The sequence below is a fragment of the Liolophura sinensis genome, chromosome 10 (genome assembly GCF_032854445.1).
Source record: "Liolophura sinensis isolate JHLJ2023 chromosome 10, CUHK_Ljap_v2, whole genome shotgun sequence".
NCBI lineage: Eukaryota > Metazoa > Mollusca > Polyplacophora > Chitonida > Chitonidae > Liolophura > Liolophura sinensis.
In genome coordinates, this window is record NC_088304.1 from 17,828,762 (window position 1) to 17,900,850 (window position 72,089).

The following is a 72,089-nucleotide window of genomic DNA, read 5'->3' on the forward strand; positions in this document are numbered from 1 at the left end:
TGGTCGGGGTGTTAAAAACCGATTTCAGCTTTGCATGGCCTGCGGATATAATAGGGTCCAGATGCGTGAAAGACAGCGGAGGCTCAAGACTTTCTTGGATGAGTTCAAACGACTGGCGGCTATCGAAATTTACAATTAGAGAGATGCTTTTATTAGTATAATGATGATATCGGCGCGTACAATGAGGCACCATCAAAAAGCGCGAGCACTACGGGGGGAGTTTGAGTGCCTCCTAGGTGTGCGGCCTAAGTACCCACGGTCCCGCAATGCCTTGGAAGAATTGCAGGGGATCCTCGACAGGCATAAAACGGCTGTGGCATTGGCAGTGAAGAGTATACCAGCCCAGTACTCCACAGCAAACAGGAGGCCCTCTTAGAGGCTGGTGACATTGACGGGGCTCTAGATAAGGCCTTCCCCACCATCCAGAAGGTGCTGGAAAAATGGACACAGCGAGGGTCAGGGTGGGTTGTAATTAGCGTGCAAACACTCTGGCTTGACATTGCAAGGTATCAGCCACTGAGAGGCGGGTCCTACATCCCCCTACCTGCAGCTGTGAGTAACAAGAAAGCAGTCATCAATGTGAAGAATAAAGACGACGACTGCCTCCGATGGGCACTCCGATCTGCCTTATTTCCAGCCGCCCGGGACCCGCAGAGACCAACAAAGTATCCCATCAATGATGGTCTTGACTTTGGGGGGATCGACACCCCTACGCCCATCTCTCAGATCCCTAAAGTGGAGGAAAAGAACGACCTCGCCATCAACGTGTTCGTGTGGGACAAGGGTGTGATCGTGCACCGCCTCAGCAAGAAGCCCGGCGACACGCCCCGAATCAATCTGCTACTGATTGAGAAGGCAGGCAAATTCCATTATACGTGGATAAAAGATCTCGATCGTCTCCTGTTCCAAGAAAGTAAGAAACGAAATCGCAAACACTGCTGCAAGCGCTGCCTACACGGTTACACAAGGGAGGATCTGCTCGAGGCGCATAAGCCGGAATGCCGAGGGATTGGCCAGACGGCGGTGAGGATGGAAATGCCCCAGGAGGGGGGAAACAAGTTCACCTTTCAGAACCACCACAAACAGCTACCGGCTCCGTTCATCATATATGCCGACTTTGAGGCTCTGACCAGAAAGGTTGAAGGCCCGCCGCCGTCACCTACAGAGAGCAGCACTCAAAAGACTCAGCCCCACGAGCCCTGCAGTTACTGCTATGTTGTGGTGCGTTGCGACGGCCACACAAAACACCCCGTGGAATACAGAGGCCCTAACGCGACGGAACACTTCCTCAGAGCTCTCCAACAGAAGGAGCAGGAAATCAAAAATGTTCTAGCTAACCCTATAGCCATGAATATGACTCCCCAAGATTGGCAGGCCCACAACAACGCCGCAACCTGCCACGTGTGCGAGAAGCCTCTAGGCGCCGATTCTGTGCGCGATCACTGCCATATCACCGGCAAGTACAGAGGCGCGGCCCATAACGCATGCAACCTAAAGTTGCGGCTGGGTCCCAAGACAGCCATACCAGTAGTCTTCCACAACCTACGGGGCTACGACGGGCACCTCCTGATGCAAGCCATAAGTAAGGTGGAGGGCCGCATCTCCCGCATCTCCAACAACACGGAAAAGTATATCTCCTTCTCGCTGGGGCAGCTCCGCTTCATCGACAGCGTTCAATTCTTACCGACTTCCCTTGACAAACTGGTTGAAGCCAACAAACCTGAGGCTTTCCACATCACAGCCCGGTATGAGCCCGCCGAAGAAAAACGAAAGCTACTCATGCGCAAGGGTGTCTACCCCTATGAGTATATGGACTCCTGGGAGCGCTTCGACGAGTCCAGCCTCCCACCCAAGGAGGCTTTCTACAGTAAGCTCAAAGTCGGAGGCATTAGCGATGAGGACTACATCCACGCTCAACAGGTATGGAAGCCATTTGACTGCACCAATCTGGGGGACTACACAGACCTTTACTGCCGCACAGACGTGCTCCTATTGGCTGATGTGTTTGAGGCCTTCCGGAAGACTTGCTTACGGTAGTATGGATTGGACCCTGCTCACTACTTTACGAGCCCAGGTATCTCGTGGGATGCGCTGTTCAAGAAGACCGGGGTAGAGCTGGAGCTGTTGACCGACTACGACCAACATCTCTTCATTGAGAAGGGGTTGCAAGGAGGTATCTCCATGGTAAGTAAGCGATACGCCAAAGCCAATAATCCACAGGTGGAGGGATACAACCCCAAAAGCCCAAACAGCTACATCCAATACCTAGACGCCAATAATCTATATGGCTGGGCTATGAGTCAGTTTCTTCCAATGGGTAGGTGACGCGCAGCGTCTCGGTGAAACGATTGCTACCCACCCCCACGACAGTTCTTCCGGTTACATCCTCGAGGCCGACCTAGAGTATCCGGCCGACCTACATAACGCACATAACAGCTACCCATTAGCCCCGGAGCGTCTGGTGGTCCAGAAGGAGTGGATGTCTGACTATCAGCACAGCCTTCTAGGCAAGAAAGCGCCTACCGAGGTCGAAAAGCTGGTCCCCAACCTCCGCAACAAGGAACGGTACGTCCTGCACTACCGGAACCTACAGCTGTATCTATCTCTGGGAATGCGCCTGACAAAGGTTCACCGGGCCCTGAGATTCGCCCAGAGCCCTTGGATGGAACCCTATATCAGGATGAACACCGAGCTCCGAAAAACGGCCGCGAGTAAATTCGAGAAGGACCTGTACAAGCTAATGAACAACTCGGTCTTCGGAAAAACCATGGAGAACCTTCGGAAGCGTGTGGACGTCAAGCTGGTACGCTCTGGAGAAGACGACAAGCTCCGACGCTTGATAGCCAGCCCGAGCTTCGCACGGGCAAACATATTTGATGATGACCTCGGAGCGATTCAGATGCACAAGACCCGTCTAGTCCTAAACCGAGCTATCTACATGGGCATGAGCATTCTAGATCTCTCCAAGCACCTGATGTACGACTTCTACTACAACCACATGAAGGCCCAGTACGGAGAGCGCTGCCAGCTCCTCTACACCTACACGGATAGTCTGCTACTCGAAATTCAGACTGAGGATGTTTATAGGGATATGGCTGAGAATGCAAACCTGTACGACACCTCAGATTACCCACAAGACCACCCCCTGCACAGCGTAGCAAATATGAAGGTCTTGGGGAAAATGAAGGACGAGTGCGCGGGGAGGCCGATCGCCGAATACATTGGTCTGCGCCCCAAGATGTACTCCATTCTGGATGCAGGCGGAGCCAACATTAAGAAGGCCAAGGGCTCAGCCAGAGTACGGTTGAAACGCTCAACTATGCCTTGGTCTCGGTGGATATCCACGCGGCCTCGGCGGACTGTGACATCGTGTTTGGCCAGCAGTTGGCTCACTGCACCCATAAACTCGCGCCCAGGGTCAACTTGGAGAGGCTTCGGCCATCTCAGGGGTCCCCGCTTGTAAATGCGAGAGAGAGCATCAGCGACTTCTTTGGAATCTTTAGTAGCCAGAGGTTCCGCCTCCTTGTAGCGAGAAGCGACATCAACAACTGTCAGCGCGTACTTATACAGCTTCTGGCCTCGCCGATCATGTGGTAGAAATAGACGATCGGCTTGGTGGATGTCATTCGGCGTTTAAACATCGAACATAGGCCTCGGTATTTTTCGGGGACGAGGCAGGTATATCTGCCAGATAGCCTGCTTTTTCAGCCAGGCCCGGACCACATCTTCGTAGACTTTAGCCGCAGTGGAAAGTTTCTGGATGGCCGCGCGGCCCTTCCAGTACCCACGAGGGCTGTAGTAGATATTTGCCAGGCGAACAGACACTTTACTAGCCATGTCATCAAGGCATTCTAGCAGACCTCTAACAGATTTGCGACGAAAAAGATCATCGCGGCGCAGAACCACCTCATATCGTGCCCGGCGAGGAGCTCGATGGCGGCACAGTCAGTTCGGATTACTTGGTGAGTTTTGCGATTCCGTAACTCACACCCCCAACCACACACATCCCCAGGATGACGAAGGTCATCTCGCGGTGTTTTTGATCTTCACTAGGCACATAGAAATCGGAGAGCTGTGGTTATGAGCCCAGCAGCGCCTCGCGTGCATCGCGTGTAAGAGTTTTTCCCGTGACCCTAGAATACTCCCAGATTGCAGCGTCGACATCCCGGAACGTTTGGACAGCGTGGCCCTGGCGGCGGAGTTCATCGTTGATCCAGTCCAAGCGCTCAGTGCTCTTTCGGGCCCATTTTTCCTGGGCGGCTTGGAGCTGTTCTACAGCGCTGTCATGGCGCCTCCGCTCTTCGTCGACACCGGAACTCCTCAGCATCGAAAACATATAGTTGCTCCCGCTGAAGGCCAAAGCGTTTACGAGGAAGCCGCCCATCATCATTGCGATGGAGGCCATTACTACTTGATTATATTGGGAGGAAGGAGCCCTTGTTTAATTAGCAGGTCCTTCGAAAACATGGCCAGGCCTACATCTGCAATGACCATGCCGACGTCACGGGGTGTTAAGTCCAGCTTCGGGAGGGCTCCTTTCAGGAACATCTGGCCGAGACGAGCGTACCCAGTAGCCAGGAGAGAGACCACAGCGGCGTGGTAGGCCGTGTTGACTAGCACTTTTCCGTCACCGGGTGGAGTAGACATGCTGATCTATATAGAAAGGGTCACGACGTGTATTCAAATGGAGATTCTTTTCTTGCGGCATGATATCTGCATGCGGCGTAATATCTGCACCTCGTGCATACGGCGTAATATCTGCACCTCGTGCTGTATAGCGGCTGCGCCACGCGCGTAGCAACACAAGCACTGCAAGGCCGCCAACGCCTAATAACGCTCGGGCGCCCTCCAGCGGGTGATTTGGTGTGCATTCGTAGAATCCGGTTCCTTCGCAAAATCTGTGGCTCCTCCCTCCTTCGTAGAATCCGGGTCCTTCGGCTGTTTCTTGGTGGAATCCGCTGCGCCAAGCAAAGCAGCTTTTGCCTCGCGAAGCTCGTCCTTGAGCTTTTCAGCTTTGACCTTTCTCGCTGCAGCACCCGCTCGACCCGCTGCGACTCTTTTGGGATTCTTCGCAGGGCCGTCATTCGTAGAATCCGCTGTCACCCCCTCCGCTTCCTTCGGGACTTCCGGATTCGTTGTACTCATGTTCCTCTGGATCATCATTTCTAGGAGAGCAGTGGTGTTTAAATGAGCAGTGCTCAGTAGTGGTTAGCGCCATGGTTAACGGTGCCAAGTACTTACCATAGCAGTAGTATAGCCAGTAGCTAGCATTGCTAAGCGCCTGTTCAACAAATGGGTAGGTGGCGAGCTGTGCCATGAGCATTGGTCGTTACTCGGGTGGGATTGGTAGGAGCCAGCTGGTCGCCCTTACATATGATCTCAAGAACATACCTCCGAGACCGTTAACCATCCGCGCACCGAGCTTAGCCTCGTACCGGGAGTGCAGCCTTTCAACGTCTTCGTCGCTCATGGCGTCGATCTCAGCGGCTGTTACGTCTTTTCCCAGATATCGCTTGACCTGCCCACCCACCGCAAGTGCCGCCAGCCTATCCCTGAGCTGCTGTGCATGTTTGCTATGCTGTTGGCTGGGCTTCTCCTCCTCCTCATCTGCGCCCAGAATATCGTCTATAAGCTCGTCGGTATGCATTATTAATATGCAGGGGCAACTACGTCTAATATATAATCTTAGATGTGGCGGGCGTATCAGTCATTAGCAGGAGCTTAGAATGCGGATTGTTCTTGAGCTTCTGTCGAACCTCTGCCTTTTCCCTCTCGGCCTTGATGATGTGGTTCTCCTCCAGGCATTCGTTGAACGAGTGCCGATCTTTGCAGTGGAATAAAGCCACCCACCTTGTCTGCTCGTGAAAGTCTTTGAGGACGGCGTTGTATTTCTGAGTGAGGACCCAGACGCTTTGCTTTGCATGGTGGCCCGAGAAAGCCATGAATGACAGCATTTTTTGTTTCTTCTTCATCGCCTCTAACGCGCTACAATTATCGATGATGTATAGGGTGGGCTCTCCCTCGAACAATCTGTAGAAAGCTCTCAGGCAGTCGTTGAGCTGCTCGCCGGGATCAAAAACAATAGACCTCAGGGTCAGACAGTATCCATCGCCGCCGGTACGTCTCGTTATGCTTAAGAGTGGGGCACAGGATCACAATGTGATGAAAGAAACCGCGGAAAGGCCCCTGAAGCAGGTCCAGCACGAAGACTGTTTTGCCGCAGTTCGTCTGCCCACAGATAATCGCGCAGTGGGCGTCATCAATAAAGCGCGCTAACGAATGTACCATTCTGGATGTGCAGCTTTGCGTCCATGATGACATAGAGATATACGTTCAACACGCCGGGCTCTTCTCTCTCTTTTGTCACCTGTATCGTAATCCCCTCGCTGGCGTTCAGAACGCGCCTCCCACTGCCATGCTGCTGGTCATCGTCGCTTGGCCGAAGGTCAAGCCAGAAGGCGTGCTTGTGCGTCAAGAACTCTTCCCGAGAGACGTCTGCCAGGCCTAAGTCTTTAACGACCCTGGCAACCTCAGGGTCCCGCTTCCGTAGGGGTGAGCTGGCGAAGAACCTCTGGACCTCGCCCCACTGCTGGTACGCCCGCATGCCCTGGCTGTACAGCTGATTGGGGACCCCTTCTATTGTGACTTCTACTTTGGTGATCTTGGGGTTGTAGAAGGATTCCGACCTCCTATTCCACTGGGTTTCTTTAGTCTCGAACAGCATGAGGATACCCTTCATTGCTCTCGCGGGCGTGTTCAGGTTTATGTTCCAGAGAGTATCAGACTTGTCCTTCACAAACTTTTGGTGGCGGAGGACGCGATCATACAGAATGGAGACGGCCCCGGCAAACTGGGTGCGGATCTGTCTAGCGAGCTCCTCTTCGGTGACCATATCGAACTCCAGGCTGTCGATGGTGTAAGTCGCTTCGGTATCGTCTGTTGCCTGGATGACCCGACCGTAATCGTTGAACGTCAGTTCGTACTCCAGTCGGTCGGCCAAGGCACTCTGGTAGAATGGCATGTGGCTATCTAGAAGCTCAAAGTCTAGCGGGATGTGGAACCGGCTGCCAAAGGCGCGAGCGATGGCCTTTTCTCCAGCATCGTCGTCACTTGCGTCCTCCGCTTCGACTCGAAGTTTAAGCATGTTTTCGCTGCCGATGCCTATGTAGGCCGCATAAGTCGCCGTAGCAATGAAACACATCAGAGTCGTCGATGGACATTACCTCATTCCCGCTGATTCTGATCGTGGTTTTCTTGACTACTGCGCGTCCGAGATTCCCGACCACTGTGGCGTTCGGGTCGGATGAATTGATCGTGATCGAGAAGGCCAAGCGCACGGTACTGGGCACAATGACGTCATTTGCGCCGAGGTTGGGGAAGCGGACCAAGAGTTGTTGATTCTGGTCGATCGTACTCGGGTTGTTGGTGACGACCAAGGACTGCCGTACACCTTGTACCCCCCGAGGCTTACGGAGTGTTCTGAAAGGGTTTAGCCTGCGTCCGTATGCATACATTGTGTGTATTGAAGGTATACCTTGCAATGTTCAATACGAGGATTATGGCAGACTTTGACTTTGATAATCCGGCGTTCGACGACGCCCAAGAGGACAACAACATCGACGACGAAGAGACCCCTTTCCTTGCATGTGATGATGTTCCCGAGCAACAAAGCCGGGGTGTGGCCGCCAGAAACCTTTAACAAGAGCTGACGCAGGCCGCCGTGAATGATTATTACGATGCCTTGGCGAAGGCGGATCGCAGCCTTACCCCCCTCTTTTGCGATTACACGAAGTTTAAGGTTGTCCATGGGCGTCTGCGACTCGTGGCCCACCCCAAACTGGACATCATCAACAAACGAACAGGTGAACCGCTAGCCCTCTCAACAGTCGCCAATAAAGGAGGAGTTAATGGTGTTAGCGGGGAAGGGGGGCTGGGCTTTATAGACTGGAAAAGAAAAGAACAGACATCGTTGCATCCGGCAGCAGTTGCAGCCCTGGAGACAGCGAGTTCAGAACTCGGTGCCGCGGCCGGCGAGGCAGATATCATGGAGCTGGAGGATTTAAGCCAACCAGCGAAAAAGGCCGCTGATGCTGTCCACACAATGGAAACAAGCTTGACGGATAGTAAGGTCGGGCGGGCTCTTGAAACGACAAACGACCCTCCTCTTCCCATGCGAGAACTTCTGGGGCTTGACAAGGCACTGCAGACCTCGGAAGGCGAACACGCGAATAACCTCGCCAAGCTGTCAAGTCTCGATAAGGACATCGCAAAACAAAAACAGAAGTTGGAGGAGGCCACTGATGAATTCTCCCGGAGTCGGATCGCAGACCGGATGAGAAATCTCGAGGACGAGAGGGTGGCCCTGCTCGAAGCAGCCTCTTTAACGGCCGAAGCCCTGAGCACGCAAATACGCCGCATCAAGCAGACGGTCGATCGCATCCTACACAAGGATACCAGTCTGGCCGAGCGCGTCCGCACCCTCTTCCGGGAGCAGGGAATAACCGTGGTCTCCATTCTCACGGCAATTGGGATGGCGATCTCGACACTGGGGCTAGCGATAAAGTTGGCGCTGACTGGTGGGTCCGGCGGGGGCATCCAGCCAACACCACCTCCATCCGACGGGCGTGGTCTTAAAGAATGGGTGAAAAAGCATCTCAAGTCCCTGGCGCGCGCCCTTGGCAAGCTGGCTGGGAAGGCTGCCGCTGCGATTCCGGGTATTATTGGCAGTATCGTGTCCTGGCTACTGAACCTTCTCGGGAAAGCGGCTGGGTGGCTGGCCGATAATGTCTGGGCTCTAGTCGTTGCAGTAGGTGGCCTAATGCTCGTGGCTGTTCGCAAGTATTTAACGCATAGTCCACAGCAGCAGTAAGCCGATACCAACCCCAGCGACGACGATGGCTGTCTTCTCCGCATCGTGATTCTTTTGCTTTGGAAATAGGGGTTCTTGTTTGCCTCCGGCGGCAGCAACATGCTGAACGCGCGCGGTGGGTGGTGGGACGCTTTCTTGTGGCTCAACAATCCCGTGGGAAGGTGCGCGCTTGTGCAAAGTGGGCGGCACTTTTTTCTGCAGAAGCATGTCGCTGGGGGCCATATATAGACCTATGCCATACACAAAGTCTACAGCGCTCCCGGCATACTGTAGCACGTCCTGGTAGCGTTTGATAGCAGACGGGAGGTCGATCGGAGAGGAAATGGCGTCTTCAACGTTCGCGGCAAACTGTTTTTGCGCGTCGAAGGCTGTGCCCGTGCCTAGAATACGCGCCCTTGTTTGCGCTTGGGCGCCTAGAATAGCCCACACGTATTTCCGGATGGAATCGTTTAGGCGCTGTACGCCCGGCTGCGTGAATCCTTGGGATGTGTCGACAATGAACGCCGCCCAAGCCTCCTCGGCGTCTTGCTCGATGTAGTCGACGTGGAGCGCTGTAAGCTTTCTAGAGAACGACATCCTGCTCGGATCAAAGGTCCCATCGCCAATGGGGCTGTAGCCCGTTCTCGTGACATAGTAATATGCCACTCCGAGGCTGTGATTCACCCCACTGCACCTCCAGTCTGTGTGAGTATCTACATGGAACTCCCTACAAATCCTCTCATAGGCCCTCTTGTCGTAGGGGTTTTCGAATGTCGCCCACGCTCTGTCTTGCGGCAGGGGGGCCTGGATCTCTTCCAAGACCCGCCTAACTTGGTAATAAACGTGGAACGTGTACAGGGCCCTTATTCGTTGGTCGGGGGCGAGAAGATGGTCTTTTGCAGAGACGCCACAGCCCGTGGTTGCGCACCAGACCGCGAAGTTCACTTGGTTCTGCCAGAATTGCATAGGATTGGTGTTCCAGACCCAAACAATGTCATTGCTGGTTATCTTTAGCAGCCGGTACTTGGCCAACACATCTGTGAACTGGACTGGGAAGGCCTTCTTTTCATTGATGTAGATGTCAAATCGCATGAACTGCTTTGCGTGGGTTTGGATACTATGAAATGCCCCAGCCTTGTAAGTGGCCTCTCTATTGAACCTGTAAGCCTCGCTGTTCATCGTGGCTAAAATGTTCATCACATTGACTGACATTCTAAATGGGGCACAGCACACGCTGCCTCATGCCCTTAACAACCTCGACGGGCCGCCTTAAAACCGCCCTTCGCGAGATAACATTCTACCCAGCCTGGGTGAATATCCCACCGGAGTGGGCTTCTTGCTTGAGGGCAAACGTGTTGAAGTGCCGACGGGCTACTACAATGTCTGTACGCTGGACAAGGACATATTCCGTCCGCATGGGATTTCTCTGGGATTGAATGAAGCCACGGGCCGCTTAGTCCTTACCCTCCCTAGAAATGTCTTCATAATACTCCAAGAGCTTGCCCCATCTTAGGATTCTCCATCGGGATTGTGCCCATTAGGGGGGACTATGGAGGGTGAAAATCTACCTAACTTGGTCACACACAAAGAAGTCTTCGTGCATTTGGATGAACTGAGCACCTCAAAAAACATGAGAATAACCTCAGATTTCCGTGGCGGTTCAACACTACTTTAGGCCATCGCCGTGACTGGTGAAGGGATAAACTGCGGGAAGACGGTTTCCATTTCCCAACCCACAGTACAAAGCCTTGCGCGCCGATTATATAACGCACTTAACCGTGGCACTTTTAGACAAAAACGGCAAGTATACTAATGTAGAGTACCTCAGTGCTACCCTAGAAATACAATGAGTATGGTGGACGCAGCCGGTCCCAGGTCCGCGTGCCTGTCTTTAAGCGACTTGGCAGATGTGTCGGAGTTCGAACTTCAAGGCCAGGAAGGTAAAATCTATGCCTTCCAGTTCAAAGTGGCAAGTACAGCCGCAAAAAGATTACGGGGGGGGGGGGGGGGCAAGCAGAACCTGCCACGTTTGCTTCCCTTCAAGATGTCTCATCCTCTGTAGAGCAAGAGCGCAGGTCGCCTTCTGAGGTGATTGAAGAACAAAAACTCTCATTAATCGCTTTGAAGACCGCTTTGTTCTTGCCCAGAGCTCGAGACCCCGAATGGTTTGTAGGATGTGAAGGTGACCATGATGACGGTCCAGGCCGATATAACCAGGGTGAAAAAAGTTTTCAACTCCGGAACCTCTTTCGTTTCGTGGGTACCAGTCAGCAAGTGTTATCTAGCTGAGGGTGTAAGAGGTGGCTTAGCACTATCTGTGGGGAAAGGTGTAGATTCCACACTTCTTATAGGGCAAACAAGTATATCTTTGTCCATGATAGAAATAAACCCTGGATCTATACTTATCTTCAACATCATACTTGGCGCGGCCTCTCAGCGCCGTGCCTCCTTGATTACCGGTGTGACACTAAAGTGGCCTGCAGAGCACAATGGAAAGGAGCTCAGACTTATGATCAAATTACCGGCCCAGGGCGACCCAGTCCTCCGGAGCTCTCTCGAGGATATTCGGGTCTTTGTAGGGAGCGATGCCAAACTCGATTACATCTATTTAGAGTCCGGTATAAAACTTATAAGCCTTCGTGTTAGTATTCCCGATGACGATTTACAGCTTACCGACGTTGTTGATTCGTAGGACAGACAATATGGGACGACTGTACCCAGCGATCACGGATAAAGAGCCGACGGATGACTATCCCTTGACCCCGACCGCGCCGATGGTTGAAAACCCCCCGGAGGCGTGGCGCACGCCCATCGCCTGCAGTATATCAGCGAAATACAGAGGCAGCTTGAATCTGAGCGAGATCTCCGCCGGGTCTTGTACAAAAAGTACCGGCGCGGTGTCTTAGCCGCCGAGGCCCTTCATTCGGCCATGCTTACGGCCGGTTTGGGACTAGGGGTTGCAGGCGTGGGACTACTCACAACAATAATTGCAGCCCCTGCTGTCTTGGCCATGGAAGCTGCGGCCCTAGCTTGCGGTGTCTTAAATATCGCCAGAAAATTCGTTAGCCGCCGCCTTCACGCAAAGGCCAAGAAACATAACGATATACGGCTGTTGGCCGAGGCCAAACTTAACAGCATCCGTGCGCAGGTATCTACGGCATTATCTGATGGTGTTATTTCGGACGTAGAGTTCAAGCAAGTCGTTCAGGAGCTCAAGAACTACTCTGATCTGAAGCAGGAGATACGCGCTAAGTCTCGTAAGGCACGTAAGGCATTCAACGCCGTAGAGATCGATGAAAGCACGAAAAACAGCTTATAGATCGCGGCCGAAAACTAGCTCGGCAAGAGCTGAAAAACGCTCTTTCCGAATGATGTTCTGAGGAGGGTGCCCAGAGGGCACTTGTTTACACTTCACATGCAGCGGAACCAAATCAGAATACAGTATACATCTCTCTGAGACTGAGAACAGGCAAAATTATCACCACTGAATCTGTGACTGTCACTCACTAAAAGAGTAGTGGCACCATACGTTTTTGAGCACCTAAGTCACAGTAGGTAGAAATAAACTTTGTGAAATTAATCGGGGCTGACACATCCCACTACCTTTGGGCCATCTACAACAAACCTTGGTAAGGTCTATCTACCCCCGAAACTGTCGAAAATTGCAGAGATTTCTTAGAAGTGCGTAGAGCCCGGCGCCATTTGCAGGTAACGCATTCATATACTACATATACGGGAGACCAAATCCGGATTTGAGCTAGCAAACATCCCCTTATACATGTAGTACATGAATACGCCCCTTACACACAGCGCCTTTCCAACCTCTGTCAGCCGATTGAGCTATATCCACGACCCACGAAACATAGGCTAAACTGGAAAGTCTATTCCGCATAAACAAAAATATTTCCAAATAATTCTCCTAAAAATACTGGATCTTATAAAACAAGACACGCTGGAAAAAGGCTGTCACATTTATTTTTTTATAAAAATCCGTGGTTTAAGCCCTATAGTGGGGGAGAAAATCATCTGAATCACCCTGTTGTGCAATACAGCCAGCCTATATATAGACTATAATCCTTATGTATTAAATGCGAACTAGGTCGCCTCATATCAATGTGTGTGTGTGTAGGCGAGACTTGTAAATAAGCATGTATGCCTTGGCTGGGGAGGCGCCTAAGGGGGGGGGGATTATGGGGAGGGAAGCAGGGAAAGGGGGGGTGGGGCCTTATTTTGTTATGGGGAGGGCCCCAAGGGGGGGGGGGGGGCGTGCGCCAGAACCTATAGTGTGTATACTACTGAAATACGTTCGTTATTTTGTACATTGTCATTTCATTCTGTACGTCCTGTAGGCCTTACAGCACTAACCCAGTTATGATCACTGTGATCTGCTTGTATTGATCAGTTGTTTACTTGCTCTGGTCGAAGGTGAATCAAAAACCGGTTTGCAATAGCACTGGACTACTGTGCGGGACTTTCTGTGGCATCAGAGATGACCTTAAGTTAGTGACTGACTGGCCCGTGAACAGAAACTCCTGTAACTGGTTAGTGATCAGTTTTGGCTTGTAGCATACACTGTACTAGAACACACACCAGAATGCCTCAATTTTAAAAAAACGCCACAAAGAGAGAGATTTTTCTTCACAAAGTAGCGTGGAGGAACAGCCAGCACCTCCGGCTCAAGTTCTCGTGGAAGATCCAGACGGACAGAAAGGTGGTACAGGCATTAGTGAGCAGCTTGGAGACATTAGATAGCATGGTCACAGGTGAAAAACTTTATGACCAGTTAGCCAAAACTGAATCGAAAATAGTTACAAAACACTATCGATGGTTATAGAACAACACAAATCACGGATTTTTCACTTAGAGAACGAAAATGATAGTTTGAGACAAGATATAAGGGAACTCAGTCTGCAACAAAAAAAAAAATCAGGATGAGCTCAACAGAGTAAACAGGGAGGTAATACTGCTACAGTCAAACAGAACGATCTCGAGCAGCATTCATGAATAGATATTTTGGTGTTATTTATTTGATTGGTGTTTTACGCCGTACACAAGAATATTTCCCTTATATAACGACAGCCAGATGATGGTGGGAGGAAACCGGGCAGAGCCCTGGGAAACCCACGACCCATCCGCAGGTTGCTGAGAGACCTTCCCAAGTACGGCCGGAGAGGAAGCCAGCATGAGCTCACCAGCATTGGTGAGAGACTCCTGGGTCATTACGCTGCGCCTGGCGCGCTAACCAACTAAGCAACCACGAAAAGGACAGTATTAGAAACTACGGAATACATTGCTAATGAAGCATTAATGAAAAATTAATTGAGATACTAAACAGCAAGCTGCAAATGTTCCGGTAACATCATCTAGGCCCTGTGCAGTACAACAGCCATGGCAAACCCGATCGTTAAGTTTACGTCAAGGAAGTCAGTAATTGAAGCAATTAAACAGCGCAGGTTCTCTAAAAGGAATGAAAATAGTTATAAAGGTGTACCTTACGCAAAAAACAGCAACTGCTAAAACTGGGATGAAATCAACAAAGTGTATTGCTGATCTAACTAGTGTGGCTACTCCATCCCCAAAAACCCACCAGGATATCCCTTCATGCTCCTGCGCACAAGAGTGAGAGAGAACCCCAGTCGATGTCCCGACAAGCAGCAGGGTGGCTTAAAGTTCACAACACAAACTGTTTACATAAATAACGCACTTAATTCCTATAGATAAATAACCTACAAATAACCCAGCATCGACATGACCAGTTCTGACCATGGCCTTCATGCCCAGTAAATTGGTGAGTGTTAATAATTTAATCATTTTTTTTTCTCTCCACTCTTATATTTTTTTCTTTTTTTCCAAATTCTCAGTAGTTGATGTTGTGTCATGTCAGATTTTCCAAGAAACCAAAGAAAATATAAATATATATAATCTTGCGACAAAAGTCCGAAAATGAAATTGTGGTCACAGACAATGCCCACCAAAATGACGAGACAATTGGTCCCGCCCTAACCTGCCTATTCAGTGGTGGGTGACAGGCAAACCTGTTAACATGCAAGCACTGTGTGTCGGTTTGTCTGGTCGAATGTGTTTATAAAATAAAGATGTACTCTAATTGGCCACCTAATCCAATTTGCTATGTAAGAATAGATCTGTTTGGCCTTCTAAAAGACAGTGTCAACATCTAAATTAGTCATATTAAACAACCAAGGCTCAGACTGTTGATATAGTATCTATGGAACTGTCAGGGGCTGATCGACGTGAAAAAAGGGATGTATTTCATTACTTCAAAAAGAAAAAGTGTTTTTTTTATTATTTGCTTACAGTTCACGCGTAGGCAACCTTAGATATGGAGACTAAAAACGACTGGGAACATGATGCCTGGGTAAGCCCTTTTAATTCTCAGTAGTCCAGTTCAAGTCCAACTCATGCTGGCTTTCCTCTCCGGCCATACGTGAGAAGGTCTGTCAGCAACCTGCGGATGGTCGTGAGTTTCCCCCCAGCTCTGCCCGGTTTCCTCCCACCCATAATGGTGGCCGCCGTTGTATACGTTAAATATTCTTCAGTACGGAGTAAAACACCAATTAAATAAATAATCTTAATTCAAATTTTGATTATAAAGTATGGATATAGCCCTAGTGGTAACTATATGATAATTAGTGGTAGACATTCATAATGTTTCCACCATACTATGCTCCTTTAAAATCCCAATGACGATAAGTCTTCATTTTATAACAATATTAGTCGGAAAATTGGGCAGCTAGCAAATACATCAGTTATTATATGTGGGGGTTGTAACATGGTAATTCACGAAAATGAGGACATTCAAAAACTATAAGCATATAAATAATCCAAGAGCCTGCAATTGTGTATTGAATTTAATTAATACACATGGATATATACTGATGTTTGGAGATCCAGTCATGAAGACGAAGAAGGAATACCTGGAGAGGAAGAAGAAAACCTAGCTAGACTAGACATTTTTTTTAGTAACTAAAGATATCAATAACATATGTACTGATGCACACAAATTATTCCGTGATATAGGAGCGATCATTCGGCTATTACGTTAAAATGTAGGTTTGTAAACTGCGAAAGGGGGAAAAGCTACTAGAAATTGAACTGCTCTCTCCTAAAAGATGCCGACTATATTAAAATGGTAAACTTCTTAGTAAATAATACAGTAGACGAGTACTGTCCCCTGCCCATACTACAGAGAAAACATGAAAACTATCCCTAAAGCGGGATTGCAAATAAGTCTTGGACGATACATTGTTTTTTGGAAGTCTTGTTAATGAAGATAACAGTTGAAAACAATTAAATATGTATCAACAAAGAAGAAATTAGACAGATTAAGGGAAACTGAATTAGAAAATATGATAAAAAAATTAGAAGATAAAATCCAAAAGCATGATTGTAACAGGTTTACCAAACTTGAACATAAACTGTTGGAAGGCGAGGTCACTCATAAAGAACTAAGCACTAGCTTCAAGCCCCATGAAAAAACGAGAAAACCTCAGGGTCGGATGGTTTTTCCGGATGTAATTTCTTTCCAGAATCAGATGATCTGGAAAGATTTAGGATATTTGGTTTTTAAGATGAGCTAATGAGAGTTTCACAAAAGGCGAATTATCTGTTACACGGAAACAAGGGATAATCACATGTTAACCCAAAACCAAATAAACCGAGAGGTACTCCTAAAAACCGGAGACCAGTAACTTAATCTACTTAATGTAAGTTACAACTTACATGAACTGCATATAGACTTAAATTAATATTAGATAAGACTATACATGAGGACCAGAGGGGGAACTGTACCAGGCAGATGTATCTCTGGAAAATACACGTTTGATATGCGATATTATGTTTGAAGCCAAAGAAAACGAAATACCAGGAGTATTCCTTTTAATAGATTTTCAGAAAGACTTCGATTCTATTTCCTGGGCTTCATAGAAGAAGAGTTCTCGAATCCTTGAATTTTGGAAAAGACTTTAGGAAATGGGTTAAAACATTTCACTCAAATATCTTCACTGGTGTATTACAAACCGGATACATGTATCGTCTGCTTTTAATAACATCCGCGTGTTTAGACAGGGTGACCCCAATTTCACCTTACATTTTTCTGCTACGTGCTGAAATGCCAGGCTATATGATCGGAAGTAACACAACATAACTAGTTCTCAACAGTTCAGATGACTCTCTTACCGAAGCATTAAAATGTGTTCCCTTTTTTTATAAATACTCGGGCCTAAATATCAATGTAGCAAAAACTAAAGTCAGGATAGGTTCTGTGTCTGGAGCTGATCTAAAATTATGTATGAAAGTGGAAGTAGAGTGGGTAACAAATAAATATATTAGGTATTAATTTTCGACTTTAGTCGACTTTAATAGCATGTGGAAAATAAATTATTAAGTAAGAACAGAACAGTTTAAAATGCAATTACAGAAATGGAAAATCTGGAACTTATCGTTCCTGGGAAAGATTACTGCCATTAAATCCCTTGCCCTCTCTAAGATGATACATTTATTTATTTCTCTATCAAATATTAAACAAGATGGAGAGTAGTTACGTCACATAAATATTACAATGAATAAAAAAACCTTTTTGGAAAGACACTCTAAAAGCTTAGGAAGTTTTCCAACAAAACTTGCAGGAAAGAACAACAATAAATAAAGTAGATGAAGAGTTGTGGTATAATTCGAACTTTAAAAGTCCACTTTTTAATCCAAATCTGGTTAAATGATAAAGTACGATATATAAGAGATTTTCTATACAAGGAGGGCAAATTTTCACAATGTAAGAAATTGTTTATGATTAATTACTTTGACTATAAAAACCTAATTACAAACATTCCTAAGCCAAGGATCCAAGCTATAGAAAAAGATAACAATGTTGATTACTACCTATATCTTTTCAACTTCTAATGAAACAAAAATTAAACAAATGGTTGTTTTATGACGTGTTAAAAGTTGCGTATGAAAAATAACATATTCATGATAAATGGGAATATAACCTTAAACTAAAAAAATAAATTGGGCAAATATATTTTCTTCCATTTTCACTGTACACAATATACAGAACTGAGGGATTTTCAATACAAATTATTACAAAAAATAATACTAACAAGATCGTACCTCTAAAATAGACCGTAAAGAAGACGATGTTTGTTAAATATGTAAAATCACCACATAAACACTTAAACATCTTTTTCTGGAATGTCCAAATGTAAAGAATTGAAAAATGGAAAAACGATAGTTCCAAACTAAAGTTACCTTAACAGGAGAAAAAAATTATTTTCGGATGTTGAAAAGGCCAACCAGCTCTTAATGTATTAACAATACTGGCGAGGAAATATATTTTTAATTGTAGAAAAATAAACCAGGCCTTACATATTTCTGGCTTTCTTAATAAATGGTGAGAATACTGTAAAGTAGAAAAATGGATTACAAATATGAGCGTCATGTCTGACATTCATATACCATTCGTAGTCCGTAAAGAGCGTTCCAAGTCGATAATCGCAAGATCCATTTCCAAAACATTGTTTAACACTAGCTCTCAAAGACAAAGGTACGTAAGAAATTATACGAATAGGAAATAAAGCCGGTAACACACAAGAGAGAAGCGGTCATCAGTTTTCACTGATGCCGGGCAGACAGTGGATATTTCAGGCATGAAAGGCATGTCTCAGGGAAAGAGATACAATTCAAGGACAGATGGAAAAAAATTTTATTACTATTTTACAACACACTTTGATTAAAACAGATATTAATGCATGAGATGAGTAAGTGAGAGTGGTTAATAAAAATGTACTAGATATAGCCTGTTATTCAGGATTATTGTATTCTGATTGGTGAAAGAGAGACAAAGACAAAGTTTCCTATGTGTGACAATGAGTATAATTCTCTTGTAAGTAAATATGGACAGAGCGTCCAGAACCTCTAGCACCCTGCTTCGTCATTGTGTCTAATTCCGCTTAACCCGGGGTTAGGGGGAGTATATTCATCGTGTTCAATTAGATCGCCAAGTTGGATATAAGAACAGTTGCAATCAAAGCGCAACTGAGATACATACTTTGTTATCGACCGCTGATGTTCTCGCATATTGTACACGATTTGAATTCTTATATCGCCCGCCCAGAGCATGCCTTGCGTCTTTCATGCATGATTGGAAACTGCTGACCGCTTCTCTTTGCGTGATTCCGACATGCATGATACTTTATATGCTGTCTTAGTTCTTTGGTAGTTTTTGTTATACGTCATTTAAAGTGAAACGTCCGTACTGGTAAACAGCTGGATTAGCACATGACTGGATCAGCTGTCAGTGTGACAGAAACACATCAAAATCTCATGAGAAAAGGCTACACAATTCAATCAAGCTGGCATACATCTACAGAAGAAAATACCTTTAACCAATGACATTCTGATGAATTGCTATTCACTCATTTGTTAAGCGTAACATTAAAGGGACAACCTCCGAAAGATATTCAGAACTTTTGAGTTGGTTGAGCTAAATACAAAACAATTGCCAACAATTGGTACAAAAAGGTAAGGAATAACAGTGTCTGCAAACTTCAGGCTGTGTAAATCTAGTCCTTGTCTCGAACGCCTGACAAACTGCCATGGTAGCTGGATCAGGCTTTTAAACAGATCGCGCCATGACGTTGGTTTCAGGCCTTCAGTATAGTATAGTATAGTATAGTATAGTATAGTATAGTATAGTATAATGCATAGTATAGTATAGTATAGTATAGTAGAGTAGAGTAGAGTACAGTAGAGTATACCAAGGGGATTCCCCATCCTCTGCGATCCGACATGTTTTTGGCGCGGTATACTACTCTGGTTAATACCTAACAAACAGCGACAATGATTAAGTACTGAAGATATGACGTTCACAATACAAAGTCACACGACTTACACGGACAGCGTGGTCTGAAAAACAATAGCTTGTTCTTACAATTACTTTGTATACAGCCGTACGTGTGTGGCTCAACTGATGTAACGATAAGCCCGTTCCCGCGGTCATGTGACTTAGGGATTCCCGAGAGTTACATCACCAGCTGTCAGGCTCTAAATAAGTAGGTGGTTTGCGTGGTAGCTCCTATATATTCAGGTAACCCGACTATACAAGTCATAAGTACCTTCTCCAGTGGGAACGCATTTGTGGATAACTCGGACAATTTCGAAAAACACGCATGTAGCCAACATGATAACCTGCAGATACCAGATGACGCGATCGGTTAGAACTGTCAGCAGTGCAAAGTTACTAATGCAGTCATTTGCGTTAGTTAGACAACTTCCTTCGGTGAGTTCCGTGTGCAAAATGAGGTTTCCTTGTGTGGGAAGACCAGCGAGCACACATCGCATCACGTGACATTACAGGAGATTGCACGGCTATATCGGCCGTCGTTTCCTCAAGATGGAGACTCTGACAGTGCATACACAAGGATTTACTGTATACATTGACCGGAACCTACAACAGGAAGACACAGAAATGCTCAGGCATGTTTGATCTCGCCCATGACGTGTAAATATACCAGGTCAGTGCTTATGTTAATGCATTTTCGAAGGCTTTTGGCTGGAAGCAAATTTTTCTGCTTCCAACACCGGTGAGTAGATTGTAAAGCTACTATGTGTAACAACCTCTGACAGTTACGTCTTATGCTTATTAAACATACTATCCGTCGTGTTCTCGCCGATACATCATTATCCACATATAAAATTTACCTTAATCGGTTTACACGGTACACTACACGATATCACCAATGTGCGGAAGTCAACACGTGCGCCTACCTGAGAAAGGGAGATCACTCTCACGACACAAATAAGATACAGGCTTATACTTGGGAATACACTTTCACCGTTACACATACATGTATACTTTGGACCAGAAAGTCTTAAACTGATGAACAAAGTTGTATTCTTAAGACCACTGCGTACATCTGCTTGTTGAAACCTATGTAACTTTATTCGAACATTATAATAATGTCACTTATTTCAGTAGATATTACAAAATATGAAAGACATTAAAACAAAAAAAATATATGAACATAAGGCTTACAGGTGCTGTTTCCATGGTATCACACTGTGAAATTATTTGACTGGATGCTTTATGTGCTGTTTTGTCACGGTTACTGAACAAGCATTTGGAAGCAATGCAAAGGAACCGGGCCACGGGGATGCCTAGTCCACCAGCAGAATCTCGGCTTATTTGATTTGAGGGAGGCAGTTAGGTGAATAGGTGAAGGACACAGATCCAAGCTTAGAAATCATTACTCTACGTTACATATCCACAGTAAGCCAGGAGATGTAGCTCATAAGACAAGACCTCATTGTTTTAGATAGTCAGCGTGAGCCCTCAGGAAAATACGGCATCAAGTTTAAAAGAGCGATTTATTTTAGACTCTGTCCTGTCTGCTCTGTGTCTTTTTCTCGATACTGGCAATTATAAGCAAATGAACGTGCATTGTTAATGGCATGGAAGGAAAAAGAGTGTGGTCTAAATGTGAGATTTTAATTTTTATCATTGTTTTACCTGTAAAACCAGAGCAGCGACGACAGTGTGATAGTTCGCTCGCATATAAGCGGTCTGTTTTCAAATTACCCAATTAGGGTTTTATTTTTACTCTTAAGGTAAATGCCTTAAGTGGTAGCCCCCTAGCACTGTGATTTTAGCAGACCGAGATAAGAAAAATGCAATCATGTTATGTGCAATTTATTACACGTCGCTAGTCTAGAATTACTCAAAATGCTGTGTTATTATTTATCGATTATTGAAAAGAATGGAAAGGTGTCAGGCCTATGGGAGTTCTTTGCTTGTATAACTTTCAATCGGTGTCTTAGAAACGTATGGGAAGTTTCAGGCTAGTCTGTACATTGCATTTCGAGAAGATAATGGGCCGCTCTACTTTATAGGTTCACATTGATTTGACAGAAACGTGCGACGAATTAGCTCGGACAAGTTTGTTTTCTTTGTTATCGTTAACGAAAATGTGTGTATTTTGAAGACATCATGATATGTTTTGTTTGTAGATGGCTTGCGCGCTGAAAACGATCGTTCCGTTTATACTGGAGATCAAGCAACTGTAGATGGAGGTGCCAGTCTTGAACTGTTCGACTGGGCCATAGGTGGGCCAAGTAATTTTCATCAGGCAAAATTGCTGAGTAGTAAGCTCTTGATGCAGTCCATCAGTACATATATGCAGTCCACCACCTCGTCCTGAGATTGCAAAACACTTGCCCGCTTTACAAGATCTATTATCATCATCACCAGGCTTTCCCAATGTGACAATATCTTCCTCTGTTACTGACTCTTGCCTCCTTTACAGGATCTACTATCATCATCATGCATTACTTGGCCAAGCTATATGTCTGCAGCCTTGCCCCAGTTGTGGCCGAGCCGAGGTGCTTGTCCAGGCTTTCCCAATGTGACAATATCTTCCTCTGTTACTGACTCTTGCCTCCTTTACAGGATCTGCTATCATCATGCATTGCTTGGTTAAGCTATATGTCTGCAGCCTTGCCCAGGTTGTGGCCGAGCCGAGGTGCTTGTCCAGGCTTTCCCAATGTGACAATATCTTCCTCTGTTACTGACTCTTGCCTCCTTTACAGGATCTACTATCATCACCATGCATTGCTTTGCCAAGCTATATGTCTGCAGCCTTGCCCCGGTTGTGGCCGAGCCGAGGTTCTAGTCCAGGCTTTCCCAATGTGACAATATCTTCCTCTGTTACTGACTCTTGCCTCCTTTATAGGATCTACTATCATCACCATGCATTGCTTGGCCAAGCTATATGTCTGCAGCCTTGCCCAGGTTGTGGCCGAGCCGAGGTTCTAGTCCAGGCTTTCCCAATGTGACAATATCTTCCTCTGTTACTGACCCTTGTCTCCTTTACAGGAACTGCTATCATCATCATGCACTGCTTGGCCAAGCTATATGTCTGCAGCCTTGCCCCGGTTGTGGCCGAGCCGAGGTGCTTGTCCAGGCTTTCCCAATGTGACAATATCTTCCTCTGTTACTGACTCTTGCCTCCTTTACAGGATCTGCTATCATCATCATGCATTGCTTGGCCAAGCTATATGTCTGCAGCCTTGCCCAGGTTGTGGCCGAGCCGAGGTTCTAGTCCAGGCTTTCCCAATGTGACAATATCTTCCTCTGTTACTGACCCTTGTCTCCTTTACAGGAACTGCTATCATCATCATGCACTGCTTGGCCAAGCTATATGTCTGCAGCCTTGCCCCGGTTGTGGCCGAGCCGAGGTGCTTGTCCAGGCTTTCCCAATGTGACAATATCTTCCTCTGTTACTGACTCTTGCCTCCTTTACAGGATCTGCTATCATCATCATGCATTGCTTGGCCAAGCTATATGTCTGCAGCCTTGCCACGGTTGTGGCCGAGCCGAGGTGCTTGTCCAGGCTTTCCCAATGTGACAATATCTGTGTACCCATCTTTAGACAATATAATTAAAGAAGTGCAGCTCAGAAAATTGAAACAGAACAGCGACGACAGTGTGAAAGGTGGCGAAAGGTCACACGTAAACGTTGAAAATACGGTCGTCTGTCAGTTTACACCAGTTATGGTTTTATTCTAACAGTTCCTGTAACTTCTTAAACAGAAGAAAAATAAAACCCTCACTATCACCATGACATAGTATCACAAATTGAATGACTAACAGTTACGATGGAAATGAGCCGTCATATTGCATTGTTTTCATGTTACTGCGCATCCAGTGTAAACCTAGACAAGTGACGTCTAAATAATTGTAATTAAAATCACTGTATGCTCTCCTAATTCTGCTTAGGCCTTGGTGCGAGGAGTGTGTAATCTGTTACTATTTAAGCATTTATATAAAAGTTTAGAATAAAACGCTCAGGCGAATGAAAAGGGGCCGTATTTCACCGATTCATACGACCATTTGACGCTGTCGTCACTGAGCTAGTTTTTACTCTGTATGCCGTAAATGTTTTATTTTATGTAACTTCTATCAGATATTGTTCTTCTAATATAATTCAAATTGCACACATTACCCGTAAAGTGTTTTCCACTGTTTTTCCTTACTTTGCCCTTACACTGGGTTCACGACAATGCATGATTTAAGCTTGCATTCAACGGAATTCCAAGTAGGTCAAACCAAAAGCCCATTATTCAGTCGATAAATTCAGATACGATGCGTAGAAGTCTGAAGGCCCCATGAAGAACGACGTTTTTTAAAATAAGCACACGCGATAACTGATTCATGATAGAAAATATTCCCGTTTCATCAGGGAGATCCTTAACTTTTGTTCGCTACACCTTTAATCGGTAGCTCTATTTGACCTACCAACTTGAATTCCTATTTTCCTATTTCCGAATCAGATTAAAATCTGATTAATATTACAGCATATAAAGCATTTTACCATTTATGCTGTGCAATGTCATGATACCCTGAAATAAAATCTTATCTTAAAATCGTGATGAAGATAAAATCTTTATCTTCATCACGTGCCAGCTGTATATTCATCGTGTTGAAATAGATCGCCATATTGCATGTGTGAACAAATGCAATCGAAGCTGAACTGAGATACGTGTTTTGATTATCGACAAACTATATTCTAACATGGTAAATGACATGAATTCTGATTTCGTTCACTTTATAACATCATTGAAAAATGCTGCTTTTCATGCATTCGACATTCCATCCTCTAAAAACTTTCTTATCTTTTTGGTGATTTGTCAAATGTCGTTTTAGAAATAGGCATTCTGATTATTGAACCGGAACATCCATTTTGGTTGACGGCTTTTATACGAATGTCTGTTTCGGCGCAGAAATTAATAACCTTTGAACGCCTTGATACTACTGGTGGTTTTGAACCCCGACGCTAGGCCTCCACACACCTAACATAAAAATGGCACAAACGATAAGATTAAATTGAGGCAGTGATTCACAGAACGAGTCACTGACTGGTTCCACAGCAGTATAGTCAATTTTCATAAGTGTCACATGTTCATTCTTCAACAGCTCAAATTAATCTCTTCCTGGCAAATCATACCGTTTTAAGGAAACAAAGTGGTGCAGTGCCTTTGGATGCAATGTGTATCAACATGGCTGTATGAAACATTCCGTTAGTCAAACGAAAAATATCACCTGTATATAGATGTACATGTACATGGTTAATGGACTTAAGGCCCGCATCACCAAGCAAAGAACAACAACTAGAGCCACGTGAATGATTTGAAAATGCATTATACCACATTTTAAACGTTATATACAGATTAATTTCAACACGAAAGGCTGGTAAATGCGGTGAAGAAGTCACGTACTTACAAAAATGTAAGTCTGCGTAATGACTGTTCGCAAATTTGCAATTTAAAAGTTCATGAGTTTGGTAATCAACATGTATGATGCGCAAAAACACCTCTAACATAGTTCAACTTCAGATCTCAATATTTTCTCATTATTTCATGAAGTATTTAATTCTTAACACTGTAGAAAGTGTTATTCCTCACACGGATTTAATAGATAGAATTCATCGCTAAATGTGTCGGTGTTACAATTAATTGGATGTTCCGTGTTCATTGCGTTGCTTGAATTTCCTGTCAATAACATCTGTGTGAAATTCGGGGAAACCATATACCAACAGGTATTCTTATTGGTACAAAAAACCAAAAAGATTTCATTACGCTGCGCTAGCGCGCTAACCAACTGGGCCACGGAGGTCCCACTCTCTATTTACTGACAAGCAGGAGGTGACTTGCTCAAGGATTTCCAATTGTTCCGTATGACAAGACACGGGTCCGCCCTTTACGAGTAGAATACGTTGACATCTCGACCAAATAATGGACCAGAATTTATGAGTCATAAGGTGAGTTAGGTGAATGGATATTTTTCTTTTATGGCTAAATATATTAAAAAGTGGCGATCATCACAAATGACGGGAGAAAAAGGAGTTTTCGGAATAAATTCCATGGTTATATTAAGTTCCAGTATTAAGTTGGAAAATCGAATGACTTTATGTAGACATGTTGCCTATTATGTAGTTTAAAATAGAAATTTTTTATAGGCAGGACTGCACCTCGGATGGAACTTGAATTGAAACGGGCGTCCCATGTGGTCCTTAACTTCCAAGCTTATTCATTATTAATACACTTGACGTTGTCACATAAATGTACGCTTCGTTGCATACACTGACCTCGTTGAGTAAATATATGACCTTTGTTATCATGAAAGGCTGAATACAGGCAGTACAGATGGCATGACTGTCAACTGGTTCCAGGTCGGCACGCGCATAAATTCTCCATGAGTAACTGTAAACATCGTGGGTTAGACCTTTGCCTGGTGATACCCTGAAACAGATGATTGTTAACGCATTATCAGAGTGAATTAACGGAACAAAGAAAAACATTGATTGACACGACGCCTGTTGAGAGATTTTTTCATGAGGTTGGCTGACTTTTGCCTCAAATTTTCAGGGGAAAAAACACATGCCTATTTTGATAATTGTGTATATGGTGATATGTTATGAGTTTTCGACAGGAATAGGACACAGTTTGGTCTCGTTATAAAGCTCCATATGTAAACATTCAAAATTTGAGCGCCTGACAATGAAGTTAACGGCTTGGGCGGGTGATCCCAATTACGTACAATATATATACAGTTTAGACATGATAGAAACATTTACACGCCAGGCCAAAACAACCCAAACCGCTGTGCTCTTGCGTAACAAAGATTACAAGTTAATCAGACATCAAAGGATTGGAGAGGAATCCAGTTCACTCCAATGGTGGCTAAAGTTGCTGCCGTAAGCTCAATATACCACGATGTACATAATTGTCAAACTAGTCCTTTATATGTGTATTGAAAAATGTAGCTATTTGTGTTACCGAGTCACAGTTGTGTGCACAAGATATATCACATTTTCAGGGCAGATCTGGTATCTCACATCTGAAAAATGTAGCCATTTGTATTACCGAGTCACAGTTGTGTGTACATCACATATCACATTTGCAGGGCAGATTTGTTATCTCACATCTGAAAGTCGTTCTTTCTGTATTGCCGAGTCACAGTTGTGTGTACATCACATATCACATTCACACGGCAGATCTGGTATCTCACACCTGAAAGTTGTACCTATCTGTATTGCAGAGTCACAGTTGTGTGCACAAGATATATCACATTTTCAGGCCAGATCTGGTATCGGCTCTGCCATCTGTTTTTCCACCAAGCTACATGTATTTCTGACTTAGGCAAACATCGGAAATGCGATTTTAGAGTTTATATTTGGGTATTAAAAAGTAAAACTTTAGCTACATTATAAATGTTAAAAATGTGTCAAAAGGCAAATATTCATAAAGGCCAGAACATAAACATTTATGATGAGGTATTGTGTGTATTTAAGTTAGGAATGACTTCGTGTAATTGGTAAGTGACTCCCGAAAAGTGTACCATCCGTGTTTAAGTCAGGGATGGCTTCGTGTAATTGGTAAGTGACTCCCGAAAAGTGTACCATCTGTGTTTAAGTCAGGGATGGCTTCGTGTAATTGGTAAGTGACTACCAAAAAGTGTACCATCTGTGTTTTTTGAATCAAAAACTATCAGTTGGCACCAAACGTCTTCTATGAGAAAAATTTCTACATACATGTTCAAGAATTCTAAAATTGCTTTTTCTTGGCGTATTCTCGCACTCGTTTTGCTTGTGTGACGTTGGTGACAATGAGCCTACAACTTCGCTCATTAGGGAAAACCTTCTGCCGTTGTCATGCGCAAGTCTATACGACACTTTCCAAACGTCGGATTTTTCGCTAATCCGGATTCTTTACCCATCATACTGACTTCCATAATATCAGTGAAAACTTACTGTGCATGGTCTTAAAAAATCAAATAAATATATAAAAAATAGCTTATACCAGATTTGTGTATTGTTGTACACCATGTGTGAGATCGACATTAGAGCGGAAGAAATTATTATTAGTGATAGACTGCGGAGAGCGCGTTTGTAAGTTCAGCATGAGAGAGCTTGTGAAGCTGACTTGCTTTATCACTGTCGAGAGCCTCAAAGATATATTAAAAAAACTGTGCGTTTGCGCAAACAGGATGAGAAATATTCAGTAAGTTTTTAAACATTTCTATCTAACTATAAAGGAAGGAATATCTGTATATTTGTTATAGGAGATTCTTCACAACTTTGTCTCATCCGCTCAACATCAAACTTGCCGATATATTTCTAAGGGTCTTAGTAAGTGCTTTGCCCGCTATTGGAATGCCAGTAATGCAATGATGGTGTCACACACAGACAGTGCAGTAGCATGCCCGGAGTGTTGGTGTCTAGTTGTTACCACTGATTTAATTTTACAAGTTTAGGAAAATCTGAAATTCTTTTATGATGGAAACTATATTACTTATGTTAGGTTTTATCCAATCGCTTTATCCCATTGAGACAAGCCCGTCCATGTGCAATATTAATGACTGAGATGGAAAACTGCGATTGAGTTTTTCAAGAAGCGCCATTCATTGGTTATCCCTCTGTAGATATACATGCGGATAGAGGGGCCATTAGAAAAACGATACTTTGAACATCCTGATATATTAGTCATGTGTTGCATGTAGTGTGAGACAACAATTAAACAGTCGTTGTGGCTTTGTACAGCCCCCAGTGCCACCTGTGGTCAGAAAACGCACTGAAGCTATACCTATCTGGAAAACCATATAACGGTGCGGGGCCACGCAAGCGCCATCTGTGACATTTGCAGCAGACAGGCATGCGCTTGAAAAACACACGGCGTGCCGGAGCTAGAGTCAGATTCCTGTTGAAATGAGAGCGAATAAGTGGGAAGACCTGTGCCCGACAGACGTGGACCTGAATATGAACTGTCACAGGACCTTGCAAACCTTGCACACAACGAGCAATCAACACGAAAATGATACCCATGATACCGATCAAATCATCACGCTGAATGTAGGGGGAGCAATTTTCCAGACTTCTTACAGTACCCTCAGAAACATCCCCAACACCCGTTTGTGCACTCTCGCAGAGGAATTACCCAAAGCTTACCAAGGCAAGCCGAGATACTTCTTTGATCGGAATCCGCAGTTGTTCAACTTTATTCTAGACTTTTACCGTACGGGCGAGTTGCATTTACCGAAGGGACACTGCGCTTTCTCCTTAAAGCGCGAACTTCATTTCTGGGGGCTGAATGAAGCCTGTGTATCTGAGTGTTGCTGGGCTCATTATGTCAAATCCACGAACCAGTACCGTCAGTACAAGAAGCTGCGGGAAGAGTTCAGAGGGATGGGCAGTGGGCCTCGTCAGGAGCACTTTGGTTCTTGGCGGGAGAAAGTTTGGCATTTTGTGGAAGATCCCAGATCGTCATGTGCAGCAAAGGTATGTCATTGAATATATCAGTGAGGGTTTTAATGCCACATTAGGGATGTTCTGTCATATCGTGGCGAGCTACGTCTTTGAATGTATGAGTGAGGGTTTTTAACTCCCCATTAGAAATGTTCCGCCATATCGTGGTGAGCTACGTCTTTCAATATATGAGTGAGGGTTTTAACGCTACATTAGGGATGTTCCGCCATATCGTGGCAAGCTACGTCTTTGAATATATGAGTGAGTGTTTTAACGCCACATTAGGGATGTTCCGCCATATCGTGGCGAGCTACGCCTTTGAATATATCAGTGAGGGTTTTAACGCCACATTAGGGATGTTTCGTCAAATCGTGGCAAGCTACATCTTTGAATATATCAGTGAGGGTTTTAACGCCACATTAGGGATGTTTCGTCAAATCGTGGCAAGCTACATCTTTGAATATATCAGTGAGGGTTTTAACGCCACATTAGGGATGTTTCGTCAAATCGTGGCAAGCTACATCTTTGAATATATGGGTGTGGGTTCTAACGCTACATTAGGGATGATCCGCCATATCGTGGCGAGCTACGTCTTTGAATATATGAGTGTGGGTTTTAATGCCACATTAGGGATGTTCCGTCATTTCGTGGCGAGCTACGCCTTTGAATATATCAGTGAGGGTTTTAACGCCACATTAGGGATGTTCCGCCATATCGTGGCGAGCTACGTCTTTCAATATATAAGTGTGGGTTTTAAAGCCATATTAGAAATGTTCCGCCATATCGTGGCGAGCTACGTCTTTTAAATGTATGAGTGAGGGTTTTAACGCTACATTAGGGATGTTCCGCCATATCGTGGCGAGCTACGTCTTTGAATATGTAAGTGTGGAGTTTAATGCCACATTAGGGATGTTCCGCCATATTGTGGCGAGCTACGTCTTTGAATATATGAGTGTGGGTTTAATGCCACATTAGGGATGTTCCGTCATATCGTGGCGAGCTATGTCTTTCAATGTATGAGTAAGGGTTTTAACTCCCCATTAGAAATGTTCCGCCATATCGTGGCGAGCTACGTCTTTGAATATATGAGTGAGGGTTTTAACGCCACAATAGGGATGTTCCGCCAAATCGTGGCGAGCTACGTCTTTCAGTGTATGAGTGAGGGTTTTAAAGCTATATTAGGGATGCTCCGCCATATCGTGGCAAGCTACGTATTTTAATGTATGAGTGAGGGTTTTTAACTCCCCATTAAAAATGTTCCGCCATATCGTGGCGAGCTACGTCTTTCAATGTATGAGTGAGGGTTTTAACGCCACATTAGGGATGTTCCGCCATATCATGGGGAGCTACGTCTTTGAATATATGAATGTGGGTTTTAACGCCACATTAGGGATGTTCCACTATATCGTGGCTAGCTACGTCTTTGAATGTATGAGTGAGGGTTTTAACGCCACATTAGGGATGTTCCGCCATATCTTGGCGAGCTACGTCTTTGAATATATGAGTGTGGGTTTTAACGCTACATGAGGGATGTTCCGCCATTTAGTGGCGAGCTACGTCTTTAAATGTATGAGTGTGGGTTTTAACGCCACATAAGAAATGTTCTGCAACATCGTGGCGAGGTACGTCTTTGAATATATGAGTGAAGGTTTTAACGCCACATTAGAAATGTTCCGCCATATTGTGGCGAGCTACGTCTTTCAATGTATGAGTGAGGGTTTTAACGCCACATTAGGGATGTTTTGCCATATAGTGGCGAGATACGTCTTTAAATGTATGAGTGTGGGTTTTGACGCCACATAAGAAATGTTCCGCCACATCGTGGCGAGGTACGTCTTTGAATATATGAGTGAAGGTTTTAACGCCACATTAGAAATGTTCCGCCACATTGTGGCGAGGTACGTCTTGCAATGTATGAGTGAGGGTTTTAACGCCACATTAGGGATGTTTTGCCATATTGTGGCGAGATAAGTCTTTGAATATATGAGTGAGGGTTTTAACGCTACATTAGGGATGTTCTGCCATATCTTGGCGAGGTACGTCTTTGAATGTATGGGTGAGGGTTTTCAACTCCCTATTAGGAATGTTCCGCCATAACGTGGCGAGCTACGTCTTTGAATATATCAGTGAGGGTTTTAATGCCACATTATTGATGTTCCGCCATATCGTGGCGAGCTACGTCTTTGAATATATGAGTGAAGATTTTAACGCCACATTAGGGATGTTCCGCCATATCTTGTCGAGGTACGTCTTTGAATGTATGAGTGAGGGTTTTAACTCCCCATTAGGAAGGTTCCGCCTTTTCGTGGCGAGCTACGTCTTTCAATGTGTGAGTGAGGGTTTTAACGCCACATAAGAAATGTTCCGCCATATCGTGGCGAGCTATGTCTTTGAATGTATGAGTGAGGGTTTTAACTCTCCATTAGAAATGTGCCGCCTTTTCATTGCGAGCTACGTCTTTCAATGTATGAGTTAGGGTTTTAACGCCACATTAGAAATGTTCCGTCATATTGTAGCGAGCTATTTCTTTGAATATATGAGTGAGGATTTTAACGCCACATTAGGGATGTTCCGCCATATCTTGGCGAGCTACGTCTTTGAATGTATGAGTGAGGGCTTTAACGCCACATTAGGGATGTTCCGCCATATCGTGGCGAGCTAAATGATTTTGGTTTTTAACAGCACATTGGTAACGTTTTGCAAAGTTTTTGCAAGCGCTTCACTGTTTGAAATTTTTTTATTTATTTTAATTGGTGTTTTACCTCGTACTTAAGAATATTTGACTGATACGTCGGCCGCTAGTATCATGGTGGCATTATTAAAACGAAAGGGTGGAATTGATGGATGAACCCATAATTAATATGGATAAATTCATGATGCTTCCAAAAATGTTTTCGCCGCTTTAGACCAAGCCTTTCGATATTAGTTAATTGCGCAGTAACCCAAGAAAATAAGATAAGTCAAAGTTTCTGCCCTTTGTTTTTTAAGTCGCACAGGCTGTAACACAGAACATTTGAGTCAGTCGATCAAATTCTTCTGACAGCATTTTTGATGTTTCTTTAGCTTATTAGTACAGCTTCCATGCTTATTATCTGTGGTGTATATGTATGTGACACGAGGTGACAAAACGTCCTAATTTGAAGTTAAGTTGCATTCTCGCATCTGTCGATCGGCTTCTGACAAATGAGGTCGCATGCTCGAATCCAGCTTTCGCTGGTTCAGAAGTGTAGGCGAAGGGGTTTGCCAGATGCCTTGCAGTGGTTTATTCTCAGTTCGCTGGTATCCTCCTCCATAAGACTTACTGCTGTTATTTATACATGGAAATAATTTAGTTATACGGCATTAAGCATCAATCAAATAAATGAATAAAGAAATAAATGCAAATAGCAGAACACCTAAATGACCCGGGCAAACATTCATTATATTTCATTAAAGGCAAAATCTTAGATAATTTTGTGCCTAAGATGGCTTATGAGCAGCATGAAGACAAAAATATGGGTTTTTCAGTAACTTTTTAAATAATAAAATCCTACATTAAGTTAATTTACTACGATCCGTGACCATTTTGAGATGGAAGCATTCGTTTATCCTCTCAGTCATTGACACCTACAGTGACCCTGTAAACATATGGCAAACACCACATCTTCCATTTCTGATGAAGAGATTTTAGTCACCTTACAAATCACCTAAAATGTAGTGTAAATGTTTTAGGGGAAGTGTGATGATTTTGTCACCGCCAAGATTGCCCTTTTCGCGAGGGTCTCCTGAAGTACCGATCAGAGCTGGTATTGAGACCCACGGACTGCGTGTTATGTATGACCAAATTTAAATTAAAATCGACATAAACAGGAGGCATACAAGAAACAAGACCATTGTAGAGTTCTTCTACAATTAAGCCTGATAGCCCGACTTATGTAGTGATTTTACGCTCATTGCCGCCATAATACACGACTCTCTACCAAAAGTCTGTACAGTGCATGACACGTCAACACCTTATAAATAGGCAAAACAAAGCGAAATAGCTTTTGCAAAATCGTCGTTAATAAGTTAATAACTAAAGCGTGAATATATCCATTCTGCTGGTGAAGTGGAGGCATGCTGTTTTTGTTTGTACGCGTGTTTGGTCATGCGTCACATAAACCATATTATATCACAGAGGGTATCAGTTGAACGCCATCAATACAACACTTGCCGGATGAAGATTACATGGGGAACAGGCACCGATAATGTATAAACGGTTTATTCTGACGGGTTTTGACAGGGTACACGATCAATGCAGTCAGTTCATTAACATGAGAACTGAATTTCTCATCTGCCATGCTCTCCATGTCCAGACTGATACGGACCAATGCTGGATAATTCGAATCTAAAGAAAGCCGATTTATTAATCCCACCCACAACGATAGACATTTCAGCATTCTAATACAAAATCGTAAATCGTCATGAACATATATATGTATTTTAAACATTAAGCGCAGAAGGACCAAAGAGCGATGAATTTCATGACACATTTTTGGAACTCATACGACAACAATGAAACGGTATCGGGGCGTTCCGCTGGGTGGGAAATACAGGGGTGGTGGGCACTGCTGGACAGCTGTCATCTGCCTTACTCAATGATTTTTTATTGATGGAGTAATGATTTTCCAGTCATTATGTACATGAATGCACTCCCCCCTCACCCCCTCACCCCCATCCCCTATTACACACACACACACATGTGCCCTAAGAATCTCGTCGTTTATGTAGGTCATATTTATATGCCACTGCTAAAATGCTGAACGGCGGGGCTGAGGGTGAGATTGTGGAAATGAATGTCACTGGTCACGGAATACTGTGTGAGCATTGAAGGTGACGTAATAATAGATATTGATATGACGAGGAGACGCACCAGTGTCTCCACAGGTGTACAATGCTGTCAATATCTCAGGAACACCTGTCACGTGGATGTATCATTAAAAGTGCACTACGCCATTTGAGTGTTGCACGGATTAACTGCACTGTTAGATTTCGGGAAGTAGTTTTAAACGACATGTTGGATAATGTTAAATTTCTAACTAGTAGCAGTGTAGACTCCAAGCGTTTTGTGCTTATTACCAGAAGGCGGGTTATGCACACCAGCTGCAATACTGTCAAAATGATAATAGGTATAATCCCTTCATATGATTGATTGAATGAGTGATTATGCATTTGTTAGTTGGATCCGTGGAGAAGAAGGTGGAAGCGTAATTCGTCCATCTGTGTGTATGTAAATATAACATGGCCAGGAAAAGCAAATAAGTTGTCTCACAAAAGTATGTACTGAGCTTCATCACACAATGACGGCAGATAATAAGCTGTACAACGCAAATAAATCACAACTAATAAGCTGCATCACGTAATAAGCCGTGTGATCCAATAAGCTTCATCACACAATCATGGCAGATAATAAGCTCTACAACGCAAATAAGTCACAAGTAATAAGCTGTATCACGTGATAAGCCGTGTGATCCAACAAGCTGTATCACACAATCACGGCAGATAATAAGCTCTACAACGCAAATAAGTCACAAGTAATAAGCTGTATCATGTGATAAGCCGTGTGATCCAACGAGCTGTATCACACAATCACGGCAGATAATAAGCTTTACAACGCAAATAAGTCACATAAGTCGATTACAATAAGTCAGATGTCAGTAGAATGGACGACCGTTGAAAAGACCTGCTGATAATCCATGTTTTATGATATGCTCATTCAGTATTAAATAGGCGTTCACAGGCTGAAACGTTATGCGGATATTCAATCCGCAAATCTCGAAATCGATATGCGATTGAATATGAGATAAAGTGATCTGCACCTGTGAATATAGTATCTAGCTTGAATAATTTAAATGATGACCAAGTCCTGACTGGATAGGATCATGTCATATCCCAGTACTATACCCTCGTTCTTTTATCTAGCTGGTACGAGCCCGGCCGTGGGCTGAGATTGTCATATTATACCAAACTTGAGAAGAAATTCAAACATGGCAGTTTTCAAACAAGACTTAAAGTCGATCAGATATTAGTTAGTAGGCGTCAATATCCATCAAAGCATAATGGACTCCGCCCATTATCCACCACGCCTCTTATTTTGGAATAATTACAACCTAACTCAAGGCAATGAATCTTGGTCTCGAAAACAAGCTCATGGAAGAAAATATTATACATCAGAAAACATAATCTAACTGGTTGTTAGAGTGCTAGCGTTACGCAATGAATCGGAAGCCTCTCACCAATGCTGTTGCAGTGAGTTCAAGTCAAGCTCATGCTGGCTTTGTCTTCAGTCGTACGTGACTAGGTCTGTCTGGTTTCATCCCTGCATAATGCTAGCCGCGGTCGTGTGAATGAAATATTCTTGAAAACGGCATAAAAGTAAAAATGAAATAAATTAATTAATAACTGCAATCACTGCAATTATATGAACGCCCAACAGATCGGAGATTCTAGTGTTACATGTGACTAACAAAGGCAATTTAGGTAGTGACGTGAAGTGTTTCTACAGATTCTTCAGTATAAAGGACACTTGAGAAAAAACAAACAAACTAGTAGTATAAGCTGACTGTTTTAGTACAGGCCAGGAAATAATTGACTCCCACGGTCGCGCAATTCTTACTTATAGCACGTTGCTGTTTATCCCACTTTGGGAAAGAACTTCTCATTTTATGAAGAATATTGACCACTTTATGCAAATGGCACTGTAGGATAAATGAAAAAAACAGATGACATTAAACACTAGCTTAAGATAACAGCATTTAGCTGAGTTGAATATCTTTATTGACAAAGGCAGGATAATGAATCACGAAGAATTGTTCCGTCCAAATTCTCTAAATGGTCTGTATAGTTTGTCAGTAACTCGCCAAAACGCTGGTGGTTTCTGCAGGGCATTTCGGTTACCTTCGCCTATATAACTAACCCGAATTGTGTAAGTAAACATTATTGAGTAGCGTTAAGAACTTAGCGTTAAACAACACTCGCAAAAATAAATCTAAATGGCCTTCTTCGCTGATAAACCATCCTGAATAAAATAACACACCAAACAGACAGACCAAAGAAATAGTCGACCGATATTAAATTCAGGCTTTAAAGTTTTTAGCAATGTCCACATTTTATATTTAACCTGAACGCACATTAAGGGATAATTAGGTATAAGGTGCAAAGTACATCGGCGAAATTGCTTGTAGGCTTATGTGTATTACTCGGTGTTCGAAAGAAAATTTGGTTACGTATAAACGTCGTAGTACACCGTATTGAGCATAATCCGTATGCGCCTACAACAGTGCTTGCATCTGTCCAGCATATTTCTGAACTGTTGACTGCGTCTCTTTTCATGAATACGTCATCATATTCTTACTTATATACTTTGATAATTGGTTTGTATTTCGCGTTGTTTGGGAAAATTGATCTGGTGACTATTGGCATGGAGCATCCATTATGGTTGATTCGGTTATGCGAATATCACTTTGTATGCTTAGATGCTTAACAGCTTCAACCCAGTTAGAAGTTTATGTTTATTTAATTTTTTATTTATTTGATTGGTGTTTGATACGCCGTACTCAAGAATATTCCACTTGTAGGACGACTGCCAGCATTATGGTGGGAGGAAACCGGGCAGAGCCTGGGGGAAACCAGAATCTTATACTAATTGTACTCATGACAATGCTTTTAGATTCTAGCCAGTGTTTCAGCTAAACTGCTAAACAATGTACAATTTGTCCTAACCCTAACATACCCATCCACAAAGCATGCGATTTGTTGCGGGTTCTGTTGTAGTGCTATCTAAACTGCGTTTTCACTGTGCCACATTTAGGTCACAGCTTGCCACAGTTTTACCATGTGTGGGGATTGGTTTTTTGTCCTTTTCTTTTCTGAAACAAGTACACGCTCTTTGTTTTGGAAAACCTCGAGATTTGCACTGACCTGATAATGAAATGAACCCGCCTATACCAATATCAGTGAATCGCGTGACGAGGGCCAGATGTTGTGTTAACCCGATGTCCTGTCCCATACGCAGTGCTGCCATCAGCAAAAAGAAAACAAAGTTGACAAAAACCCCACTCCTGCCTGACTATCAGCGGTTAGCTCAGAAACGTCACCTGTCAGAATTTCAGCAGACAAAAAGGCTGCTGTTACCCGACATCCTGGCAACAAAGACCCGTATGTGTACTTTTAATTTTTTATTCTTGTGATTTGTTCGCCCCGTGTAAACCACGCTGTAGTTCATATTTTATGCGACCGCCCATCACAGTATTCTTGAGAGAGTTGCGAAATCTGCGTACATGGAAAGTGTGGTTATTTATTTATTTATTTGATTGGTGTTTTACGGCGTACTCAAGAATATTTCACTTATTCGACGGCGGCCAGCATTATGGTGGGTGGAAACCGGGCACAGCCTGGGGAAAACCACGACCAGGTTGCTGTCAGGCCTTCCCACGTACGGCCGGAGAGGAAGCCAGCATGAGTTGGACTTGAACTCACAGTGACCGCATTGGTGAGAGACTTCTGGGTGATTACACTACGCTAGCGCGCTAACCAACTGAGCCACGGAGGCCCCGAAAGTGTGGTTAGTTTGTGTCATGCTATTTTAGCTGCTGAGAACGGCCTTAAACAACGACCAAATAAATAACATAAATATTTTAGATGCTTTGTCACGCAATGGGACGTCATCGCACGTGACATACTATGTTTGTCTTCGAATCTCCATTCATACGAATCCCGAGTGCAGTGTTCTAGTGTCACTTATGCCTTACAACGCATATAACGCTATCTTACATTCGGTTTACACCACTGCCACCACTAGCAAAGTACAGAAATCTTTCTGCTGACAGCTGATTGCTTCAACTCTGACCATCCCAGAACCATACTTGTAAAGGCGTTGTTTCACATCAAAACCAGTGATGATAGAAAATGCATGAGTGCTAGCATCAAAGCACACAGATTCCAAACATTGTGTCGTATTTCGTTAGCCAAAGGGTTTCAAGGTTCAGAACCAATCACGTTTTACACTTTTTTTTGATACAGAAGAACATTAATTTTTAATGTATAGTTTGTATCAATAACATAATCTACTCTGCCATCTACTCTGCCATCTACCGAGGGCTTTAGTTATGGTATGTTACCGCTTACCAGGTGTAAAAACCGAGATCAAACACCTCAAGCGAATGGCAATAACCTACTTGCATAACGACGCTATTGTTCGACAGCGTGTGCTTTATTTTGCGTATTGTCCAGTTTCGGCGAACAGTTCTTAGGACATGGAATGGCACCAGAAATAATCTAGATTTCGTAATATACATATGTATATATTTTCAGTACTGATGCATGTAAGGCGACACCAAATTCCAAACCTTTATGCAATCTAAATCAATTGGGACTATTCATCTGGAGTGGAAGAAGTCCAATAGAAAAAACACAGTCTTCGAAGCTATCAGTTGACCCGATGACTAGTGAAATCGCGATTAGGATATTTGGATTTCACCCTATCTTTGTGCCTATTTTACACAGGACAACAACTAACCCATTAAAAGCGACCCTCAAAGCACATGTTATATACACAGCATACAGAATCAAGACTACAAAATTATCAAATACTTAAAAGTTCTATTTTATTTTCTTGTAAAACATGGGCATTGAGTAGAAAATACTGAACATTCAATACATTCTTCACCTATTCACAAAGACTAAGGCAATACAAGACTTTTGTAACCCCAGAAGAACATTTTGGACTGGAAAAATTAGTGTCCAGTTAATAACCTAATAGCCTCCGTGGCTCAGTTGGTTAGCGCGCTAGCGCAGCGTAATGGCCCAGGAGCCTCTCATCAATGCGCTCACAGTGAGTTCAAGTCCAGCTCATGCTGGCTTTCTCTCCGGGCGTACGTGGGAAGGTCTGACAGCAGCCTGCGGATGGCCGTGGGTTTCCCCGGGCTGTGCCCGGTTTCCACCCACCATAATGCTGGCCGCCGTCAAATAAGTGAAATATTCTTGAGTACGGCGTAAAACACCATTCAAATAAATAAATAAATTATTTAATGACTTTTGATGTCAATAAAATGTTCTACACCCAGTGATATTTTTCAGAACATCAATTGTAGTGCCCTAGATGCACACGAGACTGTTTCACCTGATAATTCATACATGTCAGAAATAGAAAAAAAAATGTGCACTCTTACCTTTGCTATTTCTTAGCACATATCGCCACAATATGACTGAAATATTGCCGACGTGGCCTAAAGCCATAATGATTCATTCATTCTCAGCACATAATCAGGTCATGTGTATTGTGTATATTTACTTTTTATAAGGATTATTGTGAATTATCACACAGATATGGTAGAATACAAATTTTCGGATATGTAACCACACAGATGTGGTAGAATACAAATTTTCGGATATGTAACCACACAGATATGGTAGAATACAAATTTTCGGATATGTAACCACAAGAAAAGCTGAAATACGTTGATTATATGTCCTGTAAACGGTAGCCTCATATGCAAATTTTCAGAGCCTATGGGGCAGGAAAGGCCATCTCTGTTCTGTATAAAAAGGAGAAGGAATAGTCCTTCTTGATGTGTTGTAGACGCCAATAAATTAAGCTTTCTCTATTGCTATTTCCATTGGCAGTGCTTATCAAAAAACAAGTCTCAAAGTTATGACGTAAACTAATTTACAGCAGGAGTGATAGAAGGTGTATAACTTCGTTATGCACCACTTATCACGTCTCTTGTCCGAGAAACTAGACAATACGCAAAAATAAAACACTCACGTTCAACAGCAGCGCCAGCATATAAAACACAGTATTTAGAATTTATTTGATGAAAAATAAACTCTCCGTACAGTCTCGGAATGTCAGTGTCTAGTGTTAGGGTCTTCAAACAATGTTCAGTATTATACATCTTGCGTAATTCTATACTTTATTTACCTTTTAATTTATCATTTTTTATTTAACTTTTTATTTCGCAATCTAAATTCTTTTATGTCAAACAACTATGTAGCCCGTAAGAAGGTTGAATTCTTCCTCCCTCACTGTATGTGGGGGGGCGTGGTGGCAAAAAGAGTTGCCGTTAGCATAGTCTATCGATGACCACGTGTTTTCCACTAATATGGTATGTATATCCAGACGTCAAATGTCTGAAAGTCTGTCAGTTGTAACTTGCAGACAACTTGTACATCAATATACATCTAACGATTCCACCTAATGAAGCATAATGTTTGGAAACATAACTCAGGCGTACTTTGTCTAGGAAGTCTTTAAATGGGCATTGAACTATACAGACTTTCAAAGAAAGTTGAAATCGATCAGAATTCGTCGTCTGCGTGTGTTAACCATAAAATTTCTGTTATATACTCGCCGATCTTTGTCTCCTCCATGCATGCGTGGTGTGTTTAAAAACATGACTGGCACCATTATAAAAAGTTTGCATATATGGTATTTCAATCCTTATCGATGATGACTGTGTCTTTCGCCAGCTTTTGTAAATCGTTTTATAAGAACAGGGTTATGAAAGTTGTAGCACTTGCCACCCAATCCTTTTGATCAACTGTCAATAAAATATTTATTTGTTTATTTATTTATATATTTAAATGATGCTTTAAGCTATACTCAAGGATATTTCACTTATATGGCGGTGGCCAGCATTACAGTGGGAGGAAACCGGGTACGGGGGGACCATCCGCCGACTTTCGCATGTGTTTTCAGATATTCCCACGTACGGCTGGAGAGGAAGCCAGCCTGTGCTAGATTTGAACTCACAGCGACCGCATTGGTGAGAGATCCCTGGGTCATTGTGCCGCGCTTGCACACTAACAACCTGAGCCACGGGGGCCCTTGTCAGCATAAGTTTAAACAAACAATCTTTCCTGTAAGTAAATATGATGCAAGTCGGAATACTAACGAGCGGGAATAGGCAACATCTGTATGCGACATTCCCTCACCTTACACCCAGTAGTTACTGGCCCTTGTAAACCGGGTTTCAACAATTTGCTCGATCGAAAGATTAATTGACTGTAAAGCTGTAGGTTGACAGGTTCTGTAAAGTTTTATTTCTTTATTTGCTTAGTGCTTTACGCCGTACTCAAGGATATTTCCCCAATACGACGGCGGACAACATTATGGTACACTGTGCATAGGATGAAATGTGTGGCTCTATGAAGATGTTATATACACATGTATATAAATATAGACGTACAGCAACGCCAGAGCAACAACGACATTGTGACAACAGGTAAATGGTCACCTGTAACTACTGAAATGCGGTCTCTTGTCAATTTACTTCAGTCAGGGTTTTTTGTTTCTAACTTTTCATTTCAGTAGTGAATTATACGCCCGCTTGCACCATCGCTTAAGCAGAATTAGGTAATAAAAGTGCAGTGGTGTTAATTTTATGCAGGAATACAGTATAAATAATTTTCACAGACGTGGTACTATTCAGTATAAAACACGTCAAAACAAGGTAGTTTACAGCCGACTCACAGCAAAAATTGCTTTCCATAGTCACACGTAATACAAGCCTTCATAACGCAAAGCTAGTCATTGGTCTTAATGTCAGGAAAGTGTAACTGGAATATCCTGCTTGTTTATATTTACGTATAAATCACCCACGAGTACATATGTATGTAGATTATAATTTCCTGATTTTATGTATTTTTAATATTATTTATGTGAAATGATTTTTTTTTTTCACACAGCATGTCTTAACAGTTGAATGTTATGTTGAGTTGTTAACAGCTGTTGCAGTGCGAGCTTATATGCTGCAAAGTTTAGAATTGTAAAGGTTAAGTAGCTTTCTAGTGGTCAATATTATAATGATATGGAGACACATGATCCCACTAACTCAACCAAATACGAGCAGCAGTTATACGCCAGTCTGCCTTAACATGTCAAGATCACTTTGTTACTTATCAATAGTTGCAGACATTCTAACATTATAAAACACATTTGTTCTAAAGCAGAAACTGGAAACGGAAGCCGAAAAGCTGTATATACTTTTAGTTTTCTTTGTAATGATATAGATGCCTGCTTGGGGTGGTACGTAAGTAATTTCAGTAGACTTCACGGGTGCTTTGAGGGATGGATGAAAATAAGCGACAACTTGAAAGAGGCTGACTATGGCGAGAAAATTGTGGCAAAACGCTGTGGCTTTCCACCTTTGTCCTGGACAAGGGTCTATCAGATACGAACAAACGTTTAATGTTGACACTCAGCATTCTGTGACTGGTAAGCAGTGTGCCTACTTTGCCCAGTCTGTGGGAAACCAGCCATAAAAAAAGTGTTGACATGGGTTGGCCTTGAACCTCTAACTTCCTGTCCCATTAGCTTGGATGGGTACAAAGCAACGTGCAGAGGCTGTCTTTCTCAGCTTCACCACTACCTGAGCCTCTCGCCAAGAATGTAAAACTTTCATCAATAAATGTTCATACCAAACTGGCCTGCTTACAGCGAAGATATTATATTTGTCCCGAAAAAAAAAATGGTAATGATTTCACCTGGAAAGGCCATGCAATGTGGCTGTTTTATTGTCACTTAACCACATTAAAGTCTAAACGGAAAATAAGGTTACAGTTGTTGACGTGTGATTGAATGTATGCTTATGATGTCTAGATCTGTTAAAATACGGCTTTGACCGCCCCCCCCCCCCCCCCGCCCCCCCTCCTCTCCATACACACTACCATCGATCTGCAGTTAGGCAGAGTTTAATCTCTATGAACCCCCAGGGCGATTCCCATTATGCAGCTCTACTGGCTGTCTAATATATGTCTGAATACTTCAACCCGTCAACATCTGTTCTAAAGCTATCAGAAATGTACATGCAGATCACAATGGCCCGTTCTCTCATTAGGCCCATTCACAAACAACATGGCAGGTCCGACTGCTGTGCTTTGGTGGCCCTGTAATTGGTAATACTGGATAAATGTCTTTAAAACCATCAGGTACGAATCAATATTTCTCCTGCAGTTGCGTAAACCAGAGCGCTTCGGACTGACGAATGTGTTCAGTTATATTTCTTTTTTTTCCTATCAAATAAATACTTCCACCTGTTATCCTAGAGAAACTCATATTTGCTTTTTTGATGTTCAAATATCTGTTAACGATCTCTAGCACACTCTTTGACATTGAGCTCAAAGATCGGTCGTGTTTCTAGTTTCATTCCTCAAGAGATCTTTTCTGCTATATCGAATTTTATTTAGAATTGAATCGAATAAAAATAACCATGATGGAAGGCGTGGGGTAATGTAAATCCACTGAAAAGGATCCGGCACAGTTTACACGACCACAGTTGTGTCTTTTTTTACTATGCGGTTTCACGCAGAACTCATATTGCTAATAAGAAAGCCGTTATATTGTGGCGACAACATGAAGAATATAAATTACAAGTCCGCAGGTGCTGCCCTTCAAAATCGCAAATAAAATTCCTAAAAATTATAATGCGAATGTAAATATAACTTTCAAATTTTAAAATAATTTCAATACTACAAGTAGTGCGAGTGTGATAATTACTAAAAACATTTATTTGAGCCATCAGTGGTAAATATCTCTTGAAATTTTTAGCACCATAGGTGAAATAATCTTAAATCAGCTAACCAGGGGAAGTCATAGTATGTTGGTTTGCTTGACTGTGGCTTACTTCACTTCAGCAATATTTCGGTGAATCAATACCTCTTCTCATAAGAGTACAACTATATGCAGAAACTATTAAGGAGTAATCTTCACCTGAACCGATATTCTCATTCACTAAACGGTATTTTGATGATCTGCCGGCTTTAAACAATGGGTATATAGCAAAGGCTGTGAAAGATATTTACCCACCTTCGTTGGATTTAAAGGAAACCAACGATTCTCCAGAGGGTACATCTTATTTGCACCTATATTTGTACACAGACCAAACGGTTTCCTCTCTCCCAGGCTTGACTGGAAGAGAGATAGTTAGAGATAGATAGAGAGATTGTAAATTATCCTTACTTGGACAGCGATGTACAGAAGGGTCCTGCATATGGCGTTTACATATCTCGCGTTGTGGCATTTATTACATTCTGCGGGCTGTGTGACGAGTTCAGTCAACGTCACAAATTATTAGTGCAAAAACTGTGTCAAAGTTATTCCATCAAACGCCTTTACTCAATGTTTCTTCTGTTTCACAATGAGTATAATTCTTTTGTAAGTAAACATGGACAGAACGCCAAGAGTCTCTATCGCTCTGCTTCATGATTGTGTCTAATTCCGCTTAACCCCGGGCAAGGGGCAGTATATCCATTGTGTTGAATTCTATTACCCTTCGATTCCTTTTTATTACATACAATGCACTGCTTGGCTCTGTGCCAAGTGCACATTATCTGGGTCGTTAGATACCTTCTCCCCCCCCCCCCCCCCCACCATCATCACGAGACAGAAGCGTTTGACTTCTGGACGGGTCTATTGTAGTTCTATGGGTGGATAGAAGTTGTCGTTTACATTGAATAAAGCAGACGACAAATATAAATAAAGAAACAAAATGACGATTTTTTTCTGTCGGAGCGAACGTTTATTTTAAAGGAGAAAAGTATCAGGTTACAGATAATTTAAAGCTCAATGGGACGTTTGAATGCTACACAATAAGAGATAATAAGGGTTTTACGAAAATTGTTTTTTTTTACATACTGACCTGATCATTCTTCCTGCGAGTCTTTCTTTCAGCGGCCTCTCCTAAACGTCCCAGTTTAGCACAAATCATGGTATGGCAATCAACCAATGGGTCACAAAACGGTCGGATCCATGATGTCTGATATTTCCCGCGATGCAAACCTTAGCCGCCGGAACACGAATCACTGCGTCCGGGCTATGACAGTCACAGTTCTTGCTGATGCCGGGGTTTCTGTGATGGACGTCATGTCTGTGACAGGAAAACCGCAGTGAATCTAGTGAACGGAGTTATGTCACCAAACCGTCCGTTTAAAAACGCCATATCCTGCATGCTTCAAGTGTGTTATCAGAAAATGCTCAAAGTGAAAAAGCCGTTGAAAATACTCCCATGTCAGTCACGCCACTCCCAGTGCAAATGCCCGGTACTGTCGACTGTAATATTACACGTAACAGTAGCAATACCATCCAAATGGCAAAACCCCAGTTTTCAGTCACGCCTCAATGTTTTGGAGGGTTGTTCAACAATGCAACAATAAATAACAGCACAGTTCACATCAACTTCACATCTTCGGGATACTGGACTGGCTGCAGATCGTCCTTTTCAACTCCCAATCCTTGTTGGATGTTCATCCGTGTTAAACTGTTGTTTTTTTCCCACAATGTTCAGTCCGTTTACTCATGTTTTCTCTCAGCAAACGATATTGTCTGACTGCCGCCAATATATTGCCGTTGACCCCGATCTTCAAATTTGGTACATTATGTGACCTTTATGCATGAGTGTAACGCGTATATTTTACGTAACAATTCTGGTACGCCGCACTGAGTGAAACGTGCACGTGGCTGGTTTAATGTATATATAACTTTGTACGGATTGCGTCATTACAAATTTAAATTGTGATAGCCATCCATTGTATTTCACAATACTATAAACGCAAATCATATTTACGGGGCCTCCGTTGCTCAGTTGGTTAGCGCGCTAGCGCAGTGTAAATGACCTGGGAGTCTCTCACCAATGCGGTCGCTGTGAGTTCAAGTCAAGCTCATGCTGGCTTCCTCCGGCCGTATGTGGGAAGGTCTGACAGCAACCTGCGGGTGGTTGTGGGTTTCCCCCGGGCTGTGCCCGGTTTCCACCCTCCATAATGCTGGCCACGGTCGTATAAGTGAAATATTCTTGAGTACGGCGCAAAACACCAATCAAATAAATAAAATAAACAAATCATATTTATCCTCATTATACCTTGATAAATTATAATATATTTATTGGCTTACTTATAATAAGCATAAACACATATCTATGATGACGTTATTGTTTTGTTATTTATCAACATATGTTGAGAAATTAACAATGAATTGAAAATGTGAATTGAAGTGTTCCATTATTTCAACATTCGTTACCCAGTGTTCATGAATTTGATACAGAATACAACACCACCGCAAAGCATTTACATAAGCAAACCAAATAAAATTCAGTATAAAACTATTGTTAACCTAATTTTGTGTGTTTCAATTTTTTTTTTTTTTTCGTATGTAATTCAAACTTTAATCACGTTTAAACAGTTAAACTCCTCACTTTTGTTGTCGTTTTGCTGATGCCAGAGGTTTCCAGCTCCTTTAGGTATGTCAGACAGAGTTTGATAAAACTTTTGACCTGCCTGAACTCTCGCTGCCAGCAACGAGCGACCTCCCCGGCTCACTGACAGTGTGGTCGCTGTTTGACATTGTGCCTGTCTCACCGAAGCCTACCCTGATAACAGCGTCTTAGCTGAAAGCCGGACAATATGAAAGCAACCCTGCAGATGTTTTATTTTATAGTGCTCTATTCTATAGTCGGAATGTCGTTTTTGTTATAATTACGAAAACATTTTGCTGCTACCAAGGTAATAGAATAGAAACAATGTTCGCGTCAGGGTAGTCTAAAGGTAGTTTTACATCAAATCGATGATCGAAGCCTGAGACCTAAATTTTCTAAACTCTTCCACATCGATTTGATGTAAAACTACCGTTAGACTACCCTGACGCGAATATTATTTCTTAATTAGTTCACCTCGATGGATATATGGACAGTTACAATCAAAGCGCATCTAAGATACATATTTTCTTATCGAGAACTGATATTTTAGCATGTTACACGAGTTGAAAACTGGTTTCACTCAGACCCGTAGGACACACCTTACGTCTTTCCAATATCATCAAAGGTTGACTGTTTCTCTTTGCATAATTTCGTGCTATTTTCGTATTTTTTTTAATACTTTTTTAGTTTTTTTGTGTTTTACGTCGTTTTAGGAATTGGCCTTATTGGTTGACAACTGGCCGTATCTCCTTGTAACAAGACCGGCCTCTATAAAATTAAATTTGTGGTGTTGCCTCACTAGGACACCAGCTCAAGACCACCTGACACTACACCTAAACGCAGTCACACCATGGGGAAATCGGGCCGACCATTACTTGGTCCTAATACTGAGCACCAGGCGAGGTAGTACTAAGGTTATCGATTTTAATATCCACGGTATGAACAATAAGAGATTGATCCCCGGATTTAACGCTTACGACTTATCAAATACTTGTTTGCTTTGTCTAAATTGTATGACTCGTTGAAGTGTCATGTTTGGAGTCCTCGCTGGTATATGCTTTAGTGATATAGTAGTAATGGCGACAGGGAAACTTTCTGTGTACATGAGGGATCACATTCGTTATGGAGCCGAAATAATGAAAGAAACTAACCCGGGCACGGTGGAAAAATCAGTCTGTCAATATTTATACATGTTTTGATCGTCGTTTATCGCCAATATCATATTAACATTATATCAACAAATACCTCATTTTCATTTTTGTTTTGCTTGAGAGGAAAGCTTTGCTACCGTGAGTTGTATGCAAAAGTTACCTCGAGTTGTATGCAAAAGTTACCACGAGCTGTATGCAAAAGATACCATGAGTTGTATGCAAAGAATTGTCATGTAAACCCGCATAATCCTCACAAACATTTGGCAACAGATGTAAAGATCGTGCGGATAAACAAATCAGAGATAAATCGTCGGCATAGATTAAGTACTTCATAAATAATCCAGTAATGTTGCAACCAACCTTGACGCTAGTTAGTTTGATATCTCGATATCTGGAAGCGATCGATAGCCCACATTACTGTGTTATTTATGTCGCCTCGAGTTTGAGTGAGATGTCCGAACAATGGTTTACTTAGTTATGTCCCTTTAATGGAATATTACTCTTTATGTTCTCATAAGCCCTTGAGGGCAAAATGTCTGCAAACCGATATGGTTATTTTCAGTGAACTCGATACACGTCTGGTACCCTCAGACTTTGTAAGGGACAAACAATATTTATCAAGAGGACAGATTTATTTACTTATTTATTTCATTGTTGTTTCACGCCGTGCTCAAGAATATTTCACTTATACGACGGCGGCCAGAGTTATGGTGGGAGGAAACCAGGCAGAGCCCTGGTAAAACTATTTAGCTATCCGCAGATGACGTACGGCCGAAGAGGAAGTCAGCATGACCTGGACTGAAACTCACAGCGACCGCATTGGTTCAAGGGCACAGAACGGAAGGAGGGATGACGAAAGGCTTTTTTGTGCTCTCTAGGGGATCAAGACATAATTTTCAGATTTTTTTTATATAGGACCACATAATAATAATAATTATTATTACTATAGGAAATTTGAATTCTTCTGTTGATGTGGGGTTTTCAAGCACGCAGTTTGCTGTAGAACAGTTGCTGTTCAACACCCAGTTGTACTCCTTGAAAACCAAACCATGCTTTGTAAGAATTATGCCCAAAGATATATAATAGGATCATAGTATAGCTTGGTAACAAACTCGGCTTTGCACTGGTCGTTGTGTCCTTATTCACACTGCTCGGTCAATATAAAAGAGAAATTGATTTCTGCTTATACCAGAGTGTACCTCAAGCTGTTGGAAACTTCATTGCACTTCACTAGGGTCAAACCTGTGTAGTTTTTTGTTTGTTCATTTCTGCCTTTGTGATGCCCATGGTGAAGTAATAATAGAGTATTAAGAGAGATTAATTTCCAATTTGGGTTTTACCTGAGTCGCTCCAGCGTGAGAAGCGGTATCGCTTCATAAATCTGGTTTCGCAACCACAGCTGCGGATTTACCTCATGGTGATATCAAGGCATTTAGTGAGACGCTGCCTTGTAGGCCATCTGGAGGAAACAGGTCTATATAATTTACATAAGTGAAGAATACGTGAGAGTGCGCATAACCGGGATTACCTCAAAGCCCTGATGTTAACGCAGAAAACACTGCAACCCTCGGCCGCCAGTCACACACAATTCAGGCAAATTTCGTGTATTTTATGTGATTCTGAGACAGATCAAATTCTCTTTGATGTCATGCCATAGGCGTAAATCAGCATGTACAATTGTTTGTCAGTCGTACGACTCGTTTTGCGCATACACACAGGTGAACTCTCGAAACTGCTATAGCCTATTTCTCTCAGCCAGTCACCGATATTCAGCTGTTTGTAAAATCAGCCACACTGGCCACCAAACTTGCCTTTCCTTAGTGACGCGTAACAACTCGAGCTCTACATATTGATATATTGTACGTCTATATTAATGGAAGGAAAATGCAGTAAGAAAACTTGTTCTAATTTGTAAACTCCATTGGTCTGGTTTCAACACCAAGAACTCATTGCCAGGGGTGACATCATAATTGTTCAGAAACAAGTGGCATCCTGGACAATGGGCTTGGAGTGTAATTTGTTTTACAATGGCTGCAACAAAAGGCGGTTAGAACAAACTGCACGCAGTGAGACAATGTTACTACTGTTTCAGTTGTTACGACCCAAACTGTCTGTATTATAAAGAGATGGCTTGTTCGAAATACACGACAGTTTCGCCGCACAAAAAAGTAACCAAAACCAGCAGATTTTATTTCACAACAATTTATTAGGTTTAACAAGAACAGATAACAAGACTTTTACAAATACTAAAGTACTTAAGTTTAACAAGAAAGGATAGCAGTATCTATACAAATACTAAAGTACTTACATGTACAACGGTGTTAAGTCCAAACGGACGCATACATTCCACAATGCTTAAAAATGCAAAGAGGCAATATTCACAAGAGGGAAAATCCACAGTATAACTGAGTGTATGACGAAATACCACACAAAATTCCACAGACAGGGTCCATGTACTAATAAGTATTGTGTACACAAGAGCACAGTTTAAATATACAAGTTCAGACTGAACAAGTGCTCGGTGGAGATAGGATATAACAAAGCCAGAGGCTATAAAGACACCAAAATTCAGCACAAAAGGCCTACTCACAGCGAAAGCATCCAAACTCTCAATATTTCTCCTTTCTCCTCCTTTGACCTGCTTTCATAGGTCTTATATAGACTGGTGGAATTGTCTAGAATAAGAAAATTCCTGAACACTTGTTGTAAACAAACATGCACCGAACTGCGCGTATTCTGGAACATTCTAAGGTAGAGGCAGACAGCAGGCCCTGAACTCAGCATATGTAAACAGTGGCAAGCTAAATTTAGAAGCTGACGGAAGTTGTTCACATAACACAGTAAATAGACTACACTGGTTACATTTTTACAACAAAACTTCTTCACATGCCACTATAAAACCATACTGCTGTGAGGTGATATACTACAAGAGATAAAAAAATCATTTGTGAAGGTTATATTATACTAAAACGTGCGAAAAGTGTCAAAAGCAGAGTTTAAATTAAGTCGATAGCAGTTTAGGTAACTGGTGTCGCCTTTCGCCAAAACATATTGAACTCTGCCCAATAGCCAGCATACCACTGGTTTCTGAATAATTGTGACGTCACCCGAGACAATGACTGCTTGGTGTTGAAACATGGCTTATGGAGTCTAACACTATACATTAGAAAAAGTGTTCTAACTCCATTTTCTTTACAAGAATATGGACTTTCAACACATCGACATGTTCAGCTTGTGTTGTCACTGACTAAAGGCAATTTTGGTCGCGAGAATGATTGATTTTACCCACAGCTGGAAATAGGCGACTTTCTAAAAGAATTAGACTATAACTGGCTCTGTCTTACCAGCAGTGTATTGCGACAATCGGGTTAGTATGTATCAGCTAATCCGTGGATATCTTTTTCTCTTTTCAGATATACGCCGTCGTGACGAATTTGTTGATTCTGATCAACGTTTTTACTTACATGCTGGGGACATTACCATCTTTTCGCGTGACGCACGGGCAGGATGATCACGTAAACACAAGCTCTGTGGAAGATCCCACCAAGCTGCAGCGATGGATGACCACAACAGAGCACCCTGGAATTATCTACTTCGACATTGCCTGCTTGTTTTTCTTCTTCTTCGAATGTCTGCTTAGGTTCGTTTCGTGTCCGAACAAGAAACATTTTTTCAGATCATTCAAAACGATAGCTGACTTGTTTTACATCGTACCACTCTCTGTTTTGCATATAGTGTACATGTGCGATCATACAGTGTGGTCTGAGCCGCGAAATATCCCCGCTCTGTTGATCTTGCAGGGCTTCGTCGCTTTCAGGGTCTGTCGCTTGGTACTGGTCGCGAGGAATTATCGCCCTTTTGTAATTCTCATACTGTCCCTAAAAGCCAGCGGCCGAGAGCTGCTTCTGCTTGTGATAATGGTTATGTTAGCCTTGGTGTTTTTCTCCAACGCCATCTTCCTGGCAGAAATCACGCACGAGGGCACGTTCAATGACGTTTTCGAAGGATTATGGTGGAGCCTGATCACCATAACAACCGTCGGCTACGGCGATGTTGTTCCTAAAACCACATTCGGATTCGTTGTTGGAAGCATCTGCGCTGTTTCCGGGTTAATCTTAATCAGCCTTCCTATCCCTGTGATTGCTAAAAACTTTAACAGTTACTACTCCTTTAAACGAAAACCCACCGCCTTGATCGCAATCAAATGGATGGGCGGCTCCAAATCGCCGAAGGTGGGCACTGAAGAGACCCTCATAATGGAGTTGGATTGCGAAGAGCGACAAAACTGTCGAACAGGGCACGATCAACACCAGGACCCACAAAGACCAGAAGGAAATGAAATGGAGATATCGTAAGCCGTATGGCTTTAAAATTCGAGTTATATTATTGTACCCATTTACGGACACGAGTTGCACAGTTTGTCGGGGGAGTGACAGAAAAAAATGCATCAGGAAGGTACGAAGCTACAAGAGACAATGAATAAACCTATCCAATGTGCTAAAAATCCGACCCTTGATAAGCATCTACCGTACCCTGCAGTGTGATCAAGGAAAATGAAAGGGGCATGCACAACTGTCATTGTATTTTTATCAAGCGCTCGTGAATGCGTTTGCAAACAGTTATATACAGGTGGAAAACTGACTTTTTCCTGTTGTAAGCCAGTGATAAAATATTCCTTGATATATCGTCAGCAGAACATAGGTCAAACTATATTGCTATATCCTGCTTTGTTACTTGCAGTGGTGTTATGCTCATGAAATTTGCCTCTTCTGGAACGTCTATCTTGTAAACCGATATGATGGTTATTCCTTCTTTTTTTGTGGGGTGAATATTTGAGGATTCGATGGAAATCACCCCTTCTCAAGGTCATGCTTTAACGCACTCTCACCTGAAAAAAATCAGTTTTCAAACAATTGTTGTTTTTTTTTTTATTAGCGAACAAATTTATTTTAAACATTCAGAAAGGACTATCAAAGCCTTTCTAAAACACAGCTTATCATTAGCTGCTTGCGGATCATGCTTTACAAAACAGCAAACCATAAAAACTCATATTAACCAAACCATTTTACAGCTGTTATAGTAGTGATTTGTTTAATAAATTTGAAAGTGCTGAAATTAATGTGGCTACAGCTAATTTTCCCACAACCCACTTTTTGTAACAATTTTTTTAATATTTTGCTACAATCGGTTATAGTGCATGTGCAATAGCACAGACTTGATGAGTATCTGTAGTTCGAGTAGATCGAGATACTTGCTTTGATGTTTTACACCGTGCTCAGAACAGTTTCCACTCAGATTTATGATCCGGGGCTGGACCGAGGTGCCTGCGCGCAATCTGAATAAACTCAGTTGGATATAGGGATATCCATCTGACAACTACTGTACCCTTTCCTCGCGTTCACGAAGGCACTCGCGAATATACTTGGAAAAGTAGCGGCCAGTCAAATGTCAGTGCACATGTCAGTCTCCTTACCGAAAAGACATTTCAGCTGATAACGAAAGTTTACTAACCCGTTTGTAAAATGTATACGGTTTAGAGTAATCTTCCAGTGAAAAAGCAACGGTATTTTCACACTTACATTTGTTTTTGACTGCCGCGTCTGCCATGTCAAATTGCCCTTGTTTATCTCCTGAACCGCCACGCAGTGGTATTGTGTGTCCTGCGCGATGCATATATTCCTATATCCAGTTGCGTTTATTCAGATTGGCCTGCGCGGCGCAATGTCCAAGCAAGCTTTCACCAATGTGGCCGCTCTAAGATCAACTCCAGCTCAAGCTATCTGCCTCTCCGGCCGTTCGGACGTTTTCCTCCCACAATAATGTTGTCCGTCGTCGTATAAAAAATACTCAAATAAATAAATACACAAATAAATAAATAGGATTGCAGGATATTGTCCTTAAGCTTGGAGAGACAAATCATACTAATGATATGTGATTGTCGTTCAATGCCATACTGAATAATGTTTCACTTATACGATAGAGATCAGTATAACGAGTGGCGGAAACCGGAATACCCGATGTAATTCACCGACCTTCGGCAACTGACGAACTTAATCTCACGATTATGTTTCAACCATTGCGGCGGTGTCAGTTTCATGACAACGTGACAATATCTTTGACGCCAGAAGACAGACAATGGGGGTCTCGCCGGCTCAGATGTTTAAAACGCTGATTTCCTGTTACAATCACGCACTTCACCATTTGGGCGCAGGTTCTAATCAAACTTCCGAGGCTTTAAGCCAAAAGGTTTGTCAGATACCATGCTAAATGTCCTTTGCTTCGTTTCACTTCGTTGGACTTCTTCATGTACATTGATATATAACATATTATAACGACGTATCTCTTCAAAGCATGTTGTTACAGAAGTTATATGCCAGGCGCAATTTGTGACTGCTTCGAATAACAGGCACTGGTGGTGCACAAGTGACGTATTCTTGAGCGGGGTGAAAAATAAATAAAAAATGATTAACAATTATTTATTAATTGGTTCATTATTTGTAATGTAGTCATGGCGTTGCTGTTTTTCGTCTTTGGCTGGTGAGCTGGTGAGCTGGAAAGGATAGAAGGATAAGGTGCTGTGATGCCTGGATCGCAGTGATCTGATCGCATGTGTACGCCTTGTGAAATACTGTCTGACATCTACTGGCTAAATGTTTGGCTAAACACTGGTCGTGAATGGTAAACCATTATTTTATTCTTTCACACATGATTTGCATTTCTATGTGATACATTCTGAATTTGTTTACACATATAGATCAGTCGACTGGTGAAGGACGGAATAAAGCCCATTTATATCGTGTATATGAGGCAAATCCAATGCTTTTAGTCCAATCATCATAACAATTATACGTTTAATGAAAATAAATTAGTTTCTAATTAATATTTGATTACGCATATCCAACGCAAGTATCGACGTTTCACTTAAACGCAGCGATCTGGGCTGAAAGCTTTAAATAGATAGTTACCGATGTTTGACAAGGTTTAGACCTTTTGTTCGTCTACATATATATATATATATATACATTGTATGTATTTCGGAAGACACCAGACATGTTGCCTTGCTCTAACCTCTTTGTGCCGGCCGCCTGGGTCGGTTTGTTGTTTCGTTTCGACTGTCTGTTGTCAGAGTTCTCGTCCTTCGTGTGAAAATCATCTTTTTGTGTTATTTATACATATTAATTTAATATTTATTTACATTTTGAGGCTAATTTAACAATTATCGTCATGGATTCCACCAATCAGATTGCTACAAAGTGGCATCATAGTCGGCTATGGTGAGCCGGCTAAGCTTTAGACTGTTTTGATTTTGTGGAACGGCCTAGACAAGTTTTTCGTTGTGTGCTTACTGTAGCCCTCAACACACAAAGAAAATGCTTGTGTTGCAGAAACACGAATTTGTGTTCTGTCCAATAAAAGTCTTGTGTCATATTTGAGGCAATTCTGTCTTCTGCTGAATTAACAACAGGTCTTGGGTCTTATTGCTTTGTAACAAAAAATGTGTACTTCACATTTAACACTTGTTCGTGTTGGGGTAACACATTTCTGTGTTGAATGGAACAGCACAAACTGTTGTGTCATACTTCAACAAGACGTTTTTTTTTGTTTGTATGTAAATGACGTTTAGGTGACTAATAGACCTTAGGCGGGTACGAAAGTTTTGCGAAATGGTGCCTGGATGCAGTCTGCGAGTATGCAGGCGCTTAAGTCCGTGGGGTAGAATTTGTTCTTAAATCGAACAGGAGTGTGGAAACGTGTTAAAAATGAATCTTGTCAGTAATGTGTACATGGATGTGTCAGGGTAGTAGAGTCAGGTCCAAAGGCGGTTAACCTTCAAGCATGTCCTAATAATTATTACATCAATACTTAGTTGAAAGTCACATGTATACATACGCACGGTTATACCTTGACGGTAGAATAGGATCTTGTCTACCTCGATGGTTGTGCTAAACTGCAGTTGTTACCAGTGTTTAGCATGGCAGGGTTATAGAGTATAAAATAATGAAGCGTTTTACAGAGATTCATTGTTCAGTGTAATGTCTACCCAACTCAGCCTGCGTGGATACACAACAGGAAAAGCCTAACTAACCGGCACACTCAGAAATAAAGTACAACAAATTTATTTGAAATTCAAAGAGAATGATTTTTTTTTAAATATTTAACAAACAGCTCAAAACTGAAAGGAAATGACCACATATTGTTTACATGCCAATACTTTACGATGTAAGGGGTACATATTTGTTATTATCACAAAATTCTAGGCCTGTGATTGTTCAATCCGCCCTGAAAAAGGCGCCATATTCGCCGACCAGGGTTGAATATTTTTTCTGTATATGTATAGAAAGAAGGCACGTGTCAGCCGATATTAACGCTCTTCTGGATTCCTAGATCTGAGATCTGTTCCATTCTTCCTAACTTAAGCTTTCAGAAATACAAAGCCGTACTCTCCCACGAAAATGAAACGAAAATTACTAAACTATCAGTTCATCTTAGGCAGGTGTTTTTCTTTCAACTCAACCAAGGTCCCCAGTCGAGCCTCGTGCTCTTCTTCTAATTATGTGTACCGTCGCGTCGGTCTCGGCGTGCTACCTGTCGCACATGGGGAAAAGCAGTCGTGAAAACTCAGCGAACGTTGTCTGAAGTACTGGTATTGATTCAAGCAAAATTGTCAGTAATGCTCTTCATTGTGATAATATAAGTTATACCAGCGTGTTGTGTGGATATAGGGCCCGATATTTCGAAGATCTCGAAGATCAATATTTTTCGGGATTCGGGCGCCAAGAAATATCAGGCCGTATACTCACGCAACACGCTGGTATATCGTCAGTTCTTCACACGTAATGGAAACGTTTTTGGAGACCTGTCCGCTTTGCAAGAATAATGTACATCAAAAATATTTTATTTGTGTTATTCGCGTAGATGTGAATTAGAGCTGTTCAGATTTCCTTCCTTTTGCACACTTTGACAGAGGCATGAATGATATTTTCAATTTTTCATTGTTCACTGACTCTATTTATTACCCTTGAATAACGACATCGCTTAGTTTTGTCGCAATATTGAAGGATAGACATGAGGTAGAAATATTATATAGTCATTGAAGCTAAGCAAGCTAGATAGAGTGGTACATTCTGTGTCGGATCTAATAGAAGTTCCCATCCTGTCTCCCTTATTTTTCATGTGAGAGTGGCTGACAACAGTATAGCTCATGGGAGAGGTTAACTCTCCGGTGTCACCCAGCCAATTCACCTGGTACTGAAAGGGTTAGCCGTGCAGTGGTGACTTAAATAAGGTCAATTCAAGTCACTCGTGTGGGAGTGGCTAACTGGGCCATGGGAAAGGTTACCTCTCATCGCTCTGCCAGTTCACCTGGCTAACTAGCCAATAGACGACGTTAACTTTTCGTTGTCACTATATCAATTCACGTGTTGGTCGAAGGGCTAGCCGCGCGGTGGTGACATACAGGGTCAAGTCAAATCACTCTTTTACATGCGGGAGTGGCTCACTAGCCCATGAGCGAGGTTAATTCTCTGCTGTCGCTCCCTGAATTTACCTCACTCTGAAAGGGTGACTCAGTGGTGATTTCAATATGGTCAAAACCGGATCGAAAATTGTTGTCTTGCAATACCTACCTCCATTTTAAACATGGTAAACATATGACTGCAATATTGCCAAAGTGGTGTCAAGCCATGATCATTCCGATTCTTGCAATATTGCCGAAGTGGTGCCAAAGTCATGATCTTTACGATCCTTACACCAGATGTATGGTGGAACGTTACCAGATTGCCCATGTATACATTTTCATGGTAAAAGCGGGCGTGAACTACACAGCTTAAGCCTGAATTACATCAGACTGGAATGGCTACACCGTAACGCAGTGTAAATTTAACTCCCTGCCAGTCATCACCATAAAGTCGTTCCTTTCAAACAAGACTCAATTTATATAGTAGGCCTTAATAGGGGCCTAGATCACTTTGAAACTTTGCGTTGCTAGACACCTCTTTTGGATCACCTACCCGTTCCTCTTGCGAGCGATTGGAGGGTCGTCGGGTTTTATACCAGTCTTAGTAAACTTAAATGTCATTTAAATTCTGTCTACCATAACACGACGTGAAAAAAATTAGTCTTTCTTGATTTTCGCTTCAACCCCGTCAGATTTAGTCGACCGCCATTGTCTACATATCATGATATCGACAAATCAAATACCGTTTCACATCTGTCGCCGCTCCAGTGACAGGACGTAATGTTACATCTGCGCTGAGGGCAGAAAACGAGCCTGTTTTCAGCGTAAAAACAAAGCGCTGGCGTTTACTCTAAGGCTGACAATGGCCTGATCAACGTTACACAGATGTGTCCTGTGTTATGCTAGTCAGTCACACCGGAGTGGCCATCATTACAACCTGGTTTATTCAGAGAGAAAACCATGTGTTTGTCATGCACCAGCCTGGTTTGGATTATCTCATTTAGTCGAAGCGGGCTCCAAGAATGTGTGTGTGTGTGTGTTGTTTTTTTTTCTTTTTTTTTCTGTTGAGTGAGAGGTGGGCGTGGTTGGGGTGAAACTTTTATTTCTGTAGAAATTTATTGACTTTTGTGAAGTAACTGTCGTGTAATAGTCTAAACATGCACGTTATTACTATAATTTTTTTAAAATTGTAAACATTTAGAATCTGAGAGTACTAAAACAGGATCGATAGTAAGCGGCCCGCTTCGGGTTCATCACAATGAGCACATTTAAAAACAGTCGCTATTATTCTGATAAATGTATGTCGAGAGTGCTTAATGTTTGCTTTCTGTGTGTTTTGTGCGCAAAAATAAAAATATAGGCTACAAGGGTATGATAAATAGATTATGAGAAGAGTGTGTGCTCCGCCTGTGTTGTTTTAGCTGCCGTTATCAGAAAGCATAGGCCTGTCTCATGGACACTGCATCAGACTACTGACAGCTCAAGCTGGCGCATTCGTATAGAGGAAACCAGAATGCTCGAGCAACGATCTATGGCAAGTTACTGACAAATTCCCCGCCTGTACTGACATGATAGTCACTGTGGTAGTCGACGAACGGGAATAATCGCAAACGGCCCCATGAGTGCGGTCGACCACTGATTGACTTTAACTTGTAAGTCATGCTTGTGAGTCGCGCACAAACATGTTGATTTTCCATGTACCACGCGCTGAAATGAAAGTCATTTAACAATCAGTTATCATAAAGGATGGGTTCTAATATTGTCACAGATGCGTCTACGCAATCAATCATTGTGCAAGAAATAAAATATTTCTGTTACCGGCTAGCTTCAAATACTATCATCCAACTGATAACTATAAATTCAACATTTCTGTATATGTGACATGCAAAAATTCCTTAGTTAATCCGTTCTTTCCAATGTCTTTAAATTAAGTTTTGTTTTTAAACTTAGTTGACCAATACATACAAACGTTTTATGGTCAAATTCTGCTGTGATATTAATATTTACTGTTTTTTTTAATTTTATTTATATAATTGGTGTTTTACGTGGTAATCAAAATGTTTCACTTATACGACGGTGGCCAGCATTACGGTGGGAGGAAACCGGGCAGAGTCCGGGGAAAACCCACGACCTGTGGGTTGCTGTCAGACCTTCCCACGTACGGCCTTAGAGAACGCCAGCATGCGGATGGTCGTGGGTTTTCCCGGGGCTCTTCCCGGTTTCCTCCCACCATATTAAAAGCCACTGTCGTAAAAGTGAAATGTTCTTGAGTGCTGTGTAAAACACCAATCGAATAGATAAATAAATCAATCAACCAATCTTAACTGTTCAAGTCAGACATGAGGTCAGAGTACAGAAACTTTATGTAACTTATGATTTGTACCGAGATATTTCACTGGAAGGCTAGTTTGAGACAAACCTGTATGTATTTTTATATCTGTAACTTTGATGCAGTGTTTAATTCAGCAAGATTTCACCTTTACCGAAGCGATAAAGGACCATTTAGGGTATTTCCGGAAAAGTGACCTCAAATAAATTCCAGTTAATACCACTGCACTCTCCTTTGTTTTACACCTAATTCTGCTTAAGGCATGGTGCTAGGCCGTGTAGGATGCTACTTTTCGAGTAGGCTTATTTTTATGAACAGTAAGAATAAAACCATAACCAAGGATAGCTAAATGACAAGTGGCCGGATTCAACTGTTTACGTGTCGGCCTCGATAGCACAGTTCGTACAGCGTCGTCTTCGGGAGGCGTATACCCCGCCACACTTAAGTCCCCCAAAAGAGAAGTACAACGTTAAACCCCAAGCACTCACTCACTCACTCACTCAAAAGAGAAAGTTGTAACTTCCTCGCTTGACGTTCAGCCTTATGGGGATAGTGCAACGACCGGTTGACCCGTATCATTATAATGGCTCGGGCGGGGCGGCTTACTTTCTTTCCATAAGTCGTCTCACTGAAGTAGCACTAGGTAAAATAGCGGTGGAAACCCGTCCTGTAACAAGGAGCACATTACATGCACTCTAAGGGCTCCTTCGTGGTCATATGACTGAAAAGTAAGTACGACGTTATATCTCAAGCACTCACTCACTCACTCAGTGGTTACGTGTGACAACTTGTCCGTTATCACACTGTCATCACTTCAATGGCTTATCTCTCTATAGTCATTCATGTCGTCAAGTTCTTTCAAGTATGCTTCGCGCCCTCTTTAAAATTCCATCTAAGAGTAAACAAGATAAAATTTTATATCAAAAATTGCATTTGTAGAAGTAAATAAATGCCATAAAACACTGCTGCTAGGTGTTGAACCCTGCGCATTCCTAATGGGCTATCATCTTACCTTCCCAACAACCCCCCCCCCCCCCCCCCCTCCAAAAAAGACACTTACCAAAGATCAATAAAAACTCAGGGACAATTTGCAACTTTGTCATGGGCGAAATTATACATCCGTAACCGAATACGATAAGCAGACAGCGATTCGAATTAAGGGGAGAGCACTGTTGGTGAAGGATCACTGTTAGATCCTTGTCTACCAGTAATGGTTATTGCCCCGTTTTGTCAACCGTTCTGGATACTTGATATAACTGAATTCCGTTACTCATTATTCACAGATACTTGCCAAAGTCGCCCTAAAAATCTGCAATCATCCAAAGCGTTCGAGCTTACTACAAATGTCGTAGGCCATCATCATACCATCGTGGTATCTTTCCATAGCCCATCGGACTGCAGAGCTGAACGACCATATGAATTTTATAATGTCTTAAAGCTTTAACTGGAAGGATTGAGAATAGGTGTCATTAATATAATTAATCTCTCATTCATTCAAGACTATCAAAGTCAAACATCAACATTAAACATTTTCATTATCATCAATTCAAAATTTGTGTTTTTCAAAAACCAGATTGCCAATGACAGATCGGTGGTTCTCAGTGACTTGTCACTAGCTCTCCACCATGGTTGTGTCTATATCATGTGCACTAGCAGTACCAGACAGATCGGTGATTCTCAGTGACCTGTCACTAGCTCTCCACCATGGTTGTGTCTATATCATGTGCACTAGCAGTACCAGACAGAATCTGAATTCTCAGTGACCTGTCACTAGCTCTCCACCATGGTTGTGTCTATATCATGTGCACTAGCAGTACCAGACAGATCGGTGATTCTCAGTGACCTGTCACTAGCTCTCCACCATGGTTGTGTCTATATCATGTGCACTAGAAGTACCAGACAGATCGGTGGTTCTCAGTGACTTGTCACTAGCTCTCCACCCTGGTTGTGTCTATATCATGTGCACTAGCAGTACCAGACAGATCGGTGATTCTCAGTGACTTGTCACTAGCTCCCCATCATGGTTGTGTCTATATCATGTGCACTAGAACTACCATACAGATCGGTGGTTCTCAGTGACTTGTCACTAGCTCTCCACCCTGGTTGTGTCTATATCATGTGCACTAGCAGTACCAGACAGATCGGTGATTCTCAGTGACTTGTCACTAGCTCCCCATCATGGTTGTGTCTATATCATGTGCACTAGAACTACCATACAGATCGGTGGTTCTCAGTGACCTGTCACTAGCTCTCCACCATGGTTGTGTCTATATTATGTGCACTAGAACTACCAGACAGATCGGTGATTCTCAGTGACCTGTCACTCACAGTGACGTATCGTTTATCAGTATAAAAAGAAGATAGTATAGCGTCTGAAACTAGAGGATTGACGTCAATGTGATAGCTGGCAAATGGTAACACGTAACTGATGAAATCCGACATCTTGTTAATTTACATCATTTACGGCTTATAACTGTTCACGAAGAATCCGAGCACTATGATTTGAGCAAAATTACGGCAAAAGAATGTTGTGATGTTAAGAGCAATTTATTAAAAGTCACTTGTGCAGAATTATTCAAAACGCTTTATTTTCTTCACTTTTAACAAAGAATAACATGAAAACACTTCGGACGGGCCGAGGGATGATTAAGCCATCAGAAGTATCACAAAGAAATAAATTTTCTTGAAGAGAACTTTGTCACTTTGAATTTTGCTCTTGTGGGAAATGTATTCAATGTTACACAGAGCAAAGAGGCCAGACAAAAACTGAAAATATTCCATCGTCCATCTGCATGAATGCTTTCTGATGATGATGTGCTCATCGTCAGTGCTTGTACTTCAAGCTTCAAAGGGTCAGAACCAGTTGTCTACAATTATGTGTGTGTCTTGAGGCAACAATGAAAGTATTATTACACTCCGAGCTGTTTTATTTATGTTCCTCAGACACTTATTTCATAATAATCATAGTACAACGCTAGGAAGTCTGCTATACACGTAAAATACAGCAGTCAGCTCCAAAAGCCACGTGGATGAAGCGTGCACCACTGGGCAGGAACCTTTCCAGTGTAAGCATATCTGTTCTAAGCTGAGTAAAAAAAACATCAGTCTCACAGCCACGTATCACAGTACAAAATACACGTAGTGTACACGTTTTTTCAATACGCCGGACATTATTTGTGCATGCCACAGACTGTGTCGTTGGGGTTTATGTGCTTAAAAGAAGTATGTAGTAAAGTGAGTATAATAAAGTGCTTTTTTACTCCAGTTTTAGACAAGTTTCACAGAGTATACGGATTTAAGAAAATAGTAGATCATCAAAGAACTAACTCGTGCTTTTTGGTACCTCATTTAAATGAGGAAAGTTACAGTAGCACTTTTACAATAAATTCCTACTTGAACCACTGCTATCGCTTTGGTGAGAGGCCTTTGGGTCATTCTGCTACGCTAGCAGCCTAAGAGTCCCCAACTATATACTGTTGAACAGAGAAGTTACAAACATGCTCGCACCTTGCTTCTTTTCCATTGTGGCTTTTATTTATTTGATTGGCGTTTTACGCCGTGCCGCATTATGGTGAGTACATATGGAAACCGGACAGAGCTCTGGGGAAACCCACGACCATCGGCAGGGTGGTGGCGGACGTTCCATAACGTTCGTTTGGAGGAGCCAGCATGAACTGGACATGAACTCACAACTTGTGACCCGGTTGGAACATGCTTCATCGTGCTGCCCTAGCGCGCTAACCACCAGGCCACGGGTGGCAGACAGACCCTTCCCACGTACAGCTGGTGAGGAAGTGTGGCTTTACGTCAACGCGTTTGTTAGTTATAACTTGCCAAGTACGGTGGGTTTCAACAAGCTCTCCGTGGCCTTTTTCTCCACCAATCATAGAAACGTTACATCACCAACCTATTGCAGAATACTCATTGTGTATGCCTATTGCGCATGCATGTATATTCTTGGTTGGGTGGGTTATAGTGTAGATTCTAGTAAACAAAAACACATTCGGTAATCAAATCAAGACCTCTCTATTTATCAAGAAAAACTCAAATTAATGCCTGTAAACATATAAGTCCAATCGAAAAATCACCTATGTAGCCGCTTTAAATGATAGCTTCGGTATTTGATACATGATTTACACACGCTCCAATTATGGGAACTAAACCAAAATAAATATAATAGGCTAACCATTATCATTTCAAAGGATCCAATTCAACAGTAAGGAAAAAACTTACAACACAATTATTTATGAGCAATGGAGAATGAACAAATGAAACAATAATAACAGTATTATTAACAACATATACTCTCTGGATAACTTATCAAGATTAACTACAATTCCATAAACTGGTATTGTCTTCAGGGCCGTTTGTAGACCGTTTGGGATGCATTTCGTTGTACTCGTTTATACGGATCCGTGCGTTAGCCCTTATACAAAGTCATGATTGATTCTTCTCCATTATCTTCTCATTTGAGAACATCCGTGGCCTTGTGGTTATCGTGCAAGCGCAGTGCCATGAATCACGTACCAATTCGGTCACTTCTGAGTTCATGTCCAGCTCATGCTGGCTTCGTCTCCAATCGTACGTGTGGGAAGATCCACCAGCATCCTGAGGATAGTCGTGAGTTTCCCCAAAGCTCTGCCCGGTTTCTTCCACCCACAATGCTGGCCGCCCTAGTATATCGAATGAAATATTGTTGAGCTCGACGTAAAACACCAAATAAATAATTAAATACAATTTGATTTCCTTTTTTGTTTGGGGGTGGGGATCATTTAATTTCCTTGTCAAGTTGAAACCGCTAGTACATCTTAGATTTCCTCCCACCGTCGAATAAGCGAAATATTTTTGGGTACGGCGTAAAACACCGATCAAATAAATAAATAAATGAATGAATATATCTTAGATGTTTATGTATGCTTCACGCTATAAATGTTAAAATTGTCGTCAGCGTCTAAATGTTGGCTAACCGTATGTCCATAACTCGATCTCGTTCGACGTCGTCCAATAAACGTCCTATTGAAGGCCACTCTAAAATCACGATTCAACAAGAAGTAGACGTACGGGTTGACGAATGAATTGGCGTAGGCTAGCCAATAGGATGCCGTGTACAGATTCACAGGAACACAGGTCTCACAGAAGGCAGCCAGTGGCCAGAATATAACAAAAGGGAGCAACATACCAGGAACACCACTATGATAGCTCCAAGAGTTCTAATACACCTTTGGTTTTGGGCTGATATCTTGGCGCTCTCGGTCGATTGGATGGCGTTAAGAGGGGGTGTTTCCGGCGCGGTTGGCTTGATTTTATCACTCAATTTCAAATTGTTTTCGTTGTGCGTGTCGTTGGATGATAAGCTCTTAATGGTGGCTACAGATGGTTGTTTGGATGCTTTGTCCGTTCTGCAATGACGCTTGTTTAGCGAGTTGAACAACAATAAATACAGGGTAACCATGAACACCATGGGAATGTAGTAAGCCGCGGTCACCTGCCCGGCAATGAAGTACCTGTCGGGTATGAAGTAGCAGTCATTCTCCACAGCAAGACCGTTGTGCTGCTCGGTTATTCTGAAGTAGAGAATGGGTGGAAGCCAGAGAGACACACACCAACACCCACATGAAAACGGAAATCTTCAAGGCACGCTTTTTGGTGAAAGTCACTCGGTAGACTATCGGCGATGTCACAGATTTGTACCGGTCAAACGCTATCGCGTCCAAGTGCAACATTGATATCGTACAACAGGTAAAATCGAACAACACCCAGACAGTACAGAACTGAGCTCCTAGCGGCCAATGGCCGTAAAACGTGTACACAGACATACACGTCATCACGATGACGCCCACTGCTAGGGTCCGCTAGCGCCAATGACGCCGCATAGATGTTGTAGACCGTCCTTAAGTTCCTGTTACGCACGATGCAAACAATAATGGCAACGTTACCAAAGATAGTTGCCACCGAGATGCAGGAAACTATGACTACTATCACAACTGGGAGTACACCCGTGGCTGCCTGCTGCTCGGATGTGACGTTAACGGCAAACGTCGAATTGACGGACATATTAAATCCTGTCTCGCTCGAGGTATTCAGCACTGACGTGTTTCTTGGCAACAGATACTCCACACGATGAGCCCGTTTCCTCCGATAACGTCCTTAACTCATGGAAAGTGCTGGGTGGTTGACCTTTATTGTGAATTCTGTAGACTCTTCCGTAGAACCTGATTCACCTTCGGATTCACAAAACTGTATAAGGTCAGGGTAAGTTTGCTTCTTTATCCTGTGTTCAGTACTAAACCTGAAAATATAATTATTGCGCATTAGTTGATTAACAGTCGATTAAGGTATAAAATTCGCATCAAAATTTGACAAAACCTTGTGTTGGTTTCTTATATAGATATGTGATGTTGTGTGTGCAGAGTGTAATGAGGAAACTACCGCACCTCATTAGACAGCAGATGAACCTTCTGACGTCAGGTCAAATAAAACTTGTCCTGAAATAAACGTCGTCCTGCAGGCCATAGTCACCCCGCTGACTGACTGACTGAATGGCTGATGTATTTATTTCATTGGCGATGGAAACCATTTTCGAGGGTGTGTTGTTACACACATCTGTTAAGCAGGATTGAAAAGTGTGTTATTCAACCCGGACTGTGTCTAACTTGCGTATTCAGAACAGTTCTCATCGGTGAGAAAGAAACTCAAACAGCCGATCCTACATGAATTTCCGTTCAGAACTTCTTAGAAGTTGGCTGCATTGCAAACCGTGCACAAACCGAAGCCTAACACATACGCCTACTTCAGAGAATGAATCAAACCTTGAAATCTGACTTAACCTTTCAAATGATGTTAAAACTCTGCGCTCTGTCGTTGTCGATAAATATAAACAGCAAAATGTATCTACATGTACCACTGAAATCCCAGTCTTCTAGGTCGTTCTTTGAGAAGGTTCCACGTTTTTGCTCTGTAAGGACGACCCTTGATTATTTACCCAAACAGTCCATGTGCTCGTATATAAACGTGCCGCACATTGCTTACAGGAAATCGAAACACAATACAGTTGTGGTTGTAATAATATTTTGTCTATAATATACTATTACGCGGGAGACTACATGTAAGTCTTAAATATTAAACGAAGTACTTAAACGAAGTCATGTCAATGCGGTTAGTTACATTACCGCAGGTAAAAGTATGCGTGCATTCACCATCTAACATCTAACTCCGCTTAAATATTTGTACTGGCCGAATAAATATTTCACCGTTACACTCAATTACTTCTGGACCAAATCGGTTCCCAGTTCGTCGACTGTAGACCCCGCGGCTTCATTCGTATCACAGAAAGATTCTCAATACCAGTCAGCAAATATGCAAACATGACCAGGGGTTCATTCGCATTCTCAGATATAATTCCATGCATATGACTAGAATTAAGTTTAAGAAGTAAATAAGAAATTCTGGAAGATCCAATGCATTTTATGCAAGTTTCGGCATATGTACATAAGGAGATTGATTGATTGATTGATCTGTGTTTTACTATGCGCTCAAGAATTATTCACTTAAAGGCATGACGGCGATCAAGTTTGTGGGCGGAGGAAAGCTAAATGCCCAAAGGTAACCTAAATGCCCAAAGGAACCATCGACCTATGCCAGGTACCTGAGAAAACATCGAAATCTGGATTCGAACACGCTTTTAATTTTGGAGGTGCCTTCCGCAGTCCTCACGTGCTCATTTTAGGTGGTATAGTCAAGTGGATGAAGTTGGTACCCTATTCACACTCGCATCCAAAACCACATTCGCCAAAACTGAACCCGCGGCAACACGTGATCAGAATGGCAGAGCTCATTGGAGCTGAAACAAAATTCAAAACCACATTGCCAATAGGCCTGCTGCACCTGGTAGGACAAATCCGTAGAGACGACGATGACATAGCATTCAAAACGGCAATAGCCAACTTCGGAGTTGTTGAATCTTATCCAGCTGGAGTGACTAATTTTATGACCAAGAAATAACAGAGTTGTCGCCACATTTTAACACAACTTTCTAAATCACACTGGGCAAACGCCTCATAAATAACGTCGCTATATAAATTATATAAAGGCCAACATTTTTTTGTACGGAGTGCGATACTACGGTCTTAAAGCAGACCAATGCCCCCAGATGTAAAAATACCTGTACTTGAAAAACGTGGAACAAAGCTTACGAAAAAAAAATAGGATAATCATACATCTTGTACTGACATTACGCTAATCGGGTAGATCATCTTCAGAAACAAGCTACATACATAAATGTATTCGAAATTCCGAACCTTTTAACAAAGTGATAACAATCCATAGCACAAGATCTAGCCTAGAAGTGTTAAACCATACGAAAACCAACAAACTACTGACAAAAATTCTTGTTCGAATATATGAAAAAAGAAAGTTGAACTCTTCTTGACTTTACCAGCAAGCAACTGTATGTATTCATCTAACTTACGTAGAACAATTCATGTATTTACCTTTTTGTTGGTATGTAAACATCTTGCATTTCTAGTTTTTCATGTCTCTTGTATTGGCACACCTTATTAAACAGTCCTTACCTTTGACTTTATCATGAAATATATTGTCATCTTTTCTCGCCTTAGTGTGTAAAATATCGAACACGTCATTGTCATCCAAGGTACACTCCCGACCCTTGTCAGTCTAATAGTGCAGCATGCTGTGGACTAGCGTATCTCGGAGTTCACGCTTTGCGGACTTAAAGCAGTCAATGGGTTAAGCCTAATGGATATCTATGTATAAGCACGTTAAATAATGAGTGCGTTGGATGGTAGCGAGGAAAACTCAGCAGTACTCTCCCCTACCAACGGAATACGATGTATCCAATAGCTGAAAAGACATTAATGACTCCGTTGTTGTGTGAAACCAGAGAAGTTCCGAAGACGTGAAATAATTAAATAGGTCCATCGTAAATTCTAACAGATAAAGGCGCCTAAAACTCTTCTTCAATTACCCAATGCATATTCCCAGGGCGAACATACCGTTATATCCGCCCTTTATCCTACACGCTGCATTGTAATTTTGCACGGATCAATAGTAAATCCGATGACATTTCCTCAAGCCAATTTTGCCTGCCAATCCCTGCTACAATATTATACAAAGCATTTGATAAGTCCCTAATTAATTGTCTCTTTGGTAGTTTTGAAGAATCACAACCAACAAGGTCTAAATGTTCAATGATTTGCAGTGAATAGCGATGACATGTAAACTGTCAAATCTGAAAACACAGTACTACAGGAAGAGTTCGTTATTTATTTATTTATATATTTAGTTAGTTATGATTTACGCAGGTTTCAGTTGAGAATCTTTATCTGGTATCAAAGTGATCAGGGTATGTGGTTGGAGAGAAAAAAGTGACTACAGTAGGCCTGCTATATCACTGATACAGTTTACGTGTAGACTGCAGATGCATGGCCGGAGTATTCCTGGTTCAGGTCTTAGCCTTTGGAGGGGTTGTGCTGGTACCCAGTAATGCTGACCCCTATTAAATGTTTACCAAATTGCTATAGGATTTTTGTATAACTGCATTCATGCTCAATTCTGACATAAATGGAACTAAATCTAAGCACCACTGAGGTTGATCTAGGCATTCGACTGTCGCTGGAGTTGCTTCAGTTTAGTAGAGATGGCTTCAAAAATGAAAGTCGCCACGATATGGCTGCAAAATTGCCGATGTGGCGTTAAGCCATAATCATTCATTTATTCCTTCAAAGATGAAAGCGATGCTAACCTAGTTGTCGTGGACGTCAGAGAAAGCACCTCGGTTTAAACACGGTGTTTCAATGATTGCACTGTAAACATCCTTTGCATGCGAGAAGACAAAGAGGAAAAATTTAAAATCTTCAGTTCTAATAAATTCAGAGAAAAAAATTATAGGCCTATCATATGATTTGATTAATTTTAAGCATTGTCCAATTAGATGCCGTCCTCTCATTCCATAAACCTTCGGCATCCCTAATAATTTTTTCACTGACTGGTATTTGTTATTTAGCAACTGCATGTTTACTAAACGCCACCATAAACGACAAAAAATGTATTTGTATAATTGAACAGCGTGTCTAACTAGACCAAAGAACTACTGAGGAGATGAATGCTGTCTGAGCTGAGAGGGTATGCTGCTGTCTGACATAATTTGTGTTACCGTCGTTGAATATTACAAGGCTTGTAAGTCAGCATGATTATACCTCTGTGAAGGTCTGTAAATGACACAGACCTGACCCACAACACTGCGTGGAATGGCCCTTCGTCTACACGTAAATAAGTCATGGTAAACGATCTCAAAATAATGTTTTATCAGTGGTCCTCTGTTATCACATGTCACAAGGCCTATGACAATTCCATTCGGATGGAGTGAATAACGTACAGGTATAAGCCCCTTGGGCTAAAGACAAACACCTTCACATTCAACTGTGGCTGAATCTTATATTTGTTGTTTACAAACTACTTGCTAAACACTAAAAACACTAAACACATGAGGCCTAATAGGAAAATTTATGTCATACTGTCAGGCATAATTTTTTAAACGGTCGTTGAACATTACACCATTCGTAAATCAACTGGTTTTACGTTTGTGGTGGTCAGTAAATGGCGCAAGTCTGTACCACAATACTGTGTGAAAATGGCCCGTATACCCGAGAATGTACACGTAACTAAATGATTATGAAACGATCTCAAAATGATGTCTTACGTAGTAGTTCCGTTTTATGAATTATCACTTCATGGAGTGAATGGGTTAAGGCAACGTCGCATCCTTGATAGCGCAATCAAATTGCAAAGCGTTTGATTGGATAAAATTCCCAAGATGGATGCCTCGATTCACACGAATCATTAGTTCAGTATGGTCATTTTGTTGTATCTCTTATTTGGTGAAATCATGTCGGAAAAAAAGTATGATTTGTTTTAGAAAACTTGAGCATATTGCTTTCACGTGAAATATGTTTTAACCAGGTGATGTCTTCTCCTTAAGTAAACGATCCCAAAACAAAAGTATATTTTTCCACACGGTGATAGAGAGAAGGTACCGTCCCAGTTTTCCATAGCTCTTAAAATGTGGAGTGGATTTTTTTGCCTGTAGGAAGTATTTTTAAAAATTCGTACGAATGATCTCTAACGAACCTATATTGTCAAATCCCCACATCTCACAGCCATACAACAATATTGTTGAAAAAGTGTTATCAGATAACTTTAGGGCACAGTCTATTGGCAGAGATAAGTGATATATTCGTCAATATAATAAATGAACAGATTTTCACGTTTCATCTACAATATGCTTCTTGGCTTCCTTGAATTTTTCATTTTAAAGAAAACGACTTCGAGATACCCATCAACTATTTCGATTTCTCTGTCATCTATAATAAAATTAAAATGGCAGTTCCCACTACGGAATACTACAATCTTGAATTGGTGTGTATAAACCTCTAGTTTCCACTCTTCACAATAGTTCGCGAATGCGCCTAAAGCACTTTGTAGATCACTTTGGTTGTCATTAACAGTAATGGTATCGTCTGCGGATAGCATTACAACAATAGCAATATATTCGCATATTTGCCTGAAAGCACATAGTGGCCTTACGTAGTTCCCACTGATTATGTGGATTATCTCACTACGGAGGATTATCTGTTGTGAAGCTTCTTTTTAGTAGTTATTAGTTCCCTGCCAATATTTGTCCATGTATTACAAGAATTCCGTCCTTATTTAAACTTCCACAGGCTGCAAAATGCAACACAGGCTATACATTTAGTGACTTGTAAATGTCACAACTTCCAACTATTTTCAAGGATACTAGAGCCCAACAGGGGTGAAATATTGGGGAGTTTATATTAGTATAGCCTAATTCCAAAATACCAAGTAGCCTACTTGTATAATGTCCTTTTTATTCTACCTCTTTGGTTTAATATTGGTGTTTCCACAGTGATGATGCTTTCAAACATCTCCATCAGTTAAGTTCAAAATTGATATAATCTTCTCCGATGTCACATCCCAGCGCGCATCCTCTTTGTGGCCATTTAATGAGATGGAAAGAAAAAATTTTTAATTTGCTCCTTTCACAGACGTATTTTGACATTGTGGATCACTGCCATTCAGGTAAGTTGGATTTCCTCTGATCTCACTTTGCCTGCTTGTGCACATGACATTTGTAGCCTTTTAATGAGATCTGAACAAGGGGGGTTAATTTTGCTCAACACCCCGCGGTGAAGTGTTAAGAAGGAGACCCCACTGTACCCTGCCAAGTGCTCATAGCGCGTCGCAGTTAATTAACACCTTTAACCCGGGTACACAAAATCACGTACAATTAACCATCCATACTAGAGCCTTCTTACACGAACATACACATGTAGATGAGCAGCTCCGATTCATTTGACATGACATCAAATGCATATATATAAATACATATGTTCATAGTGTAATAAAATACTGAAATTTTGATTGAAAAATGATTTGAATGTCTCAGATTATTAAATCTCCTTGTGTTTTATGTGAAATTGTCAGTGCAGCTAACCGACTGGATTAAAAGCGTATTTTGACGTAGAATTCCTGTTGTGAACTGGGCTGTTTGTGTATCGATTCCCGATTATTTATTTATGGTCAGTCGACAATCATGGATGGCATAAACGTGAGTATTACCGTTGCTTTGGAAACGGTCATTGACAAATACATTTCTCCAGAAAAAGCGATAATATTTACCAACACACACACATCGCGGCTGACGCCAAATATAAACACAGAAAATACTATTTACAAACATAAGTAGGCAGACA

At 42.3% G+C, this 72,089-nt stretch overlaps 1 protein-coding gene across 1 annotated transcript; it reads left to right on the forward strand.

The window, feature by feature from the left end:
• Window positions 1-28,623: 28,623 nt before the first annotated feature.
• Window positions 28,624-53,954, forward strand: LOC135476940 (potassium voltage-gated channel protein Shaw-like). Its single transcript, XM_064757087.1, has 2 exons — window positions 28,624-29,193; window positions 50,929-53,954. Exons 1-2 carry the CDS (start codon window positions 28,624-28,626, stop codon window positions 51,868-51,870), a joined length of 1,512 nt encoding a protein of 503 aa, XP_064613157.1. The 3' UTR covers window positions 51,871-53,954.
• The last annotated feature ends 18,135 nt before the right edge of the window (window positions 53,955-72,089 follow it).

Coding starts and splice junctions, on each gene's coding strand:
- LOC135476940 (XM_064757087.1), top strand. CDS start 28,624: ATGAGAGCGAATAAGTGGGAAGACCTGTGCCCGACAGACGTGGACCTG. Junction 29,194..50,928: donor GATCGTCATGTGCAGCAAAG/GTATGTCATTGA, acceptor TTCTCTTTTCAG/ATATACGCCGTCGTGACGAA.